The sequence below is a fragment of the Barbus barbus genome (genome assembly GCF_936440315.1).
Source record: "Barbus barbus genome assembly, chromosome: 39".
Taxonomy (NCBI): domain Eukaryota; kingdom Metazoa; phylum Chordata; class Actinopteri; order Cypriniformes; family Cyprinidae; genus Barbus; species Barbus barbus.
The window spans coordinates 5,187,793-5,259,881 of NC_136717.1; the positions used below are offsets into that span (position 1 = coordinate 5,187,793).

Here is a 72,089-nt window from a genome sequence, read left to right on the forward strand (position 1 = left end):
ATTATTTATATTTTTCACATTTTTATTGAACAAGTTAAATATTCATTTACAGCGCAGGGTGGAGAATGTAAGTGAACCCTTAAATTTAATGGGCTAGTTGGATATCTCCGCCATCTTGGATTTCCTGTCAAGCAAGTGTGTGCATAGATACTTCCTGTTCCGCCAGCACAGAGAACCGGAGAAATACAAATATTAACTTCTATATACACTCACCTAAAGGATTATTAGGAACACCTGTTCAATTTCTCATTAAGGCGAGACACGGCAGGCAAAAACATCGTTTTTTTTTTTATTGGTCAATTTTGAGATTTTTGGATATTTGTCTTCAATAACATGTCTTCTTTTAGACTTGTGGTGAAAAAAAGTCCGAAATACACATTTAGGTCTTTATTTTACTGCACTTTGTCTGTTTGCGTCTGTAGATTTCTCATAAATTCAACAAAAGTTGGCGTTCTAAATCAACATGCTGCTCCGCGATCTCTGCCTGTACCCAGTCATCACGTACACTGCTGGAAAGCTCTCTCTCTTCTCTACAATGCTGTCGGATCCAAATATGGTCATTTCCTTTTTATCAGCAACCAATCGTGAAAGTAAAAGAGGGGATTTAACTCTAAATGCGCAATCTCATTGGCTGAAGACAATTTCTGACAACGTGATTCGTTCAGAATCGTCACATGGTATGCTTTGACGCGTCGCTTCCTTGTTTGGTTAAGCTTTCCGCGGGATCTTTTGAGTGAATTAATGAAAATGACTTCGCGTCAATCATCGAAAAGAGTACAGCAGTTGTCACTTGCAAGGGGGAAAAGGAAAATTAGTGATGGATTACCCAGTGAAATGCCCTCGGGAAGCGCATCTGAACGTAAGCTGTCGATGGGAGGTTTAGAATTTCTAATGTCAGAAATAGCCCAATACGTGTGGCTGTTACCACCTTCTAACATATTATAACATTACTGTAACAATATTTGTTTTGTATGGATGAAATATTTATTTATAAGATTTATAAGAATCCCAGCGGGCACCTTGATGTCAATTTGACGTCAAATATTAGTCAAGATTTGACCAAGATGCTTTACAGCATAATTTTAATTTCAGCTTGGATGCCAATTTCTTCTGATGGTTAATTATGGAAAAATAGGAGGTTATCCTGCACTGAAATTGGTTTAATATATATGTAGGCCAATATATTTGACGTTCAATGTACGTCAAATCAACGTTTGACCAAATCAAAGTTTTAAACATTTAATTGATGTCATATCGACGTCGTATTGACATCAATGATTAGTATGTTTAATCAGGATTTATGTAAAGTTATGGTGTACTATGAATTTGTCATTAGCTTGATTAAGTTTAAATAGCATTTTTTTTCTTAAATGAGGTTTTGAAACACATCCTTGTCATCTTTTGAACCATGATGTGTTGGATTTGTGCATGGAACACAAACTGCTGTATGTGGACTTGTAACTTCTACTCAAAATTTATTGTTATTATTATTATTTTTTTTTTTTTACTCATGCTTAAATTGAAGGTAAACAGTCGAGTGATTATTAAATTTACCAAAAATACTTTGGTATAGTGCTATCATAATACTGTATACTGGCAAATACAGCATTATGGATGTGACATTTTGTGTTAAGGATGTGACATAAATTCTTGAAAATGTATGTGTTACCAATATACTAAATCATCTGCTTATATTTTAATAAACCCTAGTTGATAGAGTCTAAACATCAGAAAAATATCAGTCTATATAGTTTTCTATGTTAAAAAAGAGAAATAATCATGTGTTATGGATGTGACAAAAAAGGACACTGTTTTTGAGAGAATAGGTCTATACTTTGTAGGATTTCTTCAAATTAAAATGCACAAACCAGATGCAATAATACCCAACAAATAGAGAAGCGATGGCTCTTCAAAGAATAATGTTATTAATTTTGATAAATATGTACTGTTATGGATGTGACAAGCCTGAAAATAGCACTTACCAGACTATGGAAAATCATGCACTAAAAAAACAAAAAACAAAAAAAAATTGCTTTAAAAACCTTAAGAGAGACCTGGGTCATGGGTATTTGAACCACCAAATTTTGACATCTGTGCTGTCAGTATAGAAAAAACTTTGGTAAAAACGTTATTTTTTTCATGGTAAGGTTGACTTTTGCATGGAATTGCCATTTGCTGTTATTACGATATAATTGTAAAACCAGCATTTACAGTAACAATTATTAATTATTGTAAAATTTACATTAGGCTTAATTTTTCACAGTGAAATTTTTCACTTTGACATTTCATGTCTGGTGAACAAAAACAGGCTCCCCTTCAGATTTTATAATTATTCAGATTTCCTTAATTGACCAAGATGTAATGTATCTAATTTTATTTTTTCCATTTTTTTTCTTTTAAATTTTTCTTGACTCCAACAGACAAATAAAAAATATATGTCTAATTAATTGAAATCATAAAAAAAGTAATTTAACAGTAATTTATTAAAAAAGTTATTAAAAGTTTAACAAAAAAATACATTTTTTTGGGCTCTATGAAACGTGCATTTTATTTTCTCAAATTCAGTTTGTGTTTTCCAATAATTTTCTGGAATTATGAAAAATGTAGGGCCATAATGGCCATTTATTGAGAAAGCATTCCACATCTGTAGATGGTGCTGTTTTACTCATTTCCGGGTTTCCGTTGAAACGCGTCATCACTGCCTTGATTGGTCCATTCTGAAGTCGAAGCTTCCAGAAAGCGGTTCTCTGACACATTTTATCAGGTGAGTAAATGTGTTATCTTATAAAATATAAATCAAGTTATACGTGTAACTATTAACACTTAGGAGGTTGTGTTAGAATGAACTATGACTTGCAATGGAACTGCAACGTGCAATGATTTTTTTGTGTGTATTCGAATTTCCCGCCAGTATGTGGCCTAACGTTACCAGTGTGGTTGAAGCTTTGGCTGTGTGAACATATAAAATATGACTATAAGCATTGTATTGTAAGTCTAACATTAATGATTTTGAAATGTCAAGGGGATGATGCGTTAACCGTTTGTGTTCGGACTAGAGCTCCGCGACGAACATCTCCCTGCTTTCACGGGGGTCCGTGTTAGAGCCCTGCGCGGGACTGTTTTCTTCATCCCGCGCCCGCCGAATTTCTGACCATTACCGCCCGCTCCCGCAACGTGTGTGTTACACTCCCACCCGCTCCCGCAATATGTATGTCCACTCCCGCCCGCATCCGCAAAACTCTGAGAATTTATTCCTGCACGATAATAGAGATGCATTGATTTTGTGTCTTCTCCCGTCCCGCAGGAAAAAAAAAACGTATTGTATTGCTATTATTAAAGAGATTCATGTTTGTTTCTTTCCCTGCCCTGCATGTATTCTGACGCACTGGTAGGGAACATGAATATAGCCTGGGCTATCGGGGACATCTAAAACGCTTAGGCTACCGCGCGTTTCTTTACACTTCAAGTACTTTGATTTTGTTGACAATGACATCATGTCGCTAGGCTACCTCCCGATCCCGCAGTGTTTTTTTTAGCCGCCCATTCCCGCCCACAGCAAAGTTCAAACCGCCCGCTCCCGCGAGATTTGCGTTGGGTGCCGCGGGACCCGGCGGGTCCCAATCCCAATGCAGCCCTCTAGTCCGTGTATTTTTGAGACCATTCATTTTTTCGTTATTTATCCCAGAAATTGAATACGGAAAATGCGGTTTCTTCTCGTTCAAACTGTGATTAATAAGCAGAAACATACCTTTTCACTATTATTTCATTAAGAGATTTTTTCATTAAAATCAAAATAATGATATAAAAATAGTTTCATAGTGTACGCTAAATTTAATTTTTAGCGTCTCTATGCAGACTGTAATAACAGTGGACTGGCCATCGGGAGCACCTTCACAGTGAGCCGCTGTAAAATGTGGGCCGACCCATTGCCTAATTATAAATAATGAATTATAGTTAGCTGATGGGCTGAGCTGATCCTGTATGTACAATTATAGCACCCGACAGACAATTGCAAGTCTTATAGGTCAATGGCCTAGGACCTAAATATATTGCTGATATGCTCACTGAATATAAACCGAACAGACCACTCAGATCATTAGGATCGAGTCAGTTAGAAATACCAAGGGTTCACACAAAACAAGGGGAGTCTGCTTTTAGCTATTCTGCGGCCCGCAGTTGGAACCAGCTTCCAGAAGAGATCAGATGTGCTAAAACATTAGCCACATTTAAATCAAGACTCAAAACTCATCTGTTTAACTGTGCATTTGTTGAATGAGCACTGTGCTATATGTCCGAACTGACTGCAATACATTGTATGTATAATAATTTTCTTTAAATTTATTTTAAATCATTTTCTATATCATTTTAAAATTCCTTGTTTTTATTATTTTTATTTCCATGTTTTTATTGATTTTAATGTCTATTTCACTTTCTTTTATGTAAAGCACTTTGAATTACCACTGTGTATGAAATGTGCTATATAAATAAACTTGCCTTGCCTTGCCTTGCCTTATATTCAGTAAATCAACAGTGTAGCCTATAATAAAATGAAATGTATAAGTTAAACTACTTCAAAACAGGGTTTGTACGGTCATTAAAAACCTGGAAATGTCATGGTATTTTCAAACAGCAATTTCCAGGCCTGGGTAAGTTTTGGAAAAAGTAAGAAATAATAAGAAATAATGCTCGACCAAAGCGATGGAGAAAAACTCTAAGGCATTCCTTCTCTGCTTGAAGGCTCAGCTGTTCTGGTCACTTACATTGTTCATTCAACTAAACAAATATTGGTTACTGATTTCACTTGGTTGTCTTTTTTCTGTTGGCAGAGTTCTTACAAATCGATTGATGGCCATGATGAACATGGACGGCACAGGACCAAAGAAAGCCTTTGGCAAAACACAGCTCTGCCAAGTTATGATAGGTACTGGATCACTTTTCTAGTATGATTAGAGGATGTAGTGTCCAGCTAGGTCAGTGTTACTCATTGTAGAGGGTTCGTACAAGATGCTTAAAGTGCTTGAAGTTGACTTTTTAAAAATGTAGGTCCTGGAAAACACTTTAAAACAGGCATAGTTATGTATACAGTTATCTGATTGGCTTGAGTAAATGGTGGGTGGAGTGTACACATTTGTGGATCATCAGCTTCTTGAGGCTAGAAATGTTTCTAAATCCACAAATGCACAGTGACCGATCTACAAATGCACAGGATGCGATTCACAAAAGAATACCAGGCAAAGTTGTGTTTGTAACATAAAAATATATTTGCATTTGTTTTTTTATTTGCAAATCATATTTTATTTAATTTTTTGTGTGTGAATTTAATTCTTGATTGTGAAACTATAACATTTATTTGTGGATCTCATTCTGTTTATCAATACGTTAAATTTTTGTTAATGTCTTTACATTTATTTGTGGCTCATAGTCTACTTTTTTTTAATTTTGCAACGATTCTACACAGATGACAATAATGTATATAAAAATAGCCTACTCAACCCTGCTACACAATTCATTCCAAAAGCTGTTGTGTACTCACGAAGCCTATAGTAGCCTTGCATTGGTTAGAATTTGTTTTGTAGATTGTAATGTCTTGAGTGCAAAATGGCTCAGGGATCCTAACGCTTTCCATGTCAATAAGCAGTGACAAACTGTACTGTCTCCCTCAGTATCACATCATATCACTTTTTCGTTCTTTTTCTTCTCCTAGTAAATGTAACAGTATATGAGAATTTGGGTATTCTGTATACTACACTCATGTAATCAAGGCTTTTGAGTATGGAGGAGATGTACTTAAGCAAGTGTTCATACTGGAATTATCAGAGAATATAAAACACACACCTTGTAAAATATGTGAATTCTATTTTGTGTAGCGCCAATTTTAGTCGAATCGGGTCCATGTAACACTTGTCAGTTCAATTTTGCATCTGAAAAATTGGACATTTAAAATTGGACTATGTTGACTTTGTCCTGCTGGTGCAGCTTATAATAGTGAGGATCACTGAGCCACTAGTTGGTTATCCATGCTTATTTAAAGAGTTTAAATTACTTTGTGGATTAGTACGAGTGATGGTTAGTTGAAAATGTATACTGCATTTTAAAATGAGTGATACAAGTGTCTCTATCTTCATTCAGGTGCTGTACAGCAGTCAAAACCATCAGCGTCAGAGGCTGACATTAAAAAATTCATGCGGAATTATCTCCGGTCTGCTCCCGACAGATGTGGGGGTATGGGACGCCGAATGGGCCAGACAGCGATTGATCTGTGTTCTGATTCTGAATCTGTACAAGCTAGCATTTACACTACCAGTCAAAAGTTTATGAACCGGAAGATTTTTAATGTTTTTTTTAAGAATTTCTACTATTTAGGAATTTTACTATTTTAAAAATGTAATTTATTCCTGTGATTAAAGCTGAATTTTCAGCATTATTACTCCAGTCTTCAGTGTCGCATGATCTTTCAGAAATCATTCTGAAAATACTGATTTTCTGTTCAAGAAACATTTATTATTATTATTATTATCAATATTAAAAACCGTTGAGTACTTTTTTCTGGATTTTCTGTTGAATAGAAAGATCCAAAGATCTGAAATATAATTTATGTAAAATAAAAAGCTTTTGTAACATTAGACACCATTCAAAAGCTTGGAGTCATATATAAATATATATATTAGGGCTGTAACATCCCAGTCGATTAGTCGATTAATTGGTCGATACGGTCTGGTTCGACCAAAATCTGATTGGTCGATTTTTTGCCACGCTCATTTCATCAGGTGGAAAGCACTAATTGCTAATGGGGGTGTTTTCAGAGCACCCCTGTTTCACAGGTAACAGTCTGTTTTCAGAACACCCCCATTGTTTTCACTTTTTTTGGATTAGCCCAACCCACTGGAGAAGAGAGACAGATAAGTAGGGTTTAGAAGGTTTGATGCTGAATATTATTTATTTAATAATAAGCTAGTGTAAAAACAAGAAGCTGTCTCCTTCCAAAGAACCAGTGTTAATTTCGTTAACGAAGAGGACGACGAAAAATATTCGTTAACGAACCTTTTTTCTGTGACTAAGACGAGAAGTTGACGAGATAAAATTAATATCTGATGATAAAAACTATGACGAAATGTATGCGCGTCTTCGTTAACGAGACGAGACGGGACTAAAATGTTATTTGAGGACTACCGGACATTCAAAATACATCCTATAGGCTAAGTTGACTGTCTTGCATGGCTGGACTGGCCATAGGGCATACCGGGCATTTGCCCGGTGGGCCGATGGTGATTTTCGTCTTTTGTGGGCCGGCCGGCGATGGTTTTTTTTTTTTTTTTTTTTTTTGTAACGTTATAAACTATTAAAGGTGGCGGATTGGCCAATTGGTCATGATCGACTCTGGGCTGGACCAATTACAGCCAAGGAGGTCAGATGCACCCTCCCCCTTGCAACGGCTCAGCAATCACATATCATTGCTGAACAAAAATGGAGAACAAAAAACGCAAAGGAGCAGGAGGAGCCGAAAAAATTAGGGCCAAAAAGAAACTAGCCCTTCAGGCAGATGCTGCCAAATGTGCTAAAATATCACAGTTGTTTGGTGGCTATAGTGGAGCTTCCACTTCAGTAAAATTAGCAAGTGATGGAGGCCAGCAGCCGCAGGTTGAAGAGGGAAAGGCAGGAGGAGGAGAGACCCGAGGCGGCCGCCGGTCCAAGTGGCAGAACTGAACTTGAGGTAAGTAAAACCATAAAAAAACTTATAAACCAAGTAGGTGTAGCTTATTTTCGTTGTGCTTGCTAACTTTTTACAGTCAGTTACAATAACTCCTAACGTTACTGTGTACTAGTTAGCATGATGACAGAGTTTCTATGCTGATGCTATGATGTTACTGAGAGTGAATTATTGATAAGGTTAGTTAGTATGGGTTGCCAAACGTAAAAAAACTTAATCGTCCCGTATTCAGAGAAAATATTACGAGTTACGTATTGAGGTGAAAAGGAACTTGATTTGTCCTGTATTTCAGCTAGAATGAAAAAAAAAAAAAAACACAAAGCTGGAGTTATCCTGTGTCTTTACGCTGCGCAGCTGCCTCGGCTTCTCTCATTCTCTCCCCCTCCTTCTCCTGTTGATCAGCTGATCGGTTTATCAGCTGTTTGCTGGAGCCACAGCCATAAAAGCTGCTAGTCATGATCGGTTTGGATATGTGAGAGAGAAACATAAAGGTGAAACCAGGAGATGTCCTTATTGAATCATCAGAGTTGAACAGGTGATGGAGAAACAGGTTTATCTTTTAGGTGACAATCCACAGACGATTTGTCACAAATGGCCCTCTTGTTGCAGATTTGGCATGGTTGGACCCCAGGAAGTTTAGCCAGGTCAGAACAGTTTCTCTTCCTAGTAATGCACTTCAAAACCTCAGCACATGTCTCCTCAAATTTGACAGCATGGCTACAGTAAATAACCTTCAGTCAGAACTGAAAAGTTTTGCTGGACAGTGGGAAAGGCTTAAGACATCACATGTAGATGACTACAGGACCAGAACAGCAGAGGACAGATCTGAAGAATGGGACGAAGGAAGTGAAATTGTGACCAAAATCTGTGATTCTTGCAAAAATTGCCCACTGTGCTGCTATCAAATTCTCAGGCGGTTCAACATGCTGTCTGATGCCTACCATCTCATTGGGCTGGCATACAAGTACCTGCTGACCCTCTCTCTCACTCAGGTTGCCTGTGAGAGAACATTCTCTACACTCAAGTTCATTAAAAGCAGACTCCGAAGCAGCCTGTCTGGAAACAGGCTGGAGATGTTTATGCTGATGGCCACTGAAAAGGACATTCTCATGTCATTGGACTCCGACATGGTCATTGACAGGGTAGCTGAGAAGAGTGACCCGCTGAGAAAGCTGCTTTTGTAACCTGGTTAGGTGAAATAAAATTATCAAAACATTCCTAATTATGTATCAGTTAAGATTAAATTCAACTTTATTGTAATTGCCTAAAAGTAAATGAATAGGTTTAGTATCTATCTTCACTTCAAACATGTCATGCTCAGAAAGTGCTTAGAATGTGTCCATCTTAATAGGTTTTAATGCATAAGACAGTAGATAGAATAAATATGAGATTGGGGTATTAGGCATTTATAAACATGTTTTCTTACAGCCTTAATCTGTCTTTGTTTCATTTCAGACTGTCAGTCAATTTTGGAAGCCTGAAGTGGGTTCATTTTAAGTAAGTACTATATAGAATATGATTCAACCATTTCTCTAGAGTAAACATACCAGTACTGTCATCGTCTGAAAAAATCCATTAAGTGCAAGTCTTTCTCACCCTTCGCTGTCTGTCCTTTCACTTCTTAAAGGTTACCATATGTTAAGATATGTTCAGTGTTGCTGCTGTGGAAGTGTTGTGGGTGACTTTCTATTGATGCAGTGAGTAAATAGTCTTTGGTGATACAATTCAATCACAATCTATCCTTAATAGATTTTATTATTTATCTAATCGTTGTTCCTTTCTGTCCTGTTTTTCAGGGTCTAATCATCCTTTAAGGGGTTCTCTAGACCATGCAACTGTTTAAGTTCCCACGTAAGTACTACTGTATATGATTCAGCCATTTTTGTGGAATAAAGATACAAGTACTGTGATCATATGAGCAAGTCCAAAAAATGCCATTCTTTCTCACCCTTCTCTGTCCTTTCACTTGTGTCCTGTTTTTCAGGGTCCCATCATAATTTCTTAAGAAGTAAGTACTGTATATGATGTCAGTATTTTCCAACATTTTCTAGATACTGTACCAGTACTGTGTGTAAAATGGCATCAAAAATTCAATTAAGTGTTATTCTTTCTCAACTTTCTTTCTCTGTCTCCTTTCACTTTTTAAAGGTTGCCATGTTTAAAAAAATATTTTGTGCTGCCATGCTGTTGATGTGGTAAATAAATAGTTTATGAAAAAATCACTAAATCTGTAATTTATTAATTTTAATACTCATTAATGATCATGTCTCACCTCTAGTCTTCTCTGTCTTAATTTCAGGTTTCCACCATGTGTTGTAGATAGTTCAGGAGGTTAACTCGACCAAGCAGTCTTTTGTTTTCCACTAAGTACTGTTTAGAATACCAGAATAGGGAGGATGGTGTAGGTTTAATTAAGTTTATTAGATTGATACATATATACCAACAGGACCGTGTACATCGCTGTCAGAACAGCGTTTGTTTTCATTCAAAGGCTTTATGGCTTTGCCAATTATACCTAGTGGGCCGGTCTCTAGTCAAAATGCCCGGGCCGATTTTTTGTCCCAGTCCAGCCCTGCTGTCTTGTCTTTTAAAATGTGCGTCCCTGTCTCTGGATCGCAATCAGATGAGGGGCGTTTGTATATCTCACAGTATGGCAGCCGCAGTGGGCGGATACGCTACCAAAACGCAAACTAGCGATCTGAAACAATGGCCTCAGCAACTGAATGGTTATAGGGATAGGGTGACTAGACATCCCGTTTTTCCCAGGAGTCACAATTCGTTGTTGATTAACTTAAAGTTAGTGAAGGCGCGATAGGCGGAATCACTCTGATAGAAGTGCTCCACTTTCTCAGTTCTCACACAGCGCGCGATCAGTTCTCAGTTCTCACAATATTGCGCAATTGCGCTGTGCCCACTGTTTGTGTTAGTTTTGAGCCTAATATGCTTTATTTTTCAGTTATGCACTTTATTTGGTTTCTGCTCTTGTTTGTTTAATAAATATTCTTTTTTTTATTAAAGTGGACGCGCCTTTTGTGTTTATTAAGAGTAAAAGCTTTAAGTCTATTCGTGTCTCAGCCGCGAAGCTGAGCTCTTATCTTCAGCCTCGCTCTGTGCGAGCTGCGCAGAGCGGCTGAAATGATAGTGTCTGACAGTTATACTTATAACATATGACAAAAATAATTTTCTAAATTATGTTGCACATTCCTCAAAAGTTCTTGTGATATCACTAGTTGACAACATAGTACTGTTTTCAGAAATCACAGGCTATGATATTGCGCAGGTGCACGTGATGCACCGCTGTCAGAGACGACAGACTCGTGTGTCAGACTCATTTCAGTGCAAAATAATTAGGTCAAAAACGATTTAATATACTGCAAATAGCCTATTAGTTTTTTTATGTTTATTTATAATTAATTTAGGCAGACAACAAGGCTACCAAGTACTGAGCACAGTGCATATCTAATTAATGTAACGTACGTTTTTTTTTCTCTCCACAACGTCATTTTTAGTCGATTTTTAGTCGAAAGTTTCAGGACTTCAGTCGACCAAGATTTTCTTTGGTTGATTACAGCCCTAATATATATATTATATTATAGAAAATAATACTTTTATTTAGCAAGGATGCATTAAATTGATCCAAAGTGATGACAAAGACATAATGTTACAAAAGATTATTTCTATTTCAGATAAATGCTTTTCTTCTGAACTTTCTATTCATCAAAGAAACCTGAAAAAAATTCTACTTTGCTGTTTTCAGCATAATATAACAATAATAATAATAATATGTTTTTGAGCAGCAAATAATAAAATTAGAATGATTTCTGAAGGATAATGTGACACTTAAGACTGGAGTAATGATGCTAAAAATTCAGCTTTGAAACCACAGAAATAAATTACATTTTAAAATATATTCAAAGAGAAAACAGCTATTTTAAATAGTACAAATATTTCAAAATTTTATTTTGTTTGCTGTACTTGGATCAAATAAATGCAGGCTTAGTGAGCAGAAGAGAATTATTTAAAAAAAACATTAAAAATCTTACTATTCAAAACCATTTGACTGGTAGTGTATCTACATCGTCTATCTACAGTATGTTGTTAATTGGCCTTTTTTATGCTTTTGATTTACATTGTTAAATTTACATACTGTAGTCCCTTGACGAGATAAAATCCAGTTCACATTTGTATTTTGGAATTGATAAATAAAATAGTTCTTACATTTATTAGTTGTGTCATTATTTTGGTTGTCTAGAATAGGACATAAATGTGTGGAAGTCATTGACCTTAATTTTTGATGTCAAATTTTTGACGTCAATTTGATTTGACCTGTTTTTTGATGTCAATTTGACATTAAGTTTTGATGTCAATTTGGCGTCAAGTTTTTGACGTCAATTTGATTTACGTTTTTGACATGTTTTTTGACGTCAATGTTTGATGTCAATTTGACGTCAGTTTGATATCAATTGCCCACTGGGATAGAATAAAGTGCCATCTCATTCATTATGTTGTGTTGCGGTGGTCAGTTTTACTTTTACAGTACAGATTTCTGTGTGCTGTATCTATAAAAACAAAACAAATGAACAGTTATTGATACAATACACATTTCATTTTAGCGGCAGAAATTGAGAGGGGTCTTGAGTCACTTCACAGGACCAGGGAGCAGGTCAGGCAGGCTTATGCAGATATTGATGCAGATGTGGCAGGGTTGCTGAGAGAGGATGCAGATGCGGTGATAAATATCAGTGTGTCTTTTGATGGCACTTGGCAGAAAAGAGGGTTCACATCACACTATGGGATCGGGGTGTGCATCGATATTTTTACGGGACTGGTGATCGACTTTGAGGTTCTATCCTCCTATTGCCATGCTTGTGCCCTTTAAGAAGCTGCCAGGCATGAGGGAAAGATTACAGATGAGGAAATTGACAGCTGGAGAGAAACACATGACTGTGCACATAATTTTAGGGGCTCAAGCAAGGCTATGGAGCAGGAGGCAGCGAAGAGGATGTGGGCCAGGTCTGTGAGTCGCCACCAGCTGAGATACATTCAGATGCTGTCAGATGGGGACAGTGCTGCATTCAGGGAGGTGGTATCCCTCAACCCATACCCTGGGCATGAGGTAGTAAAATTAGAATGCATCAACCATGCCCATAAGCGTATGGGCACAGCACTACGAAGATTAAGTGCTGAACGCAAATTGGGGGGGAAGGGTCTGGGAAAATTAACGGCCAAAAAATGTAAAACATTACAAAATTATTACAGGGGGGCAATTTTAAATAACCAGGGTTCCATAGAGAAAATGAAAAATGAGATCTGGGCTGGTCTCCTCCATAGCATGTCCTGTGACGAAGTCCCCTTGCACACCAGGTGCTACCTGTCCTGGTGTTGGTATAGGAGAGCGGAGGAAAATGGAGAAACTCATGCAGGAAACCTTTTGTCTCGGGAGGTGGGCCAGAAGCTGATACCTGTATACCACCGCATGTCAAGTGACAGCCTGCTGCAGCGCATGCAGCATGGTGGCACTCAAAATGCGAATGAGTGCCTCAACTCCGCCATTTGGGCCCGCTGTCCAAAAACAGTGTTTGTAGGTAAGAGTAGAGTTGAGGCAGCTGCAAGTATGGCCATTTCAACTTTTAATGAGGGGGCCTCTGCCATGCTTGCCATTATGGATAAGCTTTGGCTGGAAAGCACTGTCGTTACCGTCACCACCATCAGGGAAACCGACACGCTGAGGATCACAAAAGCCGAATCCATCCGGTCTGAGAGTGTAAAACGTTGCAGAAAGACTCTGAGCACAGCTAAAAAGCTGAAAAGGCATCAGCAAGAGAGGGGTGAGGGGCCTACATATGGTGCAGGCATGGAGAGCTAGGCTTTCAACCCTCATGGGTGACCTTTGTGTTCCGATGGACATAGATGACTAGAGTTGCAGTTCTGATGATAAGTTTGTGTCTGTATTTGTGCTTCTCTGTGGTTAGTTGAAGGTCTTATTTGGCAATGTTGTTTTATTCAGTTGTCATTGTTCATGGTCTACATTGTTATAAACAATTACTTGGCCAGTTGTTTTGCTTGTTAGCAATGTTTTCATATAAAAATGTGTGGATTTTTACAATATAAATCTTTAAAGCCCGTTTTCTCAAAATGACTTTTCTCTCATACTCCAAGTCCGAAATCTCCACTTCAGTAGCACTTATATACACCAAACTTTCCAGTCTTGTACCTAGTTATATTATGAAGAGAATTACAGAGGGATTTGTAAATATGTTATTCCTAGCCTGATTTATATAACATTTTATTCCAAAAAACATGGCGAAAATACATTTTTTAAGGCTATTGACAGTATATTCTGATTTACAGGATAACAAAAGTAGATATCCATAAATCCCTCTGTAATTTTTTTCCCATCTAATATGTGAACACAATGAAAAAAGAATTTTGAACCTGGCTTTATCCAATTCTGAGATTTCGTTTTTTAAAATATATGCAAATTAGCACATATTTAATTAGATAATGCCTAATTTGCATATTTAAACATAAAATTACAGAAACTTTGTAATACATTTTTTTCTCATCTTAATGTAGGTAATCCACTGGGAAAGTTTCATGGTGATATCTGCTAGTTAAAAATTTTACCCTATTCACCTGTAGTGTCTCGCCTTAATGCAATTATCTAATCAACCAATCACATGGCAGTTGCTTCAATGCATTTAGGGGTGTGGTCCTGGTCAAGACAATCTCCTGAACTCCAAACTGAATGTCAGAATGGGAAAGAAAGGTGATTTAAGCAATTTTGAGCGTGGCATGGTTGTTGGTGCCAGACGGGCCGGTCTGAGTATTTCACAATCTGCTCAGTTACTGGGATTTTCACGCACAACCATTTCTAGGGTTTATAAAGAATGGTGTGAAAAGGGAAAAACATCCAGTATGCGGCAGTCCTGTGGGCGAAAATGCCTTGTTGATGCTAGAGGTCAGAGGAGAATGGGCCGACTGATTCAAGCTGATAGAAGAGCAACTTTGACTGAAATAACCACTTGTTACAACCGAGGTATGCAGCAAAGCATTTGTGAAGCCACAACACGCACAACCTTGAGGCGGATGGGCTACAGCAGCAGAAGACCCCACCAGTACCACTCATCTCCACTACAAATAGGAAAAAGAGGCTACAATTTGCACGAGCTCACCAAAATTGGACGGTTGAAGACTGGAAAAATGTTGGTCTGATGAGTCTCGATTTCTGTTGAGACATTCAGATGGTAGAGTCAGAATTTGGCGTAAACAGAATGAGAACATGGATCCATCATGCCTTGTTACCACTGTGCAGGCTGGTGGTGGTGGTGTAATGGTGTGGGGGATGTTTTCTTGGCACACTTTAGGCCCCTTAGTGCCAATTGGGCATCGTTTAAATGCCACGGCCTACCTGAGCATTGTTTCTGACCATGTCCATCCCTTTATGACCACCATGTACCCATCCTCTGATGGCTACTTCCAGCAGGATAATGCACCATGTCACAAAGCTCGAATCATTTCAAATTGGTTTCTTGAACATGACAATGAGTTCACTGTACTAAAATGGCCCCCACAGTCACCAGATCTCAACCCAATAGAGCATCTTTGGGACGTGGTGGAACGGGAGCTTCGTGCCTGGATGTGCATCCCACAAATCTCCATCAACTGCGAGATGCTATCCTATCAATATGGGCCAACATTTCTAAAGAATGCTTTCAGCACCTTGTTGAATCAATGCCATGTAGAATTAAGGCAGTTCTGAAGGTGAAAGGGGGTCAAACACAGTATTAGTATGGTGTTCCTAATAATCCTTTAGGTGAGTGTATATATATATATATTTCAATTATATGTCCCTTTGAAGAGTGTTTGGAAACACACAGATATATTTTTAATTAGTGAAGTGTTCATTATTTCAGTTGGGGGAACCGTAATTGACCTAAATGAGAAGAGCATTCTAAGATGTGGGGAAGAAAAATCCTTGATCTCCCATTCTTCAAAAGGGGCACATCAACAGGACAGATTTCTTTTAACAGCACAATGCAGCTCTCTGACTCATCAATGCACAAAGTTAAGATCTTGTTGATGATGCCTTCAAAGGCACTACAGTGTCATTTGATCTGACTGGTCTTAGGTAATCTGTGGAGTAAATGACCTCAGAATTCACAATTAGTCTGCAGTAAATGTTGCACTTCATCCATATTTTGAACAATTTACCTCAAAGCAACTTCCTCCTCAAGACTGAGTGATAAACTACAGCAGAGCCCAGTAAACAGACATCACCTACCGTGTGAGAATGCTTAAGTCTGTCTGGGCTGGCTAACATCGGAAGAGTTTTACTCATAACTCATAAAACTGTCCATTTCCATTTTTAATGTTAAAGGCTGAATGTGTCCAAAGAGGTCCCCAGTTTTTCACGCTCACTGACAAATGATGTAGCAAGTGGACATTAAATGTCATGGACTTTTCTCCATACAACATCTGGAAACGAAACACAAACTCAAGGAGTAATAGATCGGCAGCATTCACATCATCTTTTGAAATGCTGTCACGCAGAAGCATGTATACAGCTTCCACTAGTAGTGCAAAATGGCAAAGATACTTTGATGGAGAATATCTTTTGAGGCAAGGCAATGCATAAAAAGGAGCCAAGATCTCCACTCAGCAGCTTTCCAGTACTTTCTTTCACTGAGATCCCTGGGGAGTCTGCGAATATACTGAGGAGGTTTTATTTTGGACAAGCGTGCATTTACAACACGTTGATTGTTCGGGGAGCCAATATAGAATTCACTACCCGATTCCTCCAGCCACAATTTTGACAACTGCTTCGTCACCCCAAGTAAAACACAATGCATATAATCTGGCACAAATCAATAAACCACATCAAAATATGGCAAATTGACCAATGGTGATAGGCCCTTGACCCTTCTAATAGATTGTCTTCCTGTCTCTTCCATGTCTTGGATCATTTCTGATGCATTTCTGTCAGCATGCTGCTCCTCACTAACAGAATATCTGATTACTCCACAGATATATCGTCCTGGATGATAACAAAACCCACAGCCATGGTAGCCATTAAACTGGGTGATGTTTTGCATCAGGGGTCTAGCAACAATTTAGTTTTTATCCACGAATTTGTGATCTTGTTCCACCACATCACCCCATTTTGACAAGTTTTTATTGCTTGCTCTAAGAAAAATATCCATTCGGGGTTCCCCTTTCCCATGGCACAGACCAGCAAGTATCATGTTTTTCTGTGTTTTGCTGGTGGAATTTCATTTATAGCCAACTTTATTGGCCAGACTGATGCACCGGAGGCTTTGTATAAGGGACAATATGAAAGGTTGATCTTATTGTGCAAAATTCCACCTGGATGTGAGAGCTCCTTGTACATATTGCCATCAGAAATATTCCTAAGGACTTTTTCTGATGTTGCGCTTGAAAATATAAAAGTGCTGGAAATCTGATTATTTTTTCACTGAGAATCGTAATTATTGTGTTTGTCTCATTTGCTAAGAGACAGTCTGTTATAAAAGAATATAAATGTAAAGAGGCATTATGAGACAAAGCATGCAAACTCCTATCAGAGATTATTATAGGGAACAGATTTTTTTTTTTTAATTAAATACACAATATATACTTTTTTTTTAACCCAGAACCACTAGAACAATAACCAGGTTTCCATCCAAGGATTTTCTTGCAGAAAAATATTTATCGCTTTAAAATATTTCCGATATAGCTGATGGAAATGCCAATTATCGATTAAATTTCTCATGTGTCGACAAAATCTTTTTCCGTTTAACTTTAGCGCATAAATTCCGTATCGATACTTCAAATGTCGCAAAAATTAGTTTGGAAACACTTTTTGTCGAGAAAGGGGCTTTAACGCAAATAAATGTTTTTAAAAATAAACTAGTCAAAATATTTATTTTATTTGTGTACATTCACAATAAAAAAAACAAAACGTACTTTTGTGAAATAAAGGAAAACTGCCGCTTTCTCAAGAGTGCATCACAAAAATTAACCAAAATTCTGCATATAGGCTGTTAATTTCGTTTTGTTAACTCATTAATTATTTAGAAAAATATATATTGCATATGGATCTGTTTCTTTTATGTATAATAGCTTATGTTTTTCTCCATTCACAGAAGCGCTGCAGTTCATGTTGTTTATGCTGCTTTTTGCGTGTATAAAATGAATCCCTGGAAAACAAATGTAGGTATTTGTAATGGGTCAAGCCACCTTTCAATTGAAATTTAATTTAATTGTAATTTAACATAATATTGTCGGTTAACGGTTAATATGGCTTAACGACCATCGGTTAGGAGAAATAAAATAACCGGAATGAACATTCATATTTCCTATAAACGTTAATCAGAAAAATTATAATAATACAACTGCAACTGTTTATGATCATTGCTTGATTATCAACAGTGGCCTATCTATCTAGTCTATAACAAAATACAAAAAAAACTTAATAAAACACTTAATAAAAATTATTTTATGTAGGCCAATAAAATTTAATATAGCCTTTTTTTTTGTTGTTGTTTGTTTCAAATGGATGAAGAACAGCTACCCTAGCCTATAATTTACACAAAAGAATAAATTATGTATGGAAACAGCTCAAGGGCAAAACATTTTTGCGATACACCAAAACTTATGCGACAATTAGTTTTTTTAGGGATGACGTCATGACGCACACCATTTTATCGGTAAAAGGCCAGTTGGATGGAAACATGCTGTAGACAGCAAATTTCGCAAAGTTTTTTTTAACGCATATCTCTTTGTCGATAACAAAACAGCGCGAAATCTGGATGGAAACTTGGTTAATGTTATATATGTTATATATTTTGTTATTCCAAATTTTTCCAGAGAAATCAGTAGTTTTAACCAGGGTAACGGGCCTTGTTGACAGGCAATGCAATAACAGTGTCATACCTGCATTATCCTTGATTACCAGTTTTACTTTGTAGAAACCATGGAAATGTTTTTTTGATTTTTTTTTATGGTAATGAAGATTGATCTAAGGAAACAGTAGCCATTAAATGACTTAAAATACAGTACATATATAATAGCAGAGGCAATAATAATTGGTTAAAATGAAGTGTCAAAAGAAAGTAATCATATGGTTTTATTGAACAAATATGATAAAAATACATAATATAATATAAACAATATAATCATGACTTAAGTACACTATGTATTGTCACTGTTCCACTCGCCGGAGAATAGGCCTTTTTAACGGCCTGCATGTCATTACATCCGGCTTCGATTAGAAGTGTAAAATAATTTCTACCTGCATGATTGTCAACGGGCTGTAGCCAATATCGACAAGAAAATTAAAACTTTGTTGAACTTGACAATAAACAGCAGTGTTGCAAATAATAATACAATAACCTACCATATGTGTAATCTTCCATTTTAACGAGAAACATCATGTAAGCAAGCCGACTGTCAGCATTGTCGGTGTCGCCATTCATGAGATAAAGGAGACTCTGTCCATGGCTGCTCAAGTTACTGCTGGAGAAATACTCTGAATATATATACACTGTTATACAGTATATTCTGTTATATATATATGTACACAATGATATTGTTTTTATTATTGCGCAATGTTTATTAAGATCAATTTCCAAACTTATATACAGTATAATGCTATCCAATTACGGCGCTCAAACCTGGAGGTTTGTATCGGTTGTATTGGAAAGTACAGTAAGTGCATGAAAGCAATACTAACATGATTATTGTTTAATTTGTTAATGTTTTATGAGCTGTATAAGCTTGTCCGATTTTTTCACATTAATATTCTTAACAATTCAAATGTGTGGCATCTATTTATTAAATTATCTGACATAATATTTAAAAATCGGCTAATTTCCTGTAAGAATTTATTATCCCTGTTGACAGATACTGATTAAAATTGTTGTTTTTTTTATCATTTAGCAATTTGCACATGATCAGTTGATAAAATGAGAAAATCTTCATATATTTTGTCATGCGTGTGTTTAGGGGTGCAGTTCCACGACTGCGATACACACACACAGAAATCCGGTTTATGCTCATGGTGGGGATTAAAAAAAATAAAAAACTGCACTAGCCATATCAGCAGCGCTTCCTGAGCCTATCAAAAGCTAAATATTGCTATGTTTTTGGTCCCCACTATGAGGGTGTGCTAAAATTCTGAGGACCCCACCATGTAATAAAAACAATCTCACACACACACTGATCTGTCTATATGAGTATTTATTACAGACATTTATTCAGACATGTTATTTCAGTGACAGAATTTCAGTTGCAGTATTAATGTAATGAAGAGACTTTATAACATCTCACTGTTACTGATTTATCATGGCGCTCAAAGCATTATGGGTAGAATCTCTCATCAGTCTATTCAGATTCATCAACACAGTTTCACTGATGATTTCCAATGAACAGTAAACCCAGGATAGAGCGGCTGAGTGAATGTGGTCTGGACTGTGTGGATGAGGCTCGTTGTGTCAGAGACGCTGTAGAAGGACAGAGTTCCTGCACTGTGATCCACATACACTCCTATTTTACTGCTGCTGATGGACTCTACAGGGAGATCACTATATTTGTCATTGTGTCTGAATAAGTATCTGTTAGGAGAGCAGGTCAAACTCCAGGACTGATCATTAGATCCAAAATCAGACTGAACACCCTGTCCCTTCCTGTTGATACTCTTATATGACACTGATACACGCACACCATCTCTTCCACTCCACTCAGTCTCCCAGTAACAGCGTCCACACACACTCTCTCTACACAACACCTGATTCACATTAACAAATCTGTCTGGATGATCAGGATACGACTGTTTCTCTTTCACATTTGTCACATTTCTGTCTTCCTCAGACAGAATGAGGTCAGTATGTGCTGTGTTTGGATCCAGTGTGAGAAAACAGGCATCTGAACACAAGAACAGAGACAGTTATAACACAACAACGATCACTACTACTGTGTGTGTGTGTGTGTGTGTGTTTGCACACGTACATTTCTGTAGTCCAGCTATAATCATGGACTCTCCTTTATGATCCACACTATAAAACACACAAAGAGTCACATACACACACAGTGCAATGCAATTCATTATATTACAGTATATCTTCAGTTTTGATTTTGGCTTCTGATTATTGTGAAAATAAGATAATGTAGCATTTGGACAAATCAGACACACAATTTTGCATTTCATTGACATTAACAAATAGTCACAGACCCCTCACCCTAAACACATACAGGGTGCTGGTATGTCTGTCAATGACTCCAGGCCCCCAGTTCCATGGCAACCGATCTGATAACACTAGTTTTATTGCTCAAAGGAATGCGGGCAGAGCAACACTCACTTCATATCCCCTTAGGAAAGAGACATTATGCCATTAAAATGGACCCTTCTCTAATTAATTAACAGAAAAACCTTTCTTTAAATCAACACAGTTCATTGTGCATATTATTACTGTTCTTGTATACGTTCTTTTGTACTGTATACTGTTTTATGCATGCTTACGATAGATCACTAGTTCAGAGCACCTCGCTCATACCATGTTTGGTCTCAATCAATTCGTCTTCGGATGATCTAATTGAGAGTGAATATTACATGTTGACACCTATGCAACATATCAGTGTCCTAAGAATCTTTAGTAGTTTATGCATTAACCCCATGCAAATTACCATGCTCAGAGACAAAGAGATGTAAAACCTTCCCTCCAAAAATTTAGGACACCATTGGCTATTTGAGACCCCAGAGGTGTGATAAAGCTCTCACATGAGTGACCAGCCTCTAGTCTTTGGTTCTGTTAGATCCTAGGAGGAAGAGGAGGATGTGAGCAAGAACTCTTCTGGACCCAAAAGTTTTTGTGCCAGGCCTTGCGGCCTTGACTTTCCATTTAACCAAGGATCCTCGGATCTCAGCAGCAGGGAGACATGGTCGTTGTTATTACTTGGAGTTCTGATAAAGAATAGAGCAACACATTGGTGTACAAACTGCAATGCTTTATCAATATGTTTCTGCATTGGGTTAACACATATACCATGGCTGTTTGGGTGTTTACCAGAGCTGTAGGCTAAGTAATAGTGATGGGCGTTCCGTTATTGACATGCGCTGCACGCTGTAGACCAATCAGTCACGCAAAGGAGGGGTTTGGAAAAATTAATTGTTGAACTAATCGTTTGGGAGTCGTGAGCAAAAGAGGAAAAAATAAATGCATATTTTAAGACAATGAAAGTGTTTTTTGACCTTGCATGCATGTCAACCTGTTGTTGGGGACTCCCAAAACCCATAATAGTGGCACTTTAATGTAGTAGTAGTAGTAGTAGTAGTAGTACTATTACTACAACTAGCACCACTACTACTTCTAATAATAATAATAAATTTGTATAGCAACCCTGAGTATAAAAATGAGCCATATAAAAAAAAAAAGCATAAGTAATATAGCAATTTATGTAATATATACAATCGACCTAATCAATTTTTAAATATTATAATCAGGGTCATCCCAAGATGACGCGGGGCCTGGTGCAAGGTAGGGAGCAGGGTACCCCTTTGGTCCTATTGGTACTCCCTCAGTCCACTTGGCCTCTGAACTTGAGTACCCCTGCAATATTGCATATTTAGAGAATGCAGAGGCTTCCATCTCATTGCCATTATTTTCTCGGCAGCTGTCAAGCCAGTTAAATACACTCACTTTTGTGTTTTGTTAAGTTAGATATCAGAGAGATAATTTAAAATAAAAAGAGATGGAGACAGAGAAAAAGAGAATCTACTGTCAACGAGGATACGTTTTTTCCAGAATACAACTGTACAATTAAAAGACTAATCATTTTATCCCCTGTGCCTTGTGTAATATTGTCATTACAGCATTTATAGCATGCTGCAGTTCTCTTTCTCTCCATGTATTTAAATGGGAAATGTAACTGGGACTGTAGAGTTGGGGTGGGCTCACGCAACCACGCAACACATGCCTACCAAATCAGGGATTTGGCAATATTCTAGGCTTGAATGCATGTAGCATTTTTTACTGATGGTATAAAGTTTCATAGTTTAATGCTTTTATAACATTTAACCTGAAAATGTCTTAAAAGATTACATAAACTGTTCATTGAAATGTCTTTGGATAATACTTTATACATATGAGTTGATTTATATCTTTATTCTATTTCTGTTAAGAAATGAATTGATGAAAAATGCAACTATAACTGCCTGTGACAGACTATTGCAGTGTCTTTTGTAACTGGTAGTGAGCAGTTACTCTGTGTTAAATCCTGTAGGTGGACAGTCATTAACAAAAAGCCACATTTGTCTGGCAGTGTCCGGCAGAGCATGTGACCGGAGTAGAGCGGTAACAATTTCCCCTCCACGCTCCGAGCATTTAATAATCACACCGCTCCAGCTCAACTCTGGGTTCATGTGAAGGTATCTCCACAACATTATGAAAAATAGTATTTGAGGTAGGGCTGGGCGATATGGCTGAAAACTGTATCACGATATCAGTGTTTCAGATCGGTCGATATCGATAATTATTGATATTTTTTTTAAGGTGGTACATCGTTCGTGGTATTACCAGTCTTGGCGGGGACGACGGTCTTGCATAATTTGCAGACGACATTTGGTCTGACTACGGTCAGACTTATAATATCCAAAAAACTGCCATACTGGCGAGCTGACTTTCTCTTTTATTTACAATTTCCTCGCTCGCTGCGGCACTCATTTTCTGCTTATGAAGAGGAATCCAGCAGACCAGCCAATAGGGTCTGGCTGCAGACGTGCGCGCGTGCGCACTTAGACACGAGACAACGATATGGCGCAACCAAACATGATACTGTTACATGATTGGCTGTTAGCGTGTCACTCCCTACGTTGCTAGGTTACCAGAGAGCGAGTGCCTTTGTTAATGCAACCAAACTTGCTTCGCAGCCTTTGTTTTCTTCTGACGAAGAATAAAAAATATCGAAAGTTTTATCGAACACATTTTTTATTGATATCGTTCACGTGTCTATCGCGATACATATCGTTATCGTTTTATCGCCCAGCCCTAATTTGAGGGATACAACTTAAAGAAAACGGTAATATTGCACGGTTCCTTTTGAAAATACTTTGTCAGTGATGTGCAGAGTCAGACAATTGTTTTTACACAGCAATAAATATGGGCTGTTTATATATATATATATCTGTTTCCACTAAAAATAGCTAAATGAGGTTCAACTGTATAAGCAAAACTGGATTAATTTAATGTCATTTTCTGGTGACAGATTTATTAAGGGATTTTGCACAGGTTCTGACTGCAAAATCTAGCTTTTGTGCGTATGTACACTTTTAGAATGAAATCTAAGTTTTATAAATGAGACCCCAGATCCTGTGTGAAATAGAACATGCTTTCCATTGATAATAAAACATAATTCTGAGGGGAAATCATGAAAATAGCTGTTTATCTTTTTTGTCTTAACTGTAATGCTGTCAAAACCTGACTGGAACTACTTTAGCTGTGGGTTTACTGCAAAATAATTACACACCCTAGAGTGTTCATCAACCTATCAGAATGAAGTATTCAATAGTACAAATACAGCTAAACTGTTAATTCTCACTAAGAACTTTTGTAGATGTATGAAAGACAATGTCAAAATAGTTTATAAGTAAAGATGGTAATGCTGTCTTTGGAGTTGTTTAATCAAAACTCCTCCAGCTCAACATACTTGAGTTTTTTCAGTGAGCAGTTTGGATCCTCCAGTTTTTCAGAGAGCAGCTTGACTCCAGAATCTCCTGGGTGATTGTAGCTCAGATCCAGCTCTCTCAGGTGTGAGCGATTTGAACTCAGAGCTGAAGACAGATAACCACAGCCTTCTTCTGTCACCATACAGCCAGACAATCTAAAGACATACACAGCAACAGTCCACATGACTTCAAAATGTATACTTATTTCAGCCATTCATTAGGTATTATACATTTGTAACTGCCAGTATAACTACCAGTAATTTCCAGTGACTAATTGAAAAATTTTTTAAACTGAAAATGTCATTTGTAATTGAATATGAGAAATGAAACATTAACAGTCATTGTCAGCATACATTGTCAAACATTACAAAAAAGAATGAATATATATAAAACGTGGTAGCGGTCGGTAACTCTTGTATAATTTGAACAGGAGCGGGCGGTCTAACAATATCCCATTCCCAAGGTTCTTTTAGAACAGCATATCTGTGCTTTATTCTTATTGACCACCGGTACAGCCTGCACTCAGGACAGTTATGCATGCATGAACAAGTGTTTTCTGTATCAAGGATTTTATTTGCGAGGTCTGTGCGCAACATGTGCATAACGGTCCTCAGAGCAGGCTGTACTGGTGGTGAATATACGGCCCTCAGACAGAACAGGCAGGTTGTGATGAGTGACAGAGCAGAATAAGGATGCAGCAAAGTGGGGATGCGCTGTCCTTGAAGGACGTTCAACTCGGTTTTGTTTATATTTTGCTTAGCGTATAATTTTAAATGACAGATGTTGTATTTATTTTAATTTTTTTCTCTGCGACACTTTTTCCTATTGTGTTATAAATGTTAAACAAATTATATGAACAAGATGAATAAAAATAAGAAATACAGTTTTTTTACAACATTTTTAGTTTTTCTATGACACATTTTTACCTACTGTGTTGACAGCAAAATGTTAAACAAATCTTGTGTCTTAAGACACATTGTTCATTTAACATTTTGCTGTCATTAAATTCAAGACTCGACTCGAATAAAATAACAAATACAATTTTGTGCAGACTACACTTTTATTTTTAGCCTCTCTTTCTTTCAGGAGCAGAAATTTAAATGTGAGATTCTGGAAATGGAATCTAAATTTAGCCAGAACGGTCAGGTTGGGAAGAAATTTATTCTAAGCAGACAGCGGGTGAACAAAGAGTGAATATATAGAAGGAGCGGGTGGGTGTGGGATATAACCTCGTGGGAGCGGGACTAAAAAAATAGTCCCGTGCAGACCTCTAGTTCAAACTCAGCTCCAGGAAGGCCACTGCCTGCAGAGTTCAGCTCCGGATTCACAAAAATCTTCTTAAGAAATAAGTTAAGAAATTTCTTATGATAAATTCCACAAAGTTCGTAAGAATGTTCTTAAGTGCAATTCTTGAAAAATTCTTAAGAAGTTCTCAAGTATATTCTTAAGAAGAAAATGACAGTCTTTATCTGAGTGAAAACATGACGCACTGATAAACTCACACATTATTGTCTTTTTGCGCTTCCTGCAGATTACCCTAATAATGACAGTAAGCACGCACACTCTTTTTGTCGCGACTTTGACTGGCGCTCAGCTTCACGTTTTTAATGCGGTGTGTTTTTGAACAGCCTGTCTCAAACGGAAACGGTCTGTTTCATTAATTTTTGTTCGGTGTTTTTGGGCTCTCATCCGAGTGATGAGTGCATACTGCCAAAGATTATGCCGTATTTATCAGCTAAAATAAAAGCTCCCTATCTGACTTGTTTTTGTAGAGTTGCTATTGAATTTTGAAGTTAGCAAAAAGTAGCGTCACACATAGGCTAATCATCATGACCGATCATTGTTTACATTATCAGTCATCGCCGTCACTTCAGAAAACTCGCCACATCCCTATTAATAGTCATACTATGTATTAGGCTATATGTAGCTAATGTTGTTGTAATTAATTTGAAATAACCCAATAAATTCATTAAAAAGTGGCCCTCCAGAAGCTGAAGTTGACGCCCATTATTTGCCCTCAATCAAGCTATTCTGAAACACCGAAAACACAGGATAATGACCTGCTTGTGTGTAAATGAATACAGTTCCACCCTTCACATGGAGTATGTCAGAATGTCTATTTATATAATTACATCACAACCTCAAAAACTTTAAAATAAATTATAATCATACAAAGCCATATTCCGTTTTGCCAACCATGTATTGTCAGAATTCATTAAAAAAGCCAACCAACTGATGAGTACCAATCATATAATTGTGAAAATCTGAACAATATAAACACAAAGTAATTGCATACAGAATAAATCATAGCAGTTTGACTTGTAATAATTAACTTAATGCAAAAAAAAATAAAAATATCTGAACTGAAACCTTAGAATCTCCAGCTGACAGTTTGGGCCCTTTAGTCCATCAGAAAGAAGCTTCACTCCAGAATCCTTCAGGTCATTGTTGGTCAGGTCCAGCTCTCTCAGGACAGAGACTGAGGAATTTAGAACTGAAGACAAACTCTTACAACAATGAGTAGTGAGATTACAGTTATGTAGCCTGTGTAGGAAACAAAAAAAACAGTGATATTAAGTAAGGTTTATAATAGATAACCTGGATAAACCTTTGATTGTACGGAAAGCTAAAAAAATTATCTTCATAAAACATCAAACCAGTATTTGCAAGTTTCTTTAATTTACAATAAAATTAAGCCTGTTGTGATAATTACTATATCAACTTGTCACAACTATGGGCATTACTGAAAAAAGTTTTGGTGATGCAATATATTGTCAATTGTGTTTTCATGCCTCACTGAGTCTGAGGGGGAGTGCAGGCAGCTCCTCCACACACACACACACACACACAGGTTTACATGTTTTGTGGGGCCATTCCATAGGTGTAATGGTTTTTCTACTATACAGTCTGTATTTTCTATCTCCTTACCCTGACTTTACACCTAAACCTACCCCTAATATACATCAACATTTTTAGCCAGTAAGTCATCTGTGTAAGATTAAGACCCAACTAAAAGATGTTTATATAAATTAGAGTAAAGAAGACTCTTACAGTGCTTTTCTGGTGTTTTTGATCACAGGCAGCAGTCTCATCACTGCTTCATCAAATCTTCTGTATTTCTGCAGTTCAAATTTCTCTTGAGCCTCTTCTGACATCAGGAGCACAAAAACCAGACCAGACCACTGAACAGAGGAGAGATTCTGTGTTGAAAGTTTTCCTGAGCTCAGATTCTTTTGTATTTCCTCAACAGAGTCAACTTTCATTTCAGTCAGACAGTAGAAGAGATTGATGGTTCTTTCAACTGATTTCTCCTTCTCTATTTTCTTTTTGATATAGTCGACAGAGTATTTCATGTTCTCTGATTTGAGCTCTAGTCCTGGCAGTAGTTCCTTTATGTCGCTCTGATTGGACTCCATTGAGAGACCCAGCAGGAACCGAAGGAAAAGGTCTAGGTGTCCATTCTCACTTTTTAAAGCCTTCTTGACTGCAGCCTTATGAATTTGAAACAGTGGCTTTTTAGAGAGTTTCCATGTCAGTTTTTCTATGCAGGATTCAAAAAAGAGGTTTACTTTCTCCTTTTTGTCAGTCAAAGTTGAATAGAGAGCAGCAAGGAATTCCTGGACACTAAGATGTATGAAGCTATAAATACTTCTTTCTGAAACAGCTTTTTCTTCCTGAAAGATCTCAGTGCATAACCCAGAGAACACTGACCCTTCACTCACATCTAATCCATATTCCTCAAGATCTACTTTGTAGAAAATCAGATTTCCTTTCATCAGCTGATGAAAGGCCAGTTTCCCAAGCTTCAAAATAATCTCATTGGCCTTAGATTCAGGATCATCACTGTATTTTGTTTTCATCTGCTGCATCTGAGAAAGTACAAAGTTTGTGTACATCCCTGTGAGAGTTGTGGGAGTTTTGTCATTGCTCTCTTGAGCCAGCAGAGGCCGAAGAACAGTGAGAGAGATCCAGCAGAAGACAGGGATGTGGCACATGATATACAGGCTCCTGAATTTCCTTATATGACAAATGATATTTCCAGCAACCTCAGGACTGCTGTTTTTGTTGAAGTATTGCTCTTTCTGCTCATCGTTAAATCCTCGCACCTCTGTCACCTGATCAATGTAGTCTCGGGGGATCAGACTGGCTGCTGCTGGTCTGGATGTGATCCAGATGAGAGCAGAGGAAACCAGATTTCTCTTGATCAGGTTTGTTATGATGATACTCACTGTTGTTTTTTCATTAACATCTGTAAAGCTGTCATCCCCTTTAAAGCTCAAAGGGAAGCGACATTCATCCAGCCCATCAAAGATGAACATGACTTTACCAGACCCTTCAGGAAGAGAGGGCAGTTCTTCACGACCACTAAAGAAGTATTTGTTAAGCAGTCCTATGAGACTGACCTCTTCTTTAATCAAATCCAGTCTACGGAATGGGAGTGGACAAATGAAGACTATATCCTGATTTTCTTTTCCGTCAGCCCAGTCAAGGATGAATTTATTGACGGAGACAGTCTTTCCCACCCCTGCAATTCCCATTGACAACACTTTTCTGTTTTGTTGACCCGTATCACGCTGTACTTTGAATATGTCGTTGCATTTGATTGGTGTGTCAGTGGCAAATCGGCGACTCGATTCAATCTGTATCACCTCATGCTCACTCTCTATTCCTCCAGTCTCGTTCTCCACCACATATAGATCAGTGTATATATCATTCAGGTGTTGCTGATGACCCTTCTGTGAATTACCAATCAATATCCGTTGGTAGTCCTGTTTTAATTTCTTCTTCAGTCTGAGGCTGATCTCTGCGTAATCATGAAGAGCAGCTTTATGGTCCTCTGCAGCTGAGCATTTGAGAAAGGGGAAAAGTGAACAAACAGTAAGTGATCAGTGAACTCCTGCGATTGAATAAATTTTCCAGCAATCCATGTTTTCACTGTTATACTGTAGGTGCTAGCTATTACCTATCTTCTGAGAGAGTATGGAACCTCTGGATCAAAACACGCATGAAGAAGCAAAAAAAAAAAATTGGTAACATTTTACAATAAGGGTACATGAATAATCATGCACAAATTAATACTTAATTAATCATATAGTAATGATTATTTAAAGAAGTTATGATTATTAATGATTTTTAAGGAGTGATGAATTAAGTATTAATTTAGGCATTAGTACATGATTATTCATGTACCCTTATTGTAAAGTGTTACCCACAAGCACTGCTTCACACATTTATATGCTTTTACAGCATATAAATCCAAACTGTTCAACCTTATCGAATTAAATGTTGAACCCACAAAGAGTTAAAGAACTGTACAAGATTTGGGAGTGTTGATGGATGTGATCTGTGTTTTTATCTTTGTCCTGAATCTGATCTGGATGTAGTCTTAAGCCCCTATTCGGACGGGACTAGTTTTCTAAACAACGTTTGAGTTTTGATTCTTCTCACCTGACGTCTGCGATTTTCATGTACCAATTCGGACGGGACTAACATCTCCGTGTTTATTACAGAGGTGGGAGGGGCTATTTTGGACATCTGGGCGTTTCGTGCATTGCGTTTCATTCGGATTATTACCATAATTATACAAATACTATGGTGAAGCTAAATGGCTAATATAACAAAACCGTGTTAATGTGTGGTTACTTAACTAAAGTAAAAGTCATTTATTTGTAGTAAACCCGTGTTTAAATTTCATAAAGATACATATGTAATTAAAACATTATGAGTGCAGAAATGAACGCGAATAATTTTACCTGACTGATATATTACAATAGCCAGTCTTAACAGTTTACGTGCTCTAGCTCTTGATTTTATCATCATTTTAATTTTCCTTTGCTGGGAGGCAAATATATCAAATGTGCGCGCGTAATTGCGTCTACGGTAATTCACGTTGGCCAAAACACACAAGGAAACGCGTTGTGAAAAAACCGGCAATCACAGACATCGCATTCGGACGGGATTAGTTTTCCCAGAGGATCACTGAGTTTGCTGAAAAACAGTAGGTAATTTGCTCTGGAATTATTACAGAGGTTTTTACGTCTGTTAAAGATCTCTTGATCTGGAAAGCATCTGCGGTCTACAAACGTCTGGCAGACGTCTTTCAGATGTCAGTTTAACATGCATTCTAAATCATAAACATCTTAAAGACATCTAATAGACGTCTATTTGACATCTAAAAGGAAACATCCTATAGACGTATTGCAGATGAGCAAACACTCTAAAAAATACGTCTTGCAGACGTCAAATAGACGTGTCCGAGATGTATGTGTGCTATCAGGGCAAGTACGTCTGTGAAACACAAATTTCTCTAACGACCCCCTGTAAAACTAGTCCCGTCCGAATAGGGCTTTTGATAAATAATTTTACAAATTCTTGGCTGTCAGGTAGAAAGTATTGAATTGAGATATTTTTGCTTCATAAGGGATTTTCAGTTGGTGAAAACAAACAACGGGTAACACACTGATCCAATAAAACCACACAAATGTGTCTATTGGTGTTGGTCAGCATCTGTCAGTGCAATGTGAACTAGCCATAAGAGAACACTGCACCTTGTTTTTCTGTGTGTTTCTCTGTGTCTTGAGACTTTTGTGGCTCTGTGAAAAGAAAAAAAAAGATAAGACTGCCACGTAGTTAATGTCACTGAACAATATTGCCATAAAATACACTAAATTAGGAATAACGTTCACAACCAATGGGCATTAATAAGCTATTAACTAATGGATAAAAAGCAATATATCTCAGTAAGCACAGTTAGAGTGAAAGTACCAGTTCCTGCAGTGTTGTAGTTGAAGATTAATGATGTTATGGTGTTTCCAGTCAATATAGGAGCATTTACAGTTGCTCCTGTCTCAGCTTTCTGAGCAACACTGATTTCAGGTTGAGCGGTGCTGTTCATCTCAACTGGAACAGACAAGAAATTAATTACCTATTTTAAATAGCACTTTAACATTACTGATGATCTTTCATTCATTACCTTCCTTCTGTTTTCTTCTTCCAGCTCATCTAATTTGTCATAATGCTCTTGAATACATGACATTGTCATTGACTCACTGTTGTTGGACAGGAAGAAAAGGGTTTACAATAAGTCCCCTTTTACCACCAGGCATTTTCAAAATAATGAATAAAGGTGTGTTCACGCCATATCGTAATTACGAGATATCAACTTGTAAAATGTGTTCACGTCCTCATAGAAATCGTAATTTAAATTTGTGAACTGGGAGCTTTTTCTATAGCGACTTTTTTGGACTGTCGCTATAGAAACGGATAATCCTCAGTCCGAGGATGTGAACAGAACCAAGTTGAAATCACGTGTTGTCATCTCGGAATTTCGGTAATTATAGCATGAACGCAGCATAAGGTACTAATCTACTAATTCAATCTGATTAGCTGAGAGAACTTTCCAGCCATAAGACATTCACCTAGTATCACCACAAGAACTTTTTCACCATTTGTATCACTCCGCTTACGGCATTTGTCACAGTGAGTGTCATGGCGTGCAGCCAAACCCCATATCATTTTACAAATACCATTGTCGTATCATGGATTGTAGTTTTGAGTGATTTAGGTGAGAATGTAGTTGTTTAAACTTTAAATGTATGGTTTACTGATATAGACAGTCCCTATTTGAAAATTAGCTTTGACCTTTTTTGAGATGTGAGCTCCGGGACGGAAACTGTTGTATAAGGACAATATCCCATTCGTAGCCATGCGATATAATGGCGCAAATACCAGTAATTTGATGAGCGCAAACGTTTGTAAATCTCACTGTGTGATTCATTTTGAATACTCTCCTCCCATAAATTTTGCGTCTGAAAAGGAAACTCCAACAAATGCATATTCAATAAGGTCAGGCGCAAACATAACTGTGTCCACGCCTTTTCAACGCTAATTCCTCACTGTGCATCTTGTAAATCCTGACAGTACTCTTTTAATGCCAAGAGACAGTTTGCGCTAGCGTAAACTGTAAGTAAAACTGGCCCAATATATTTATCATGCCAAATCCCCCAGCTAAGTGTTTATGGGTCATTGACGTATAAGGATTTTCGACAGGCAAATTTTAAAATACAAAAAAATTATATATTTTGAAAAACTAAAACTAAACAAAATTAGCAACAGCTATCGAAAAACTAAGTGAAATAAAATAATAATTGCCAAAAATCAATAATCGTTTTCATAATTATTAAGCGTTCATCCCATTTCGTAAAATCTGACGTGTGGCTGTTTAGTTTAAACCAACAGGGTGTTTAATCGTGCATCACCTGTAGATGGCGAATGATGATGCAGCTGAGGCTGACAGCAAGAAACATCAGATAGATAGATGAGATAAAGACAACGGACATGAATGATGGCTGCCGGTAGGAAACGACAGAGCCCTGTTTGCGACTATTTCAAATTCAATTCTGAAACTGGAAAAAGTAAATGCATTGTTATGCTCAATAATACACATTGTGGTGTTGAAATTAAGGGGGAAAAACCCCACAAATCTTAATGTACATCTCCAAACCAACCATCGCAAAGCGTACAAGTCGTTCATGGCAAAAGATTCGGAAAGGAAGATGACTAATGATAAAGTCGGCGAAAGTGCTCGCTCTCAAAATCAACTTGGCAAGCAGCAGACTCTGACATCGTGCTTACAAAAGTCGGAGGTTTGGCCAACAAATTCAAATGAATATAAGAAACACAAAAAAGCACTAGTAGATTCGTTTTTTTGAGACTGGCATGTCCACTAGACTAAGTGATTCGGTAGCCTTCAAAACTTTTAATGCTGCTCTTGACCGCAGATTCATCACTCTCAGCGCTGCATGAATTAATTCCTTGATTCGTGCAATCAATATATATATATATATATAATATGATAAAAAAAAAATCAAGAGACTTACGTTTTAAATTTTAGACACAATATTGTCCGTTTTTGCTCTATTTCACCAACCAAAAAAAAAACAATTTTGTTCCTCAATGAGTCAACTGTTTAAATGATTCGGTTCAAGCGCAATGACTCACTTAACAGTGCCTTGCTGCCACCTACTGGTGGTTTTAATTATGCACTTAAAGTATTTTTTTCATTTTTAAATAATTTCAAATATCAGTATTCAACATTTCATGTTTAAAATATCAAAATATTATTTATGCATTTGTAACTGCAAGTTAAAGCATGTCCCTCCAAGCTGCATTAACGTGTAAATACATCTAAATGCCACTTCAGATGCAGCTTCTGCAAAGATTAATTTTCTTGATACTGATTTCATTTGTTTAGTAACAGTCTAAATGTATTATTATTATAATTGACTGATTAAATGTAAGAATTTGACTCAAAAGATGATGCACACTTTTAGAAAAAATGGCTTTATAAAGGTAAAAATGCCCATAAAAGGTAAAACTCAATTGAATCTAATTGGAAAAGATGAATTTCTATCACTGCTGTGAACTGACCACACAGAATATGAAGAATATCAAAAACTTTAGGAGTCAGCTGTCCATTGTACATTTGAAGATTGAATGTGAAATTATTGCAATATAAAGTATATTTAAAAACTTTCATGTTAGGTGGGATTAATCACGATTAATTTTAGAAAAATGTGTGATTAATTAGTTTGTTTTTTTTATCGATTGACAGCACTAATATATATTATATAAATAAATAAATAAAAGTGCTTTGTTATATGGAGCAGTTTAGAAAGAAAAGAAGTGTAACAATGGGAGTAATAATTGACCAGATTTTCACAATAATATTTAATAGAATATTGAAATATAATTTCTTTCCCTATTCACTTGTTTTGTCTCCCAAAACCCATAATAAACATGCTTTTAGCGACACCGGGACTAAATCTATAAATCAATATCCTGTTTCGTAACAGAAAGTAATATTTTGATTTGAAACCCCATAACATTTCCTGAGATGTTGATTTATGACAGAAAATTTTAAAATTAGACAGATTTAAATGATAATTACAAAATATCATATTTCCATAAGGGTGTCACTAAATTAATTTCAGACATTTTTGAAGACCAAGGAGAGTGTCACGTTAACTGATCCTGACAGAGAGGGAGTGGTCATGGTGAAATATCCAATCATTTGGTGTCTCTGAAAAGCCCTGAATGTGCTCTGTACAGGACATCCAGACTTAAAACTGTGGCATGTATAGTCTCAGAGAAATTCACTAAAATATACTGTCCTCGTATGAGACCGCAGGGTCTTAAGAGGTTAAATGCCCCTAATGACTATTAATGTTGGGACAATGATTAATAAAGGATGAACTGACTATTTACTAATGCTTACCTAATAATTCATAGTGTGCAGTTATTATAAAGTGTTACCCTATATTCTTTGGGTGTTTTTTTGTGATGGATGAAAAAGAGAATTTGGGCTTTGTGTTTCTCCTATTTATATTTTATATAAGTCATGACTGGATAATTTCATGTTCGTATCACCCTGGTGTGCTGAAAAATTTAAATATGAATGGGAATATACAGGTGCATCTCAGAAAATGGTGAAAAAGTTCATTTTTTTCTTGTAACTTATTTCAAAAAGTAAAACTTTCATATATTTAAGATTCATTACATGTAAAACAATTCAAAAGTTTTGTTTTCATTTGGATGATTAGCGCTTACAGCTAATGAAAGTCAAAAATCAGTATCTCAAAATATTAGAATATTTACATTTGAGTTTCAATAAATGACCATCCCTACAGTATAAATTCTGGGTATCTCTTGTTCTTTGAAACCACAATAATGGGGAAGACTGCTGACTTGGCGATGATCATTGACACCCTCCACAAAGAGGGTAAGTCACAGAGGGTCATTACTGAAAGGGGTGGCTATTCAAGGAGTGCTGTATCAAAGCATATTAAATGCAAAGTTGACTGGAAGGAAGAAATTGGGTGGTAAAATGTGCACAAGCAACAGGGATGACCGCAAGCTTGAGAATACTGTCAAGCAAAGCTGATTCAAACACGTGTGAGAGCTTCACAAGGAGTGGACTGAAGCTGGAGTCAAGAGTCACCACACTCAGACGTCTTCAGGAAAAGGGCTACCAAGTTACTTCTGAAACAGAAACAATGTCAGAAGCATCTTACTGGAGAGGCTGGAGAGGCACAGAATCCAAGCTGCTTGAAGTCCAGTGTGAAGTTCCCGATGTCAGTAATGATTTGGGGTGCCTTGACGTCTGCTGGTGTTGGTCCATTGTGTTTTCTGAAGTCCACAGTCAACGCAGCCATCTACCAGGAGATTTTATAGCACTTCATGCTTCCTTCTGCTGACAAGCTTTATGGAGATGCTGATTTCATTTTCCAGCAGGACTTGGCACCTGCCCACACTGCCAAAGGTACCAAAAGCTGGTTCAATGACCATGGTGTTACTGTGCTTGATTGGCCAGCAAAAGCGCCTGACCTGAACCCCCATAGAGAATCTATGGGGTATTGTCAAGAGGAAGATGAGAGACATCAGACCCAACAATGCAGATGACCTGAAGGCCCATACCACCTCAGCAGTGCCACAAACTGATCACCTCCATGCCACACCGAATTGAGGCAGTAATTAAATCAAAAGGAGCCCCTACCAAGTATTGGGAACATATACAGTAAATGAACATACTTTCCAGAAGGCCAACAATTCACTAAAAATGTTTTTTTTATTGGTCTTATGAAGTATTCTAATTTGTTGAGATGTGATTTGGTGGGTTTTTGTTAAATGTGAGCCTAAATCATCAGAATTAAAAGAACCAAAGACTACTTCAGTCTGTGTGCATTGAATTTATTTAGTACACGAGTTTTACAATTTGAGTTGAATTACTGAAATAAATGAACTTTTCCACGACATTCTAATTTATTGCGATGCACCTGTATGTAGGCTACAGAATTAGGTAGAACTTATAGAGAATGTGAATCTACGTCACGCCGCGTTGCAAGCTGGGGCGCCGCCGCCATCATTTTGAGATGTTCACCCTCTGCTACAAATGCTGAAATTAATACGGATACCTGCTTATCTGTTGTTTTGTTTTCCCCTTTAAGTTAAATATTCCCATTCTTCATTGGATCGTTTACAGGGAAGAGAAGCTATTTTATCGCTTCGCAAAATGCCATCAGAGCTATTGAAGAGGGAACTGCTTTGAAGGCTGCAGCCCCCCCAAAGACCTTGAGGCGGCATAGGGATAAAAAAAGTTTTGGAGCCTGGATCAAAGTGTTTAGGCCGCAAAGCAGTTTTTACGTCATCATTCGAGCTCCAGTTAACTGAGCACATTCAATCAATGGAGAGGGCATTGTTTGGGCTTTCAACGATTGATGTAATTGAGGCTGGCCTATGACCTGGCAGAGAGGTTAGGCTTGAACCATTGTTTTAATTCAGAGCGCAAGATGGGAGGGAAAGACTGGTTCTATAATTTTCTAAGAAGACAAGGAACCCTGTCTGTCAGGACTCCACAGGCGACGAGCATTTCTAGGATGGTGGGGTTCAACAGACCGAAGGTGGACCTGTTCTTCCGTATTTATGAGGATGAGCTCCATAGGCTTGGCGAAAACGTTGACCCCACCCGTCTGTGGAATATGGATGAGGTGGGTGTCCAGAATGTACAGAAGCCAAACAAAATTGTGGGTTCAAAGGGGAAGAGGCAGGTGGCAAGAGTCACAACTGCAGGCTTTACTGTCACTGCTGCCTGTTCCATGAACGCCGCTGGGCAGTTTGTACCACCACTGTTCATTTTTCCAAGAAAAAGAATGAATGAGCGCCTGCTGTGTGTGGTGCCCCAGCAGGATCGATCGGTGGAGTGACTGACTCAGGGTGGATGGACAGTTCACTGTTTCTCCAGTGGCAGAGACGTTGTTGTGACAACATTGGATGCACTCCTCAGAGGCCTCACATTCTGATATTGGATGGCCACCACTCACATAAGACCCTCGAGGCTGTGTTGCTTGTGAGAGAGCGTGGGGTGATAATGATTACCATCCCACCCCACTGCAGCCACAAGATGCAGCCATTAGACCGCACCTTTTTCAAGTCTTTTAAGGCAAAATACAACACAGCTGCAGATAACTGGATGACCTCTCACCTAGGACAACGAATAGATATTTATGCTGTGTGTGGGCTTTTCGATAAAGCATACTCAGCTTCAGCGTGTGTGGGGAGGGGCCAAAAGGGTTTCAAGGCCTGTGGGATGTGGCCTGTTGACAAGACCGTCTACAAAGATGAAGACTTTGAAGGAGCCGAAGTAACTGAGGAGCCAGATCCAACCCTCGAGGACAGCAGGGAGATTGAGGAAGAGATAAGTGCTGGTAAACAATTACAACTACTATTACTATAATAGAGACACCACCCCTCACAATGTAGAGCGCTTTGAGTGCTTAGAAAAGCGCTATATAAATGTAATGAACTATTATTATTATTACTATAAGGCTAGTGTCATCGTCATCATCACTACATTGTGTGTGTGTGTTCTCTTGACAGGCCCCAGTGGATCATCCGTGGTCCCCAGCACTAGCGCCCACTCCCAACCACAGCCTGGGACAAGCCTCCAGAGGCCATCTGAACATGGTAAGAAAAACTATGTATTTTAAAGAGCTTACTATAATTTGCCTTCCAGTCACTTGAAAACACACTCTAGCTGGTCATTTAATTTGTATTACAACCTCTATTACTGTTAGGCTACTGTCATTGTCATCATCATCTTATTCATCACTAAATTTTGTGTTTGTATGTGTGTGCGTGTTCTTTTGACAGGCCCCAGTGGGTTTCTGTATTCTAATGTATTTTTTATTCCTTTTTAAAGGACCGAGTCAGTCACCCTCCTCGATTCTAGAAGAGCTGTACCCTAGGCCAAGAATAAAAAAACAAGAGGGCATGTGAATCTTCAGCTGTGCTGACCTCCTCGCCATATAAAAAAATGTTGGAGGACAAGATAGCTGCACAAATCAAAGGCACACAAAAAAAAGTTAAACGCAAAAGTGCAGCTGAAGTGAAGAAGAAAGATGATACAGAATGCCTCTACTGTGGGGAGTTATTTTCAATTAGTGGGGGGGACTGGATAAGGTGTGAGGGGTGCCAAAAGTGGGCACATTGATTGTTCCAATGAGATTCGAGGGGAATTCATCTGCGAAATGTGCATGGATGAACAGTGAACGGCTAATGAATGTTTTTTTTTTTTATTACAACATATTTGTTTGCATGGCTTAGTTATATGTATAAATATAAATGTAAAAAAATTGGATATTTTGGACATTCCTCAAATAAATATTAATATATATACACGTTGATACATTACTTGCCTTTTACTTTTAGAGATTAAAAACTATAGTCTGTTCATTTTGCTGTTGATCTATGAAGCAAACTGGTTGGTAAGAAAGGAGGCTTTTTACCCCACCGCTGGGGCAAAACGCCCCCTTTGTACAAAAATATGTTCAGTCAAAATACTAATTAATTATGAAGGCTGAGCAATTTTAATATTTGGTGAATAACTCCTGCCATAGTCACTCAAAACCGGGATGGCAATTCTAATCATATTTATGTTTTGTTTCACTGTAATGTCACATTTTCCTTAAGGGGGGTGTTTTCCCCCACTCTACCTTATATATTTTTTTCTCTTAAGTTTTGTAGAATTTTGTTTACTTTGATCTGACTAGTGTGAAAACAGCGTGGTCCCCTGGGCATGCGCTGCTGCTTCAGCCGTCATACGGTAGATTTTATATAAAGTGTTCGTTCAACAGGCTGACAAAAGTCGACCCATTTATTTGTTGGAAATGTTATAATGACAAAGTATAATTGTTATCATTGTAAATATAATTATTCCCATGGCCACGGAGGAGAATCATAAATTGTGGGTCACATACATCAGACAGACACAAGCATACTATGGTTATATTTATTTAACATTTATGTAGCATTTAAAAATGCTGGATTAATGAAGTAAGACAGTGATGCTAAAAGACATGCAGGTGAGCCAGAATTTTAACGGAACTTGTTTAATTACACAAGCATTTTCCTCCCTCTAGAACACCGTAATGAAGAAAGCGCTTATGCATTAAGACAGTATTTAAAGTTCATATTTTGTGTTCATCAGTTTTTCTGCAGATATTACGCTTTATTAGTAAGGTGTGTACAGAATGTGGTCTTGTAATATCACTGTCGCGGTACATTAAGCCACACAAAGCGTTATTTGATGTCCCTGTTCAAGTTCTCTAATTCACAAGCCGAGTGAGAGTCATACTCACGAAGGTGATGTTAATTATTAAACCAAACAAAATTGATTCTGTCTGATTCTGTCGAAATTAGAATTTGCAAACACCGGCACAGTAACTTCATATTGACAAAAAACAAAGGTAGAGCACCGTTTGAGCGTTCAAAACAAAGTGAAAGAACTCAAACTGGTGTTATACAGCCTTGGCTTCTCAGGAGCTGCAATCATATTTTTTTTCTCGAAAACAACGAAATTGACTCAAGATACTATCCCAAAAATATCAATAACTCATTTTCGACACAAAAAATAAAATTAATTAATTAAAAAATAAGTTATACAGTCTTTTGCCTTTTTCGCGGCAGATTTGTTTTCGGATGAAAAATATCATACATACCGATTCACATTTAAACAGGTACACACGCATTGCCTAAACATTTCTAAGCGATTGCAACGAGCGTTTGCGCAAGGTTCGCCTAAACACTTATGAATAAGAAAACAATAAACGAGAGCGTCTGAACTCCTCTTAACTTTTATTCTCCGTCACACACCCGGGAAACAGCACTCAAAAACTCGCAAAAGTGCGCATGCCCCTTGCCTATCTACGGCAAGCCCCGAGGGGAAAAATGCTTTACACACACACCCGAGTGTGCCGCACTAGTGAGGTGCTGAGCCCGCAGCAGACTACAACAGTCAAAGCGGGATTATGTCATGAAAGTGCAGACTCAGACCGCGAGGGTTTATGGTGCCATTTAGGACAGGGCCAACATTACCTCTGAACGTTTACTTTCGCTTTCATTTATGAATATGGGCGTTTCTTCAACTAGGGGCACTTTTAGGCTTGTGAAGTTGAATAAAAAACCATGTTCAAAAGTCACGTAATACAGTCTCATAAGTTTAAATAATTTGTCTAGTTTTAAGGTCTGTAAGAGGACAAACTTAGATTACAAGAGAAATTGTTAATATTTTACATTTTTTTCGACCTGCAATGAACAAATGTCATTTCCACCACATCTCAATATACAGCTGTTATTTAAAAACAGAATAACTTATGCCACTCAAGAATAGTCTAAGATAATTTTTGTAACTAGTTTTATCAGTTTTTCCACAATGTACAATAATTATACATTTGTCAATGAGATAAATGAACTGCCCTAAGGACCAAATGCTGAACTGAACACCTGTCACACTCTGAAATTTAATATTGGTTTGGGCAAGAGCTTATTAGAAAATAAATAACTTGAATTTTTATATTAAGTAGAGCATGATCTCGTAAATTGTGGATACATTTTTAATGTGTGATGAGAACTTTAAATATTTTTTTTAAATGTGTGTGGTGGTGGAAATGACAATGAATTAACGGGAATGTAGAGAAACAGTGATATTTATTAGAAAAACTCTTAAATCATCACACTCAGAAAAATCAATTCACAAAGTCATTAAACATAACCACAACTGTGTTTAGTGTAGTGCTGAGTTTGATGTATACAACTGATTTGTCTCACAGATGAACGGTTACAGTGCATACTGTAAATAACTGACACAACTGATGGCAAGGCAAAAATATAATGATGCAACAAAACAATTAACACTCATCTTCTGTAAAGAACACCTGAAACTGTATCATTTAAACAGAGATGTGGAATGTGTCAATTTTTGAGCACCTTGAATGTGTGAGTGTATGTATGTTTGCGTGTGTGTGTGTGTGTGTGTGTGAGATGTGATTCAAGGCCAAATCTAATTACGTGTTTCACAGATTTCTTTCCAAACAGACACATTAATTTCCTTGTGATGTTTGGTGACTGGTACAGGCTCAGGGATAAGGCCTATAATATTCCTGGTTTGGTACCAGATTATGTCATCCCTTAGAGGCCAAAAAAAACGATTGAGTCCAGCACTGCTCATGGTTTTAACCAGAGCGCCACTGTAGACATCTGTATCCTGTATGATGCCTGGATAAATATCTCCATCATACTTCACAGCACACCACTGACCAGTGAGTCCCTCATTCAAGTCCACAATGTGCCGCAGACCTATTTGAGGTGTACTGGTTGAGGGGGAAGCTTTGTCCCAGTGCTGGAACATGACTGTTTCTGGATTGAAACATTTGCAGTCATGAGTTGCAGAGCAAAAGCAACTGAGGATTCTCCATGACATTTGGCTTGGGCTAGCAGAGATTATCTGAAAGGAGAGAAAAACTGTTAAGGCATGAACTTAGTAGCAACAATAATTTGTTTGGAGACGACTGTCAACCATTACCTGATGTATCTTCATTGTGCCACGGATTGTTTGTAGCTCGGACGGCACATGAATGTCCATAGACTCAATGTCTTCTGGCTCAACATAGAAGAGCTCTGTGGCAGACTTTTGCTGCTGAAGCTTCTCAAAGAGCACCCGAGCATTTGGTAGGTCCTTCCCTCTAGCTATGATGTCCTCAGCTCTTCTTTTCACTGCTGCTCCTATCCCATCAGCAGGGCCTTTTCCGTGGCCAGCCTCCAGAAAGTTCCAAGTCAGTTTCTTCCAGCAAATTTAGCAGAGTTAAAATTATGGTGTTGATGGAAAGTTTCTAAATTCAGAGTTAATTTAACACTAAATAAAGTTAAAGTAACACTGGACTGAGTTTAAACTATTTTATTTAACAATTTGTTAAAAAAGTGTTGGTGTCAAAATACAGTGTCATCACTTTGGAGAGAGAAACTGCCTGCACTGCTTATCCGGTCCTCACGCATCGAAACGTGTTGACGCAGAATTCAAGCGAAAAATTGTCTCTTTCGCTCTAAGTGGTTAGTAAATGTTAGTTAAATATTTTTTTTTAGTCAGTGGCTTTTGCCAGAGGTAACGATAGCTGTCAATATCGAGTTTTATATTACGACCAGTGTTACTAGCAGCGCCTTAACGGGGAAGGTGTTTAGGCCTAACGTTAATAACCACTACAACAACAAACATGAGGAATTAAATTCTTATCGTTTTTTAGATTACAGTTTACAGTAATACTCTGCGCGTGTGGGTTTTATAGATATTTTATGATTCTGGAGTTGATGGAAGTTTTTTTTTTTTTTTTTTTTTGTGGAAGGGATTTTAACTCCTGTGGTGTTAATTAGGAACCCTCCCCCCTTCAGTCGCCGCCGCGTTGATGTGAGATCGTCTCTTTCGCTCTAAGTGGTGAGTAAATGTCAATTAAATATTTTTTTAGTCAGTAGCATTTGATTTTAGTTGCATTTTAGTGAATAAACATTGTCAATGGTCGATTCATCTTGACCCTAACTGACCTATTGTCACTGACTATGTGTCTTACCACCAGGTCGTGTTGAAGGCCGCTTTAACAAACACCATGCCAAGGCTAGGTGCATCATTGAGCGTGCCTTTGGCATGCTTAAAACACGCTGGAGGGCTATATTCCTGAGGGCCCTGGAGATCAATCCTCTATTCGCCCCAAAAGTGGTTGCTACATGCTGCATTCTACATAATACATCATACAGAAACTGACTATGTACAAGAGTATAACCGCGGTCAAGCCAGCCGCCACCTGGATTCTGCTGCACGTCTGTTTGTAGTATTACGGTACGGAGACACGAAGCGGCCAAAAAGCTGACGAAGACCTATATTTCAGCGGTTATGAATTAAATGTGCCCCAAAACACAAAAGATAAAATATAGTTATATTATGTTCAAATATATTATACTGTGGAGTTTTCCGTAAAAATAAAGTCTGCTAAAATACATTATAGCATTGATTATTTCCTACTATTTTCTACATGCATTATTCAAATTCCAACAGAGTTAATACGAAAATGTCAATAAATTATTTTTCAGAACGACCAAGTCTCTGTGTAAACTTTCACTGGGTTTTACTGTAGAATTTGGAAGAAAATGAATGGCAAAGTCTGTCACAATGCATTATAGCACTCCTTGAGATTTAGCATTATTCAAATTCCTTCAGAGTTAACAATAAAATTGGAATGAATTCTTCTTCAGGACACCCAAGACTCTGTCTGTGTCAACGTTCACTGGGTTTTACTGTAGGGAGAAAAATAAAGACAAAGTCTGTCAAAATATACAGGACATTGATCATTTCCTGCTTTTTCTAATGGCATTAATACAATTCCCTCAGAGTTGACGTGACATTTTCTATAAATTCTTCTTCAGGATAAACATGGCTCTGTCCATGCCAAGTTTCACAGGATCTGTCAAAAATGAACCCTTTTTTAAAAACAACTGTAAAATATAGCTGCAAGCAGCGATCCCGGGGCCAAGCCTGCGAATAGCCCGTAGAGCTGCGCAGAGCGGGAAGAGCAGCAATATACTAATAAAAAGATGGAACAAACTGAACGAATGTGAAAATTTGCCACTTTGTAATTATTGGTGAGAATGAACTTACAACAAACAGGAGTTTAAATAAAAATGATCACAGCATGTATAAAAACATGCATTTCTAATCCAGGAGCAATACATATTTGTACAATGCTGGTCTGGACAAGGAACTAATCAAAACAGCACAACATTACACACGTTTTTATAAAGCTGCTCTATGTGGAATTCGAACCCACAACAAAGAAACCCTTGACCTTCAAAGGAAGTGGCTTAGCAGAGTGCACCACTCGGTCGCTGCCCGTTTGACAGGCTGCCGAGGAGAGGTTTAGGTGTGAGAATGAGCTGACAGAAAAGTTATTTAGCATTTTAAGCAGCGTAACACAAAGTAAAGTTAATTGTAATGCAGCTTATGGTTAATTCGATAGCTGAAGAGTCACTTTAAACAGAATGGTAATTGTTTAGCCTGTAACTTAGGAGAATGCTAAGATCACTAGTATAAGCCAACAAATTTCAAAGTGGCGGATACGTGGTTCAGCCAATCCTGGCAAAATTGACATCCTTATAATTTTCTGACTGACTGTTCAAAAGTTATAAGCGAAAATGTGAATTTTTTGGTATCTCACGACCCATAGGTGGCGCTGTTCCCAAATTTGGCATGGACCCTCAGATCATGGAGTTGAAGAAGTGTACCAAGTTTTGTTTTGATTGATCAAAGCTTGGCTGAGATACAGCCTCTGAACCAATTTTGGTCGACCTCGTTATGTTCACAGCATCATAACTTTTTTTTTTTTCACTAGTACTCAAATCATTCCGATCAGTCATTTCTGTGCGGCTCGGTCCAACAATCATTTGTTTAGATTTTGAACAAAATTGCACAAACTTTGAATAAGGAGTAGCGAAAAAACAGTTTTAAATTTACTTCAATATGGCTGACAGGCACATTTATGGGAAATGACAAATGAGACATTGTCAGAATTGGCATATCCCAGGGAATTAAAAGAAACAGAAATAACACAATTTGGACAATGCTTTCAAAAGTTATAAGCAAAATAGTGCATTTTTTGGTATCTTTGGTGCTGTTGCCAACTTTGGCATATATCCTCAGTTCATGGTGTTGCTGAAGCATGCCAACTTTAATTCTGATTGTTCACAGTTTGGTCAAGATAGTACCTCTGAACGGGCTTTAAGTTTATATCATAACTTTTTTTAAACAAGTAGGTCATAAAATTCTGCTGTGATGTACATAAGATTTGGACAAAGCCTGGAAGAGTAGGGAAAAAAAAGTTAAATTAATTCTTAGTAAAGTCTTTGAAAAATACATCAGGAAACAAGGGATCAGTGCTTTTTCATATGCCACTAAATGAACACATTTGCTCTGATGGTGAGTGGAGTGATCGATGTTATGCACCAAAAATGAAAAAGTGTCATATTGAGCTGAAAGAATAAGAGAGATGAGCACATTAAACAGAACACAAAGTGTTGGTTTTCATAATAGATACATTTTCCCTTGGTTGATATAGTACATGACTTAAACGCTTGACCATTTTAGAAGGAGAGTAAGGATAAAAAAAATTGTTTGCATGCCAAGAGGGTAAAACAAATAAACCAAACAGTCAAGGGAGAACATTTGACTTACCATTTTGACTTACAAAAAAGTACTTGGGACAGTAAGAGTCGTAATTTTAGATTGGAAGCATGGAACTTAACATGCCACAAAACATTTGCCTTAATATTGTGAAGAGTATACCAATGAATTGAAACAGCAAAATTCAATGTTAAGAGTGAAAGCACATTTGAGTAAACTAAAGAGGTAATGTTGTAGAGAATGCAACATTGATTCAATAAGTGAAAACATTCTGCAGATTCGATATAGTCATTTATTAGCTTGAAGAACAGAAAGCTCAGCATTGTAGACAATACAAATAAACTGCACTTAATTTCAGCAATAAATGAAAACAAAAATTGCAATGAAGCATCTTAAAGCCTTAAAACAAACTGTTTGCAGTTACACTTTTGACAAGTCAAAAAAAAATAAAAAAAAATAAAATAAAGTTTCTATTTATCCTTGTTTTTGTTTGAGGTGGTGCAGTTGGTGTTGTGGTGGGTGGTACAGGTGGTGTGGGAGGTATTTAATCTGCTTGTCCACTGGTTGCAGGGAATTCTTCAAAATCTTCCTAATTTTCAATGGTTTGTGAAAGTGCAGAGAACTGTGGAGGTGTTGATGGAGTGACAACAATTTTTGGAGGACTGATGTCTACAGAAGGTTGGATGTCGCAGGGTGAGAGATCAGTGATGAAATTGTTGTGGATTGTAATGTTCATTGAGGGAAGTGTTAATAGAGAATCAATGATAAGGTCTTGGGTTGCGTTTGGCGGCATGTCAATGATGGAATTTATGAGATGGTTTTCAATGTTAATTGTTTTGATGTCATTGTCTGCTTTCATTGTGAGATTACCATAGGTGTACATTTGTAAGGCGGAGGACTTATAAAAACTGTTACACTTATTGCAGTGTACACGTGTCGCAGATGTTGGGATGTCTAGGAGGACATGCTGTCTGGGGCAGATGTTCATTAACTGTACAGTGGCACCAACAATTTCTCCAGTGACGTGCTCAGAAGTTGTGTGTTGTACTGGATATGTGGTGTCATTACGTGTGAGTTTGGTGAATGTAGTGTCTTTTGTTGTGGACAAGCAGATGTTACCTTTAAACTGCCGAATGGATATGTTAGAGAGTTCATACCAGAAACCAACTTCAACACTTTGGGTCCCCCAAACTGTAAGTTCAATTGAGCCAGTTGTGTCTGCAATCACATAAGCTGTTTTAATAAGAAAAGTGTCATTGTGCACAACACTATGTCCTCGACTTTCCTCTTTTATGATCCGTGCTTTAATATTGATCTGAAAGGAGGAAAAAATAAAAATAAATAAGAGACATAACATTTTTGCAGCCATTTGAAGTGCAAACAAACTTGGAGCTGAACAAGTGATGACTATTTCAAAGGTTTTAGCACATACCCTCTGGTACTCTGTGTCCATTTTTCTGACTTCAGCAATGGTCACTTCGTCTTGGTCCGTTTTTATTGTAGTATTGTACACATAATCCAAGGTGTCTAAACAACACACCTTGGATTCATGTGTGAAGAACACAGACTGGCGTGATGCAGTGGTTGAAGTCTTAATGACCACTTTGTCCAGTTGTACCGGTGTTCTGTATATAGGGAAAATGATAATTAGATTTGTACAGATGAACTGCTGCAATATACAGATTTTCCCCCAAAAAAACAAACTTACTGCTCTTTATTTATTCCAAAAAAGTGTGTTTGCAGCTCCGGTTTAAAAACATATAACCTTCTTATTTTGTGTTTCTCTTGAAGTGTGCCTTCAAAGTATGGACGCTTGTTTCCTTGTTTTAGTGGAGTAACATTGTGCAAATATCCCATAATTGTGCCTCGAAGTGATGTTGGTGGTGTCGCCATGTCTAAATAATTGAAGGAAAAATACGCAAGGTTAAACTCGGAATTCAAACCTTGAAGTGTTATTGTATATGAAACTGAATCAAGAAGATTAATGACATGCTTCATGTTAAGTGGGAAATTACATAAATATTTAAATTGGCAACTGCTGAATACAATATGGCCAACCAACTTTGGAAATGTTAAAACCCAATAAGGCTTGTTCCTGTGGCTCAGTGGTAGAGCTTTGTGTTAGCAGTGCCGAAGGTCGTGGGTTCAATTCCCAAGCAACACACATACTGATAAAAACTGTATAGCCTGGATGCAATGTAAGTCCTTACATGCAATGTAAGGGGTGGTGATGGCACGGTGGATAAGACACATGCCTTTGGTGTGAGAGACCCGGGTTCAAATCCACTGTGAGACACCAATGTGTACCTGAGCAAGACACTTAACCCCTAGTTGCTCCAGAGGCGTGCGACCTCTGACATATATAGCAATTGTAAGTCGCTTTGGATAAAAGCGTCAGCTAAATGAATAAATGTAAATGTAAGTCGCTTTGGATAAAAGGTGTCTTGTTTTACTAAATTTTTTAAAGCAAATATCCTTTTGCATTTTATATTTTTCCAAATAAATTGGTATTATGATGTGAATAAGAGAATTTAGTTTATAAGAAAACAAACAAACAAAAAACTACATTAACAAGGTCCTACTTTATATTAGGTGGCCTACACTACTATGTACTTACATTTTAATTAAGCATTTGGTACAATGCACTTAGTGTGTACATACATGGTCTTACATTGTACTTATTTTGTTAATACCTTTATTTAATTACATCTGTAATTAATTTATGTAATTACATTTATAATTATACCGTTGACTCATTCCTTACCCCTAAACCTACCCATACCAAAAAACCTGTTGCTAACCTTACCCATATCCTGCCTCGATACCAGCAAAAGTGTTTTGCAATACAATATGAACAAAATACATTGTAATTATATAATACCTAATATAAACTGTGACCAGTGGTTTTGTTAATTATTAAAAAGTCATTTGCAGTATACCATGCCTTACCTTGTTGTTGTATTCACAGTCAGAGTTGTTGTTGCTCTTTTTTGTTGAGAATAGCAGCACTGTTGGATGTAAGAGTTAGGTGGCTTCAGATTTCACATTTAAATGGTTAAAAGTTAAGTGACACACCTGAGCCTATTCAGTGAGTGGTGGGTTAATGAGGCTGTTCAATTTAATTATTTGATTTTTATGAGTAACTCATCCAAAATACAATTATATGTAATCAACCTGACATTGAAAGATTAATTACATGTGATGTTTTAATGTTTTTTTTTGTTTGGTTTTAAGCCATTATCATGGTGTTGAAATATAATCTTTTAACCTAATAGCCTGTACAGGAAAAAATATAAGAAAAGGCATAGCCAAAATAAAACAGATACCATATCCTGTACAATACAAGCATAAGTGTGGTCTCATTTTAAAACAGACTTTTGGGAGTTTGTTGTCATTAAAGTTAGTCAAAATTAATTCTGATAGCAGCTGCATAAGGGCTAACCTTAATGTTAGCTTAGCAGAGCATCAAAACTGAACTCTCAGTTATGTGAACTGGCATTAGAAATATATTTTATTCTTATGAAAATATCTCAGATGGCTTGAAGAACACAGATATAGCATTTATCATCACAACTGTGTGTTTATTCACATGTTTCATGGCTCAAAAATGCCTCTATCTGCATGTTATTCAGCTCCAGTGATATCTGGATGCCTTCCTGGAGTATCAAGGAATGATTAATTCTATGAGTCTCACTTGTGGATGTTTTGTGCGAGGATGCCCTCTTGCTATGAGCATGACTTAAACAAATAGTATATGTGAGTTTTCACTGTACCATAATGCTCAGAACATTTTGTGTAAAATAGAAATACAATATTATTTCATTTTTAAAATAAATTTGAATTGAACATGAGAATTCATCAATTTGTTCATGCTTCTCAACTAAAAGCCCTGGAGATGGGTTTTGTAGTCACGTGGTAATAGATTAAGGCTCATATTTTATATTAAATGTGTTGACACCATTTTTCATTTTCATAATTCTTGGCAAACAATAGAAATAAGTAAAACAGTGGTCAGAAATTAAAGTGTGAGTGTTACACTTTAAAATGATGATGATGATGATGATGATGATTATAATAATAATAATAATAATAATTATAATTAAAAATTCCAATTATTATTATGGAAATATGTAAGAAATGTGAGTGGTGTATATCAATCAGCAAAACTGGGTGGAGTCATTCTTCTGTTCCTACAGCAGGTAAGTTTGGTTTAGACCTGTTAGTGTACTAGCATTTCAATGTTGAATTTTTGAACTGCTGGTGGCGCTATAGAGTTGGTCCTGGAGACCCCAAAGTTGGTCAGATCACCATTCATGGCCATCAATACAAGTGTGCCACATTTCATTATTTTCCTATGTTCCCTTCATAGGGCTGCCATAGAGCCCCATGGGAAGAAAATAATAATAATAATAAATATAGCTGCAAGCAGCGATCCCGGGGCCAAGCCTGCGAATGGCCCGTAGAGCTGCGCAGAGCGGGAAGAGCAGCAATATACTAATAAAAAGATGGAACAAACTGAACGAATGTGAAAATTTGCCACTTTGTAATTATTGGTGAGAATGAACTTACAACAAACAGGAGTTTAAATAAAAATGATCACAGCATGGATAAAGACATGCATTTCTAATCCAGGAGCAATACTTATTTGTACCATGCTAGTCTGGATAAGAAACTAATCAAAACAGCACAACATTACACACGTTTTTATAAAGCTGCTCTATGTGGGATTCGAACCCAAAGCAAAGCAACCCCTGTCCTTCAAAGGAAGTGGCTTAGCAGAGAGAGCCACTCGGTCGCTGCCCATTTGACAGGCTGCCGAGGAGAGGTTTATGTGTGAGAATGAGCTGACAGAGAAGTTATTTAGCAAATTAAGCAGCGTAACACAAAGTAAAGTTAATTGTAAAGCAGCTTATGGTTAATTCGATAGCTGAAGAGTCACTTTAAACAGAATGGTAATTGTTTAGCCTGTAACTTAGGAGAATGCTAAGATCACTAGTGTAAGTCAACAAATTTCAAAGTGGCGGATACGTGGTTCAGCCAATCCTGGCAAAATTGACATCCTTATAATTTTCTGACTGACTGTTCAAAAGTTATAAGTGAAAATTTGATTTTTTTGGTATCTCACGACCCATAGGTGGTGCTGTTACCGAATTTGGCATGGACCCTCAGATCATGGAGTTGAAGAAGTGTACCAAGTTTTGTTTCGATTGATCAAAGCTTGGCTGAGATACAGCCTCTGAACCAATTTTGGTCGAGCCCGTTATGTTCACAGCATCATAACTTTTTTTCCCTAGTAGTCAAAAAATTCTGTTCAGTCATTTCTCTTCAGCTAAGTTCAAAGATCATCTGAGCCAATTTTGGGGAGAATTGGATCAATTTTCAAGGAGGAGTAGCAAAAACACTGGTTTTCATTTGCTTCAAAATGGCTGCCAGACACCATGTTGGAAAATGACAAATGAGACATTGTCAGAATCGGCATGACCCAGGGAATTTTGGAATATGGAATATTTTCAAAAGTTATGTGTTTTTGTTGGAATAGTTATATCTCTGGAACACTAGGTGGCGCTGTCTTCAGACTTCTGTGGTCCCTCCGGGACATGGTGTTGATGATCCCTACCGATATTTGTGCCGATATGTTAAATGTTTCAAAAGATATTGCAATTTATACCAAATTTCAAAATGGCGGACACGTGGTTCAGGCAATCCTGGCAAATTTGACATCTTCCGATTTGGCATGACCCAAGGAATCCATAGACACAAACATCATAATTTTCTGAATTACTGTTCAAAACTTATAAGCGAAAATGTGAATTGTTGGTATCTCACGACCCATAGGTGGCGCTGTTCCCAACTTTGGTGTGGCCCCTCGGATCATAGTGCTAATGAAGCGTATCAAGTTTCGTTTCGATTGATCCAAGTTTGGCCGAGATACAGGCTCTGAACCAATTTTGGGTCAACTTCGTTAAGTTCACAAAATCATAACTTTTGAACAAAGATGGATAAAAAAAAATCTGTTCAGTTATTTCTGTGCGGCTCAGTCCAAAGATCATCGGAGTCAATTTTGGGGAGAATTTAATCAATTTTCAAGGAGTAGTAGCAAAAAGACAGAATACTGTACTTTTCAAAATGGCCGCTACTGTAATGGGTGGAGTCTTACTGTAAGCTATTGAATGTGATGAGCATGAAGAGAGTAATCAGGTGTACTAAGTTTTATTTTTCTACAACAAGTGGTTCAGGAGTTATTACCATTTCAATGTTGAATTTTTGAACTGGTGGTGGCGCTATAGAGTTGGTCCTAGAGACCCCAATGTTGGTCAGATCACTAGTAATGTCCATCTCTACAAGTGTGCCAAATTTCATAATTTTCCTGTGTTCCCTTCATAGGGCTACCATAGAGCCCCATGGGAAGAAAATAATAATAATAATAATAAAACATACAGATACAATAGGGGCTACAGCCCTTTGGGCTTGGCCCCTAATAATAAAACATACAGATACAATAGGGGCTACAGCCCTTTGGGCTTGGCCCCTAAATAATAATAATAATAAAACATACAGATACAATAGGGGTTACAGCCCTTTGGGCTTGGCCCCTAATAATAAAACATACAGATACAATAGGGCAGGGATAGGCAATTTCGGTCCTGGAGGGCCGGTGTCCTGCAGAGTTTAGCTCCAACGGGGCTAAAGGCGCCTTTGATATTATTATTATTTTCATCTAAATCACTAGATGCAGAGTCGATCCTCCCTATAGGCAGAATACACAAGCTGCGTAGGGCCCCTGAAACACCAGGGGGCCCCCTTGCTCTCAGAGATGTTTTAATTTTAGTTTCGTTTTTGAGTTTGGCCAGCGGTTATTGAAAACATGAATGATAATTTATTTCAATGCAGTGTGCTGTCACTCTCTCTACGTAAAAATCAGTCAAAACATGTTTCACGAGTTCACACTTACATATATTTAGCACGAGTTACGTAATGCGTATTTGGCGAGTATGGTAATACGTAGTTGGCGTGCTGTCCTGGGGAAGGGCTCTGAGCTCGGGAATGGCCCGAACCCAGAGTATCCCCCCGTGGTATGGTGAGAACTTAGTGATATTGGTGGAGAAGGGGTGGTGGAGGGATGCTGATAGACCGTCAAATGAGTGGAGGTATGTCAGCTGTATTTATGTCCGTGAGTTGATTGACTTGATTGCGTACCACTTGTGTTTAATTAGGCTAAGTATCTGACGTGCTCCTCCCGAACTTTGTTAATAAAACATCATAACGTGAAAGTCGTACAGTCTCTTGCTCAAAACTAAAAAAACGAGTTGAAAACGCACCAAGCCGCGGAAGAGATACTGTTCCTCGAGTGCTTTCCACGAGCGCGATTCGAAACGGAGTGAAACACGGACAAATGCGTTACATCCATTCTTTCAAACCCCCCCCCCCCCCCCCCCCCCGTATATTTATTGAACAAAAATTATTTTTTATTTATCTAAATAAGCAGAAAATAGTACAAAATTTGCACAGATTGTTTTGAACAAGCATTAACTTAGACATTATAAAAAAATAGCAATATACATTATTTTAGCTGAAGTATTTTTGTATCAATACCGTGGGCCTTTTACCCTGTGTGTGGGGTAAAAGGCACCCCTTGCCACCTCATACATTTATAAGATTTTGAAGCAAAATACACAACTTGAAGGATTTGTTTTCACACAAAATCTGTTGCTCCATTATTGTTCAATACAATGTCATTTTTTTTATTTCTGCAATTATACATTTTAGGCGCAGTGAATAGCGCATTTTTTATTAAGGTGGGCCTTTTGCCCCGTTGTACCCTACTGTAGAAAAAGTATTCTTATTTGGTTTAGTAATTAATTTAGGTCTGTGTTGGGGTTCTCAGGGGAATTTACCTCTTTAACATATGGCCAGTTGTGAGGGCTTTTATTTCCTGACACACAAACTTAAGCTGTAGTTTGAATTTCATATGAACACAATGGAATGCCAGCTATTGAACATGGGAGAAGGACATAAAGACAGAAGACAGAAGTAAGCTTAAGATATCAAATGTATGTAAACTTTTTATGTATTTTAGTTCTTTTCCTCTATTACAGACTTGGGAGAAGGAATTCCCTCAAAATGTACCCCCTTCAACACACAGCAGTGAGGAAGAAAAATACTTCACATGTGCTTTGCCAGCTCAGCCCTGTTTCTTTTTTATAGAACAAAAAGAATGGCAGGCACTAAGAAAAAACACTGGTATGGACGACTTTTTCAAGGTCTTCAATGGACCAACATAATTGCCAAGGGCATCAGGTCTGTGCATCCATACTGCAGCTTCGGGTTTAAGCGGCACTTAAACCCTGCTCTCACAGAAACCAGGACCAGTTTTTACATGTGTGGGCTACTGCCGGTTTACAGATTGTCCAGTGAGAGCACATGTTGAAGTCACTGATGAGTGCACCCTAAAGGCAACAGTGGTTTTCTCTGGAGGTGATGTGTGTCATAACACACACGAGCTCAAGAGAAGGCCAGTGCGTGCAGATGCACGTCAGTTCACAGCAGAACTCCTACAAACGAAACTCCCTAGGAGTTTATACTTAAAAGCTTCCTCAAATGGTCATTGATTCTGGTTGCAGGGACAATGCGCCATCCAAAGACGTGCTAAAAAACATAACTTGGAGTGAACGAAAACTAAAACGACCACATTTTGATGAATTCACCAGTTTAAAGAAAATCATTGATGAGCAACCTGGCACGGACAATGATGTTCTACAGAAGGTTTTAATGCAGCCGAAAGGGATAATGCTGTGGTCGAGGAAGACACTCTCTGTATTTTACAAGAGGTCTAAGGAGGATATAGTGTATCTGGATGCAACAGGGAGTGTGATTCAAAAAAGTGCACAAAATCCACCATATTATGTGTATGAATTGGTGGTAAGAAATCCATCCAGGGGGGCTTCACCTTTACCTGTTGCAAGCTATGTTACATGTGACCACACAACAGCATCTGTCACATACTTTCTGCAGTCTTTCCAAACAGACCTTATCAGAATGTATGGAAGTGGGGCAAGCAAAACGCCAGTAATGATTATGTGATGGCTCCCTTGTGCTTATGCACTCCATATCCATTACATTCTGCAGAACAGGTCTGGAGGATTTACTGCAGAAATACTTCCTGCTGATCACAGGACAACATCCTGCAGATACATTTGACCTCCCCATTCTTCATAGATGTTTAAGTCACATCATGAAGAATGCCAAGGATCTATGCAAAAAACAGTAAGTAAGTTTTGGAGTGTAATTTACTCTTTGAAAATAAATTTACTAAGATAATAATGTTCTTGATTGCTTTCTTTGTAGGATTCCAAACCATTACAAGCTAGCAATGCATGTATTTGGCCTCCTTACGTGCTGTTCAACGCTAAAAGAAATGGATGAGGTGGTTTGTAGTTCTGCAGTTCTATTTTGCAGTCCTTGCAGTGGAGAAAATCTACAAAAACACTACAACAACTTACAAATGCTCATGCAGCAAAGAGGGAGTGGGTTAAAGTTAAGTTTCTGTCTATGAGTTATCCGAGTAAATTAACACCGGTCAAGGACGTATCATGCATCTTAATTCAGGTCAGGCAGGCATAGATGAGCCACATTACTGTTAAACAGAATAAATTAAGAATTAACACACATTTAACATTTGAGCCACTCTTGAACAAGAGACAGCATCAGAAGCGTCTTGACTGGGCTAAAGACAAAAAGGACTGGACTGCTGCTGAGTGGTCCAAAGTTATGTTCTCTGATGAAAGTAAATTTTGTATTTCCTTTGGAAATCAAGGTCCCAGAGTCTGGAGGAAGAGAGGAGAGTCACATAATCCACGTTGCTTGAGGTCCAGTGTAAAGTTTCCACAGTCATTGATGGTTTGGGGTGCCATGTCATCTGCTGGTGTTGGTCCATTGTGTTTTCTGAGGTCCAAGGTCAACGCAGACGTCTACCAGGAAGTTTTAGAGCACTACATGCTTCCTGCTGCTGACCAACTTTATGGAGATGCAGGTTTCATTTTCCAACAGGACTTGGCACCTGCACACACTGCCAAAGCTACCAGTACCTGGTTTAAGGACCATGGTATCCCTGTTCTTGGTTGGCCAGCAAACTCGCCTGACCTTAACCCCATAGAAAACCTATGAGGTATTGTGAAGAGGAAGATAGACTATGCCAGACCCAACAATTCAGAAGAGCTGAAGGCCACTATCAGAGCAACATGGGCTCTCATAACACCTGAGCAGTGCCACAGACTGATCGACTCCATGCCACGCCGCATTGCTGCAGTAATCCAGGCCAAAGGAGCCCCAACTAAATATTGAGTGCTGTACATGCTCATACTTTTCATGTTCATACTTTTCAGTTTGCCAACATTTCTAAAAATCATTTTTTTTGCATTGGTCTTAATTGATATTCTAATTTTCTGAGATACTGAATTTGGGACTTTCATTTGTTGTCAGTTATAATCATCAAAATTAAAGGAAATAAACATTTGAAATATATCAGTCTGTGTGTAATGAATGAATCTAATATACAAGTTTCACTTTTTGAATGGTATTACTGAAATAAATCAACTTTTTCATGATATTCTAATTTTATGACCAGCACCTGTATAGTGCATTTTTATGTGTAGTTATGCACTTACAGGTACTTCCTCCAAAGGACACTCGTCCGAGAGGGTCTCTTCACTGTCCTGTGCAATGAAAATAAATGGTATGACAAAGTGATACGGTGTCTCCACTATTGATATTGATTTCGCTATTGAGAAAACAAAACAAAAAGTCCACTTACTGCACATGCTTCAGCCACCACTTGCATGGGAACAGGTACAAGTGTGGGTGTGTTATGTAAAACTGCACAGAAATAGAGGAAAAAATTCATTACAATGAGGTACACAGGAAAAGAAACAGCAACTTTTTTTTTTTTTTTTCCCATTTACTCAAAGTAGGTTTAACTGCCTTCCTTTCATGTCAATGCAATTCAGCACTACTCAAGATTTACCAGTTGAAGAGTGTAGCTGACATTTGGATTACACCAAATGCAAGGTAGCGCAATGATCTCAGATAACTCAGTCCAGCCATACTAATCATCAACAACAGGTGCGTTCGAAGAACCTAATTAGCCAGATAATGAGTAGCTGCATCATATCATCTCGGATGTGTCTTTTGATCTCGGATGTAATAAGCGACGTACGAAGAACGGACCCTTGGGAGGCTAATCAAGGGGAACTACAAACACCATGGGAGACAAGAAGTGACAAAAGTTCAAGGCACACAGAATATGTAACAACAAAAACAAGAAAGAGTTGATTGTGAGGAGAGCAATCACATTCTTTTTAAACCAAAAATAATACTGAACACCACAAAATTGTAAAAAGAAAAAAAGTTGAGTTAAATTAAAAAGTTTAAGCCTTCTTGCACTGGATGTGCTAGTGTCTTCTCCTCATTCCATCCGCGACATGCTGCTATTTTGGAAAGTATATCACAATGCATGCGCGTGCCTTCCTCTGAAAGTAAACAAGACGCAGTACATATGTTCAACATAACGAATGGCATCATTTTTGCCATCTAACAGAAGGCTTAGAGTTGCATATGCTAGATTGAATTGGCTATGTTACGTAAATCTTTTGTGTATCAGTATGTAAAATTAATAAATCAGAATTGGGGTTCATATAGGCCTCTGGGAAATAGATATGTTTATGTATCCACTGTTGTTTTTTGTATTAAGGTGCATCTATTGTATTGTTTGTTTAGTAATTATTGATGTGAGACACGCGCTGTGAGATCCAAGATACATTTTGGAAAGAATTCCAACAATAAAGTGTAATTGGATTGAAGTAATATTAAAGCTAACAAATGCCTCTAGTTTTATTAATTTAACAGACCTTTGAAGTTTGGGCAATAATTCATGGAAGCAATGTGTTTTTGTGCATTTTATTTTTTCATATGGTGATTGTGAAATTTGTTATTTTTTAATGTTAATTGGGTCAAGTTTGATCAAGAACAATGCACTGTGACTTTAATCCAGCGTAAGCGGCGCAGCAAAAATAGAAACTATCACTGTTGCTCACTGCTCCTGCTCCCAGTGTCAATACACTCATTTGCTAACATGTACGCTGAAAATTGTGTTGTGTTGAATTTAAACCGCCTGCCAGAATTCAACTGCCTTACGAGAGCATGCTCATGACATCAGTTGATGATGTCGGTGTGTCTAAATCAGTGCTCGCCAACCCATCGATCCTTATCACTGTCCCAGTAGATCCCGAAAATAACAGTAAAATAAGAACAAAAATACATTACATTTCTCTATTCCTTTATTAACTATATTTATTATGTATGAGTATTATGTTTATCATCTTTATATTGTTATTTTGTGAATCAATATAGTCATGTATTCAGCTATACTCACTGAAACCATATTTTAATGTGGGTTACATGGTGTTGCATCTTTGTTTGGATAGTGATTAAGTGTAAAACGGTTTGTAATAAAAAAGTTATCAAACGTTTGCTTTACCCCATGACAACATTGAACATTTAAGAAGGCGTTAAGAAAACTAATCAGAGGTTTTAACTGTGTATGGTGGTCTGTAGGCTTTGTGATTGTGATTTACACTCAATGTGTTTAGCATTGCAGTTCATAATGCATGTGTCTCTAATGTGCTTTTAGAGACACATGCATTATACTGTGTAAAATATGTGCAGTTGGCAGTTATGTGTACTGCACAGAGAGCAAGAATTACCATTGGTCTCAAACTCAATTCCTGGAGAGTTAGGCACAGTTTAGCTCCAACCTGCTCCAAATCACACCTGCTTGGAAGTTTCTAGTGATCCTGAAGACCTTGATTAGCCGGATCAGGTGTGTTTGATTAGGGTTGGAGCTAAACTGTGCAGAGCTGTGGCTAGGGGTGGGCGTAATGATCCTAATATCGATAGTATCGATGCCAACGTTGGTATTGGTATTGGTATTGGATCGATACTAGCCTGATAAGATCGGTACTTTAGATTAATTTTTTCTCCTAAACACTTAATAACATTGCTTAATACATACAACAAAGTGTAGACATGTCTGTAGGTGTATATGCCGCTCTTTTCACATCTTGTATGCAAACATTGCTGCTCCTCCCCTGCTACGCTGTGATTGGTGGTCATGCCATCACGTGACTCAGCGGCTCCGAGCGCGAGCGGATACAGCGAGAGATGGAACGGAACTCCAAGCTACAAAAGAAATTAAAAGGGGAGGAAGGAAATACTTCACATAGTGCATATTATACCTGTATACCGAATTTGTCCTTTTTATACAGTATTACTGTAAGGTGTGTACTGAGTTTAGCTTTTTAAAATTATTTCTTAATGGATTAAGACACTTAAAATTTTCATTATAATGGTTTTCTATGGAAGGAAAATACTTAACATTCATGTTCTGGGCTCCTCTGCCTGCAAAGTCCTTTTAGAAAGGCAAATAATATCCACGTAGCTTTAAGGTGAATATAATATTAGTCATATCAACATTAGTATTGTTAATTTTTGTAATTGTTGTTGGTCATTTAAATGTATGGTTTTTTAAATGACGGGTATCGGTATCGGCGATACTGGCCCTGTATTTACTCGTATCGGATCGATACCAAAATTTGCATTATTGCACACCCCTAGCTGTGACCCTCTCCAGGAATTGAGTTTGAGACCAATGAATTAGACTAATGTCCCTCTGTCTTATTTGAATAATTGAGTTTTTATTATTATTAAATGCCTGCTAATTCATTTGGATTTTTTTTAACACAAAGAATACGCATAATGTTGCAAATAGACATGGGATGGGATGCAGACAAATCTGAAAATGTACAGTAAGGGAGTGTGTGAGTCAAGTTAAAAGAGTGCAGTCAGTATTCTGTGGAAAGTATACTCATTTTGAAAAAGGGAAACCTGAATACCAATGCTGAAGGATTTAAGAACTTTTCTATACAATACACTGTACATTTGTTCCTGCTGCCTGTACATGACCCCTTGCCATAGCATGTCAGGTGTTCAAATGTGACCCTGGACCACAAAACCAGTCATAAGCGCCAAGTTTTCGAAATTGAGATTTATACATCGTCTGAAAGCTGAATAAATAAGCTTTCCATTGGTGTATGGTTTGTTAGGGCAATATTTGGCTGAGATACAACTATTTGAGAATCTGAGAGTGCAAAATATTGAGAAAATGCCCTTTAAAGTTGTCCAAATTAAGTTCTTAATGCATATTACTAATCAAAAATGAAGTTTTGATATATTTACGGTAAGAAATTTACAAAATATCTTCATGGAACATGATCTTTACATAATATCCTAATGATTTTTGGCATAAAAGAAAAATCTATAATTTTGACCCATACAATGTATTTTTGGCTATTACTACAAATATACCCCAGCGACTTAAGGCTGCTTTTGTGCTCCAGGGTCACAAATGAGGCCAAAAACTAAATTTTTATTAGGAAAGAAATATATTACACAGCGTTCAACAAACTGAGTATCATTAAATGTAACAAAATAAATAAATATATGACTGAACACTTACATTGACATTTATCTGACTTTGGCAAGTGTCTTCTTTGCTTTTGCTGGTGGATCTTTTTGACTGAATGTGACATGACATCCATGACCCACACAACACAACAGATCCTTCACTCCACGGCCTGTAGAGAGAGAGAGAGAGACATATTGTACTTGTACAAACATTTAAAACTTGTATAATGCAACAAAAGTGACTAAAACTATGAAAAATACCCTCCTACTGGTTCAGGAACATTAGACAATTTCACAGCTCTCTTTCTATTTTGTGTTTGAATGAGCTTAACTGTGATTCACGGCATTCAAATATTTAGTGCTTTTCACAAGAGCAATTTTCAGCTTTGCAAAAAGCTAATCAAACACAAAATGTAAAGTTAAATCCCATTTTGTCTTTATGTCTGTATTTTTTGTCTGTAAAAAGGTCGTTTATACTGCAGCTGATATATCAGTTAGTAACTTTCCCGAGTCCTAATATAACGTTCATTAAAAATGACAGCACTGAACACACTTAAACTTATGGTCAATAACTTTCCATTTTTTGAAGTACTAAAGTTTTTACTAGTACTAAAGGATTTCTTTATGTATGGTGGTTGGACCTCAGTCCCTCAAGGTGGGTCTGGAAATACATTTTCGACATTTTAAACCTAAATTTATCAGTCTGGTGCACTTTGAGTGCTCAAAATTAAGTCCTTCAACTCACGTTCAATGAACAAATTTCATTCATTCATTCAAAAAAAAAAAAAAAGCATACATGAACTTTAAAGGGGACTCGACCCTCGTTTTAGTTGTGATATATTGTGTCTCATTGCTGAATTTGCAGAGAAAATGAAAAGTTCTGGTCAGTTGACATCTTGTAATGTACATATTTAACAACCTAACAGCTGTATTTTAGAGAATATCATTATGGATGTAAGTGATTTGAGGATTTCCAGCATGTACGTTAGAACTTAATTAGAATAAATAACAATGTAATGTATTATTAACTGTCTGGTTAGTAACTGATTCCCTGAGTTTTGTGTGAATTGAGTTCTGCTGAAACTCTAGATAGAATTAGAACTGCTACATATTTTGTTCTCAAAACTTTTAACTTCACTAAAATAACACAAATATAAATACTTTTTGCTTGGATTTGAGTTTCTAATAAACTGTTTTTTTCATCTGGTATTTATTAACTGAACTGTTCTCTCTTAATAAAGGTAGATGAGGAGTAACAACTGAATATATTGTCATATTTTTGCTGTTAGAAGAAGCTGAGAATTGAACACTGAAATCAATATTTAATCAAAGACTGACCATAATTATCCTTTCCAGGTTTGTTCATTTTCACCATGTCTGTTAATCATACAGGGCTGATATGTTTGTAATCAGTTTCCAATAATTAAAATCTGACAGCTTGCTAGATTATTTATAATGAGACTTATGTACTGCTATTTTTAATAAAGTAATCTTAATCATGTTAACATTTAGAAGATATTATTTGAACCATTTTAATTAAAGATTTTCATTCAGAGAGTCTTAATTCTATCATCAATGCAGTCCTTTACTATAATGCACTTTATTTAAAAAAAGCTGAAATTTGATGTATTGCTTTTACCTTCTGGGGAGAAACTGAGATGAAATGAGATGAATACATTGACATGAGAATTCAGTTTCAGTTTGTAAATTAAATAGTTAAATCTTTTATTGCTAGATCTGGAATTCATCGTTTCGATTGATCGTGTATCGTATTATATTTTTCTTAATTAAAATTATTTAGTGAAAAAGACTTTTATTTTGGTCTGGCGATCTGACGTCATAAGGCTGCGCCGCGTCTGTGATTCTGCTGGAGAAAGGTGATCGTGCTTGTAATAGTTTAAAGTGTTTCAATTAACTAAACTCATTTAGCCAATTGTATATAAACTGTGAAATTAATTATTAACCGGTATCACATTGTAATGCGTTATCTAGTGCTATTAATGAAGGGAGTTTTGTGTGTAAAGCGCTCCCTCGCATGAGTAACAGAGAAGGGGCGTCATCATAAACACAAGCAGTGATGGAGAAACGGAGCTTTTATCTAAATCTATTTATTCGCAAAATGATTCAGCGATTCAAATAGCTGACTAGACCTGCTGCTCAAAACAAACACATTTTATTTATTTGTACAAACCACCTGCAAATGCTTTCATGAACGTTGGAATCTTTTAAATATAACCTGCAAATCATTAAAAATACCAAATATAAATCTTAATGCAATGTGAACTTGTTTATAATTTGTGTTCTGTTATTAATTCGATTTTTTTGGGGGGAGGTTATATCAGTTGGCCATTTAAGGTCATTATAACTCTGACTGATTCTCTTACCAGTGCACTGCATGAATACTGAACTAGGAGATGATTGAGACACTCGCAGAGATTTAGTTTGGAATTATTTTTCTTTCTGTCAATTATTCTTATCTTAAACAGGAGAAAGTGTCCAAACACACAGAAAAACACCAGAAGAAGCTGAGATCCTCGTGACACACTACTATAAAGATGGATTTTATAAAAGAGGAGACTGAAGACATGAAGATTGAAGAAATATTCAGAGTCAAACATGAAGATCCTGAGGAACAAATAAAGATTATTAAAGTGGAGAGTGAAGACATGAAGATTGAAGAAGCATTCAGTGTCAAACATGAAGATCCTGAGGACCAAACAAAGATGGTGTTTATTAAAGAAGAGAATGAAGACATGAAGATTGAAGAAGCATTCAAAGTCAAACATGAAGATCCTGAGGAACAAACAGGTTGGTTTTCATTCTCAAAGCTGAACTCACTCATGAGATCCTTATTAAAATGTCCAGCTCTACAGAAAACTCTAGTTTTATTTTATTTTTTTCAGTAATAAAAGTAGTCTTAGGTGGAAGAAGGCTATTATTGTCCCAAAAAACTGTTTCTGTGAATGCAACAGCCGGGTTCCTAATTATGAAAAATAACATAATGGATGTTATTGACCCTCCATCAGGATCTAGATCATTGGTCTCAAACTCAATTCCTGGAGGGCCACAGCTCTGCAAAGTTTAGCTCCACCCTAATCAAACACATGTTGACCTAGAGAAATGTGTGCTGTTCAAGTGTCTGCGAATCGTGAAAGCTGAAGAGTAGCGCTCACTGCGAGGCGCTGGAGCACTTGCTCTTAAAATACTTCATTTTTGGTCACAGATAAGAGTAATATATCTTTCAAATCTATGAAGACTGTACGTTTATTTGTGTGCACTCACAATAACAACAAAATGTGCTTTTGTAAAATAATGAAGGCAAACAATGCACTTTCTGCCGTCTCTGTGAACTTGAGCGTGAAACTCTGTATATCTTTGCCTTACAGACATTAACCCTATAAAACCGATGGTAGCGCCCGCACTCCGGTTTGCATGTCTCTGTTTAAAAGCCAATAAAAACCAAAATGGTAGCACAATAATTATTTTTGCATACAAAATCAGAGACGTTACACATTCAAATCAAGCCTACAACATAACATGCTCCTATTGCGTTGTTTTCACCTTCTAACGAGTCTGCATAAAATGCGTTTTCAACAAAAACATTGCACGTCTTTGCACACGTTCTATAGACCTGAGGTTGTTAGTTACCTTTTCCTACGACTACTATGACGTAATCACGTTCTGTGCACTATGACCCCACGGTTTGTCGCATGTGGTGGCGTCACAAGCCGCGACATTTGACTTTCATTTCTGTACACAATGTGTTCTATTCGTCACTCGCTCTCTTTTTCATTGCAATCTGTTGCTTCATCTGTTCTTTTTCATGCATACACACAAATGCAAGCACAATCACACACTCGCGTGCATAATGTTACGACTGCATGAAAAAATAAGTACATGAGGTTTTGGCGCTACTAACGTTACTCGCGTCCGACGACGAGGAACTCTCCGACTGCTCATCTGCTCCAGATTATGTTTCTACTGGGGTTTATTTTTGTTTATATATGTTTTATGTATTTATTTTAATTTTTTTACATGAGGATAACTGAGATGGTCTTTATATATTTATTTATTTTTCAATCAACATCGCTCTCAAAAGCAAAATGTTGTCTTTTTGACCCCACAAATTCAAATGCACTCCATTCATCTGTGAGGCATGCCACATGCCCCTCTGCATTATTCTGGTCAGGAACGGTCACAAGTGTTATCACATCCTTTCTGCGTTTTTAGTTCTGATAAATTACAGATTTTAGAGTAGTGTAACATTATTTTACATAGTCTTTTTTTAGTTGTTCAATCAACATTGCTCTCAAAAGCAATATCGGTTATTATCGGTTTGACTTCACAAAAATGAGTGTATCTCACAAACAAATTTATGTAATCAGTCCAAATCAATTGTATGTAGTTTCAAAGTGTTTTATGCAAGTCTTTTACATTGACGTTGCCATTTGTGATATTTATGTATTTAGTAGAATATTGAATTTGTTTTTTTGGGGGGGTGGGGTGGGGTGGTTATTGCACTTTTGAGCTATTTATCTAGTAACTATGGATTTCTTACATATCCTTCAAATTCGGGCTCTAAGGATTGTATTGATAACATTTGAAAATCCTCAAAAGAATGACAGCACAACATGTAAAAATACTAAGATATACTCTGGTGGAATTGTTCTATGGCAGGTCTTAAAGGGTTAAAAATATATCTATAGAGAGTGAAATGTCTACTTTCAAATGAACCAATTCAAATGGAAAACAAATTCTCAGATTTATGAATCTGTGAAACATGCATCCAGGCGCATTCACTACTCCGGAGATGACGTGTCGCACTTCCATAATCATGCTCGCTGTAGCAAGATTTATGCCTGTGCTTGAGCGGTTCTTAGGCTATGTAGGCAATTAAAGGCTCATTATAAAGATTTTTAAATGGTTCAAACGTGCGATTAGTCGACTTATGCTGGATACGCACAAGATACTCGTCCTGATTTTGGGCCGATTTCTTCCCTTCCGACAATCCTAGGTAATGTCCCGATTATCTTGGTGGCTCTAAAGAGTGTCTTATCAGATTTTCCTGTGGTGTGAGGTGTGTTAAGAATGACTGAATCAGCTCGGAAGAACATCCAGGATACGGATTTCCGTATTTTCCGACCTCTGAGATACGACCCTTGTGATTCGCGTAGGTCCGAGGGTTTTTTTTGTGGGCCGGGGGGGTGGGGGTGGGGGGTGGGGGTGTTACTTGCATGATGATTGAAATCACGCAAATGGCCTTAAGCTATTGCCTAAAATAAACTGCGCCATCTGCAGGACAGTTAAAAGCGGTTCAAATGATTCAAAGCGCCAAACGCGAGTAGATTCAGTGCTGAAATGTGTTACTCGACCCGATGACTTTTCATGAATGGCGGTGAGAATTTGAGATTGCGCTGTCATAAAATTTGCAACGGTAGTGATGTAATTATATAATAGGCCGTTGTCTGACGCACTATGTCTGCTGTTACAGTACTATTTTTAGTTTCGATCCACTGTTAATGCTAGCTGCACTTGGTTCGAGCCACTTTAATTTGCATTTGAGAACACAACATTCAGTCTTTAGAAACGTTTATAAATCTGTTGTTGTTTACAAAGACAAGTTTCAGTGTCATATAATCCTTCAGAAATATTCTAATATGCTGATTTGCTGCTCAAGAAACATTTCTGATTATTATCAATGTTAAGCAAAATGTATGAGCGAAATTAATAATTTTATTCATCATGCATGAAAGTCATAAAAAGTGAGTGAAGACAATGATTTATATTTAATAAATGCATTAACAAATGTAATTAATATATTTGATAAATGCTGTTCATTAAACTTTATATTTATCAAAAAAATCCTGAAAAATTGTTTATCACCATTTCCACACAAAATATGAATCTGCTAAATTTTCAACATTGATAATGATCAGAAATGTTCCTTGAGAGTCAAATTGTACTGATTTCTAAAAGTGACGTGACACTGAAAACTGGAGTTATGATGAAGAAAATTCTGCTTTGCATCACGAATAACATTACATTTTATAATATATTAAAATTGTAATAATATTTTACAATATTGCTGTTTTTTTTTTACTTTATTTTGATCAAATAAATTCAGCCTTGATGAGCAGAAGATAGTTATTTCAAAATCATTAATAATTGTAATGTTTCCAAAATTTTGGCTGGTACTTTAAAGGAGCACTGCGTAAGTTCTGAAATTTCTAACAGTTACTGACACCAGTGGCCGTTAGAGGAACTGCAGCCAGTCTAATGCTCGTTCTCGGTGCACACTAGATAAGGCTTTTTTTTTTTTTATTAAGCTTACGAGGAGTTTCCGTGGGTGTCTGGGTTGTGCTGGAGGCTGGTCGCTTCTTTCCGTCCGCAGAGTCCATTTCAAACACTACCGCTAGCGATTGCCGCTGTAGACAAGAACGCGCATGACGTCACATTTTTGCGTCAATTTCCGCGCCAATTCGGACCCGACTCCTCCAGACACAACTGAGCCTACAGGCTGATAGAGGCAACCGTGGTGGACAGTCAAGGTGTCATTCTTCCTATTACATTATGGTTGGCTCATAAATGGACAAATGAAAACTCTATCTTAAAGATTTTTTTAAGTAAAAACCTACACATAGCCCCTTTAATAATAATAACAATCCTATATACTTCACTATAATATATTATAGTACTTTATTATAATATATTATATTGTTATGATTATTAAATGCTGCTTTTTATTTTTACTGGACAACAGTATGTATTACTACAATATAAGATATATAAATATATTTGTGCTAAAATGTATATTTTTAATATATAAAATAACACTGTTGAGGCCCAGAAAAATTTAATGAAGCGACGAGAATACTTTTTCTGCACAAAAAAAAACAAAACGACGACTTTATTCAACAATTCGTCTCCTCTGGTTCAGTGTAGCGCCATTTTGGAGAATATCCGCTGGACGCAAGCAGCGTACGCTCTTCTGTGTCAGCCGCACCACAAGTATATGCTGTTTTCATTCAAATCAAAGCGTAAACAAGCTTGTGGTGCGGCTGACACAGAAGAGCGTACGCTGCTTGCGTCCAGCAGATATTCTCTATTTAACTTAGTGTTTCGTTGCCGAATGAATCTGCATTTTTGAACGAATTGTTTGAGAAAGCGATTTAACGACCCATTCATAAACAATGACAATCTCAACGTAAATAAAGTGTAGTTTAATATTCTTTATTTTTTTCCATGAGCTGAAGAAGCTGAAGAAATCTCTCTTCTCTCTCCTTTGTCTCCCTCTCATTTCTGTCTCTTCTTTCTTCTCTTTCCCTGGCCTCTCGTTATCGTCTCTCCCTTTGCTCTCATCTCTCGTTCTCTTCTTTCCTCCCTTTCCATCATCTCTCTCCATCTGCTCTCCTCCCTTTCTATTGCTTCCATTTCTTTTTCTGCTTCCCTCTTCTCCATCTTGTGGATCAGTTCCTCTATGTCCTTCTTCTTCCTCCCTACTCTTTCAGCTGTTGACCTCACCGAGGATGGCAACATCTGGTCTAGATGAGGACATTTTGTTAGGGTTTGAGGGGGGATGAACCCAATCGCAGACAGTATGCAATTAACACAGATTTTTTCAGACAAAGCAGGGAAAACAAAACCCACGATGGGGCAAAACAAGTCTGGAGGGCAAAAACAAAGACTAACTACACTAGACTAAGACTTGACAGATAACTAGACAAATAACTAACAGCAGCAACAAGATCAGGACTTCACAAGGTACTCATGGGAAGGTCTACACAAAGGGACCGTATCACAGGATACACACACTGAGAATCGCAATGAACCCGCCAAAGACAGCAAACACAAAGGGATTAAATAAAGAGACTAATGAAAATCCAACAGGTGACACAGATAAAGCAATAATGACAAAACGAGTATAACAAGGGGGCGGGGCAAGAGAACAAGACAACACAAGCACATGGCCCAAACAAAAGGCCACAAAACATGGGTCTGTCATGATCCTGCCTCAAGAATTAAAGAACGACAAGGACTAGATGGCAGAATCATGACACATTTAAGATCCTACAAAAATTTTAAAGCAAAATACCAAGACAGTCAATCATAACATGGAAAAACATTAGCATGATCAAATCATGAAATAATACAAACTACTTTTATATTTTTGTTTTAGGTTTTCCCGCTTCACTTGAGCAGCAGAAATTTTGCCCTCAACCTTCTGCTGTGTCACAATAAATGCACAGAAATCAAGCACAAAAAGAATTCAGTAAGACCTTTGCTTGAAGTGTTAGTATGTACTACATTCAGTGTCAACAACACCTGATTAAAATTACATTTTACGTTATTTGTTTACTTAAAACCTTTGATGGCAGCATTACGCTTTCCAGTGAAGAGAGCTTACACTGGATAATGATCCGAGTGTGTTCATCAGTCATTAATGATTAATTAACATTAATCTTGATCAATCGCTACATTGACAAACTGAGGCATACTTATATACAATAACTTGCTATGTAGCCAACAGAATATATACTAACTTTAAATATAAACACTAGAAAAAGAGGGGGAAAATCATTGTAATTCCTTTTGAATTTTCTCATTTCATTAAACTGCTAAACAATTAATGTCTCTTAAAAAAAGCAGTGTTAACAAGCTGATGTACAGCATTAGCAATTTAATGAGAACAGCCTAGGCAGTCGTTGTAATGTCCATCATAATAAAGTGAAGAGCTTAACATCAGAAGCTCAGTGTCTATTTGGAGTATTTCTGATTTTATGGTTAAGTCATAATCATAATGTGTAATTTTTTTTTTCAGATTTATGGAGAGAGAAATATATTACTTTAGGCTGTGAATCTGTGATCCGTGTCTTTTATTCCTGTCATAATGAAATTTGAAATGTCCTGGAAAATGAACTCTGAAAAAGAGTGAGAACCCTGACAGGCGAAAATTCATTTGGATAGACTTGTGGAGTTCTGGAAGAATGTTTTATGGAGTGATGTGACCAAACTGGAACTTTTGGGATTGAGATGCCTTTGGTGCAGAGACTGAAGGTCGATGATCAATGGACTCTCCTGCAGGACAATCATCCCAAAGTACACGTCCAAATTTACTTATGTTTGGTTCAGGGATCGGCTGAAGAATGTTCTTAAATGGCCTGTTCATTCTGCAGGTTTAATTCTTAATATCTGGTTGAATTTGAAGAAAGCAGTGGCAATGTGAAAACCAAAGATTATGAGTGATCTTGAAGCTTTTTCAGGTGAGGAATGAGGCGAGATTGCAGTGGAGAGCTGACAAAAGCTTCTAAGTACTTATAAGCAGCATTTATTGGAGGCTAGAAATATATATTTATATATGCTTTTTTAGAAATTTCAAAATCCTTAGGCTAACTGAGACTTGTCATAGCATTTACATATTATTGTTCTTTTGTTGGTTTTGATTGCTTCCATTGTCCTCATTTGTAAGTCGCTGTAGATAGAAGTGTCTACTAAATGTAAATGTTTTGATGTCTGTTGCTTTATGCCAAACTGGTGTTATTTATCTCTTTTCACCACAGATCTAATGGCAGTGAAAGAGGAAAGGCAAAAACTGAGTGAAACCGAAGAGAAAGATCAAAATGAAAAACAGCATGAAGAAAAATCTTTTAGTTGCTTACAAACTGAAAAGATTTCTTCACCAAAAACGGCTCAAAAAACTCAAACTACAAATCTTAATTCCCACATGAGAATTCAAACTGGAGTGAGACCTAACACCTGCCAACAGTGTGGACAGATTTTCAGTTGCAAAGAAGTCCTTGAAGTCCACATGAAAATCCACTTGGAAAAGAAGCCGTTAATATGCCCTCAGTGTGGAAAGTGTTTTACACGGAAAAATCACCTCAATGCTCACATGATTATTCACTCTGGAGAGAAGCCTTTCACCTGTCCTCACTGTGGAAATAGTTTCAGGGTTAAAGGAAACCTTAAGACTCACATGAGAATTCACACTGGAGAGAAACCCTACACCTGCAAACTGTGTGGGAAGAGTTTCAGGGTTAAAGGAAACCTTAAGATTCACATGAGAGTTCACACTGGAGAGAGACCTCACAAGTGTCTTAAGTGTGAGAAGAGTTTCACATGTCAAAGCAGCATGAAACGTCATTTGCAAACTCATTCTGGAGAGAAATTGCCATTTTCCTCCGAGTGACAAGGTTTAAAAAGGAGCGATTTCTACAATCATCTGTGCATTCCTTCTCAAAGACAATTTAATTGTAGTCTGTGTAATAAAAACATTAAAGTCATGCACACTTTTACACACTTAAAGACGTGTAAAATCATGCAAATGTGAGACCATGTTTGTGTTAGAGTATGATAAGAAAAATTGTATGACTGACACCATGACTACTTCTTTTACTTGCATCCTTGACTTTTTTATGCTTCTTATTTTCTTTTGTGCACATGTACTCAGTTGGCCATACCTGACCATCTTCTTTGCTGTAGTTTAAAATATTGAGCAGTTGTACATTTCCTCCAATTTTGACTATGTTGGGCTGTCCTCAGCCCTTCAAAGCAGCCAAGCACCGCCCAAGAGGCCATATTACTGGAAGGTAAAGCAACCACTTATATTTCCTTTTGTGCTGTTTAGGGGCGTGGAAATTTAAACATAATAACAGACTGGTCTGCATCTTAAGGAGACAATTTTATACGGTCACCTGCAGGACCACCGGTAAAGTGCCCATAAACTCCTTTTCCAATGTGATTTAAAGGGATAGTTCACCCAAAAATGAAAATTCTGTCATTTACTCACTCACCAGTAGTTCCAAACCTGTATGAATATCCTTCTTCTGCTGAACACAAAGGAAGATATTCTGAAGAATGTGGGAAACAGAGCAGTTCTGGGGCACCATTGACTTCCATAGTATTTTTTTTCCCTACTATGGAAGTCGATGGTTCATCGCAGATGATTCGGAAAGCGATATTACATTTATTAGGCTTCACACTTCAGTTCAGCAACAGGTTGCCAGACAGTGTAATTAAAGATGAAAGGAGATCTATATCATGTGAAAACACATACTTAGTTGTCTGAAATGAGAAGGTGCAGGGAAAGGTCACAGGCATGAGCATGGGTTATATTAGTTTGCATGTCTGATTAGTTGTCTGGTTATGTTTATAAATGGATCTTGTTCGGATGATAGTTTCTCCACAATAATTACATCACAGCACTCTTCATTTCTCTGGTATTGTTTGCTTGCTTTTTCAGTTTGATTCACCTGTGTTGGATATATATATATATATATATATATATTTCTAATAGTTAAAAAAATGTATGGGCCTCAATCATGAAACGAGCAGAACAAATTTTTGTGTAAATTTTTATGAATCTGAAAACTGCTTTACGAACAATGGGTCTCATTCACTAAACATGCGTACGCACGAATTTTTGCGTGAAATGTGCGTACGGATGTTTTCACGAATAAATCATGATTCATCAAAATCTTTCGTACTAAAATTTATTCTAAATGTACGAAAAAATTCAAGAACAACTTGTACCACACGTACGCAATAATCATGTACGCCCAGGGCCTTATAAGCATGTATAAAGAACCCCACATATAATTAGATATGTTATGTACAGGGTGGGTGAAAACTAACTAGACGTTAAAATTGATAATAAAGTATAATTAGAGGTCCAATTATATATATATATATATATATATAAAATTAGAGGTCCAAACAACAAATCACCTGATCTATCCTTATATAAACGGTGATTATTGTTTCTTACCTTGTGCTTGGAGGCATGGCACACTTAGTACTGCTTGAAGACATTGCGGCGCGTGCTCTTTAGAGAGCGCACAGCAGGGCCGGTGTTCTGAGGATAAAATGTCAGGACACCGGCGCCAAGGGGGGCACTCGTGGGCCGTGGCCCCCCAAACGAGTTACTGTGCCTCCCCACTTTCCATCCTCTCCCCTCCTTGCTGAACGCGATCGATTTTGAAAGCGAAAGTATCGATAAAACGGCGCACAAAAGAAAGCAATTGAACGCTTTAGCGAGCATCAGCAACTGCACGCGATCACAGATTGCTCACTCTTCATGAATATGCCCCCCGATG

At 37.4% G+C, this 72,089-nt stretch overlaps 2 protein-coding genes across 2 annotated transcripts; one reads left to right on the forward strand and one right to left on the reverse strand.

Moving 5' to 3' along the window:
• Positions 1-20,105: 20,105 nt before the first annotated feature.
• On the reverse strand, positions 20,106-31,943 carry LOC306858489 (NACHT, LRR and PYD domains-containing protein 3-like; the record flags this gene model as incomplete). The annotated part of the gene is made up of 7 exons (XM_079399056.1): positions 20,106-20,632; positions 20,717-20,763; positions 24,410-24,583; positions 26,799-26,972; positions 27,480-29,271; positions 31,194-31,328; positions 31,847-31,943. The coding sequence occupies 7 exons, from the start codon at positions 31,941-31,943 to the stop codon at positions 20,106-20,108; spliced, it is 2,946 nt and encodes a 981-aa protein (XP_079255182.1).
• Positions 31,944-61,820: 29,877 nt separating this feature from the next.
• LOC306858936 (uncharacterized protein) lies at positions 61,821-70,375 on the forward strand. Its single transcript, XM_079399745.1, has 3 exons — positions 61,821-61,874; positions 62,484-62,856; positions 69,555-70,375. The coding sequence occupies exons 2-3, from the start codon at positions 62,553-62,555 to the stop codon at positions 70,181-70,183; spliced, it is 933 nt and encodes a 310-aa protein (XP_079255871.1). The 5' UTR covers positions 61,821-61,874; positions 62,484-62,552; the 3' UTR covers positions 70,184-70,375.
• The last annotated feature ends 1,714 nt before the right edge of the window (positions 70,376-72,089 follow it).

Coding starts and splice junctions, on each gene's coding strand:
- LOC306858936 (XM_079399745.1), top strand. CDS start 62,553: ATGGATTTTATAAAAGAGGAGACTGAAGACATGAAGATTGAAGAAATA. Junction 62,857..69,554: donor CATGAGATCCTTATTAAAAT/GTCCAGCTCTAC, acceptor TTTTCACCACAG/ATCTAATGGCAGTGAAAGAG.